The 72,089-nt window shown below is 44.4% G+C and overlaps 1 protein-coding gene across 1 annotated transcript; it reads left to right on the top strand.

The window, feature by feature from the left end:
* The first annotated feature begins 14,217 nt into the window (after positions 1-14,217).
* On the top strand, positions 14,218-50,133 carry LOC147879813 (SAGA-associated factor 29 homolog B-like). Its single transcript, XM_087372005.1, has 9 exons — positions 14,218-14,444; positions 14,663-14,756; positions 43,699-43,814; positions 43,923-44,008; positions 44,182-44,232; positions 49,087-49,237; positions 49,435-49,448; positions 49,860-49,861; positions 49,992-50,133. Exons 1-9 carry the CDS (start codon positions 14,430-14,432, stop codon positions 50,093-50,095), a joined length of 633 nt encoding a protein of 210 aa, XP_087228131.1. The 5' UTR covers positions 14,218-14,429; the 3' UTR covers positions 50,096-50,133.
* Positions 50,134-72,089: the final 21,956 nt, after the last annotated feature.

Here is a 72,089-nt window from a genome sequence, read left to right as displayed (position 1 = left end):
CTTGTGCAACACACGGTCGAACATTAGTTTTGCGAGTGGTGTACTAAGAAGGTTTTTCAATAAGCCCCGGGAGAACCATTGGAGGGCAGGGATGCAGGTGCTAAAATACGTCAAAGGCACACTTGATTATGGCATCACCTATACCAAGGGCAACACCTTGACCGGATTCTGTGACTCGAATTGGGCAGGAGACGTGGACAACAGGAGATCAGTGACAGGTTATTGTTTCTCACTTGGATCTAGAGCTGTGTTATGGGTTAGCAAGAAGCAACCTACAGTTGCTCTTTCTTATACCGATGCTGAGTACAAATCAGCATGTTTTGCTTCTTGTGAGGCAATGTGATTGAGGAGGATTTTAGGGGACATGGGTGCAGTGCAGAATAAGCCTACGCAGTTATCATGTGACAATAAGAGTTGCATGGCAATTGCAAAGAACCCTATGTTCCACGCTCGCACAAAAACTACAAAGAATGTTGCAGATATCTTCACGAAGGCTCTTGGAAGAGACTTGCTTGAGAGGCATCTTCATCCACTTAGCATTGGGCTGAAAAAGTAAGTTCACTTGCTGGTGGACATTGAGGGGGGGTGTTAGATATCAATGCTCCACTCTCATGTAACTACACAGCGAACTCTACTTGTAAGCCCCCCATATGAGGAGAAGGCATTTGCATAGCTCGGTTATCTAGTAGGTCCTGGTTTGGACACCAGATGGGGGCCATGTGTGGCCTGATGGCTAGACGGCTTCAGATAGAGTTGGCACACTGCCAACTAGGCTACATGCAAGTGCACGAAGGCATCCCATGACTAACTGCATTGAGGGTAGACGGGGCATTTCCCGAGGCAGCCCACTCTCGGGCTGCAGGGCCCGTTTGGAGTCCTAGATGATCTTGGATGGCTCTGGGCCGAATGGTACCGTAGGTTAGTTGCTCCATTCTGTGCCACAGTTCTAACGTGTGGTCGGTGGCCTATTTCGAGACCAACCTCCAGTCGGCCGTTTTGGGCCGACTGGGTCAATCTCCCAATTGGGTCTAACCGACTACGACTGGTGGCTATATAAGAGCAAGCCCGTGAAGCCCATCATCATCACTGGCTACACCAACCCTGATTCCTTAGCATCCAGCCTCCGTCCTCTACTGTTTTCAGCACACCATCAAAGCTTCTCACATAGGAGCGCACGACTGTGAGGCAGTGCCATGTATTGTATCAGTATTATAGTAATCAAATTTTTGATTCTCCATACTATCTGCTTCTCTCTCTTGCATACGAAATCCTGTTATCTGTTGAACATAGACGTTGTATTGTTTTCTTATTTTCTCACAGATCCGCGGTGCTCATATTCAATGAAGTTTCTAACCTCTTTAACACAGCCCTCCAAAAATGGCTGTTAAATTTGCTATCCCGGTCACTAACAATACTGGCTGGTAGCCCATAAAGTCTATGGATATGCTCCACAAATAGCCCAGCTAATTTTGGAGTTTTAACATCTTCATTAAACAGGAAGAAAATGAGCCATCTTGGTCAACCGATCCACAATTACCCACACAGAGTTGTGCCCCCTTTGTGTCCCAAGTAATCCCACAATGAAATCCATGAAGATGCTTTCCTGTTTGCTAGATGGAATCTCCAATGGGTGTAGGAGACCTCCTACCTTAAGGTGTTCAGCCTTATTAACTTGGCATTTTTGGCACTTCAATACATACTCTTGGACGTCCTTATCTATTCCAGGTCAAAAGAATTGTCTTTTTAGAAGCACATATGTCTTCTGAATTTTTGGGTGTCCAGCACTCGGACTATCATGACACTCAAAAAGAATTTGGCGCCTAATGTCATTATTATCTGGGACACATACTCTACCCTTGTAGAGCAGTTAGCCATCTTCAATAATATTATTTTTCCACTTGAGTCCTTTATCACCAACCTGTGGTGTGTCGCCATTTCCATGCGACTCCTTAGTGAAAGCCTCTCAATTAGTTGGATCCTTGTTTCTAATTGCTTTCTATATTTCAGAGAAGTGAGGATCAAACTCACATTTCCCCTTTAAGGACACTTGGAAATCATTTTGAAATTGAGTAAAACTCAATTCATTAACAATTGGCATTCAGCTAAGAGAGTCTACTACCACATTGAACTTCCCTTTCCTATATGTCAATTGTATATCAAACTCTTGCATTAACTTAGCCCATCTAGCTTTTCTACCTTTAAGCTTTGGCTAATTACAAATCCACTTAATGCTCTCCTGATCAAAGATGATCTCAAATTTTGCACCATATAAGTAGTGCCTCTACTTTTTTAAAGCATAGACTATAACATATAGTTCCTTCTCATATGCCGAGTAATTCCGTTGGGCACGATCTAACTTTTTGCTTTCAAAAGCCACTGGTCGACCTTTTTGTAAAAGTAGCGCCCAAACAGCAAAATCACTGGCATTTGTCTCAACCATAAATGGTTCATTGGGATCCACTACTTTTAAGACAAGAACTGCTGCTATAGCTACTTTTAATTTTTCAAAACTTCTCTTTTGAGGTTCATCCCATATGAAGGTGCTTCCCTTCCCCTTAACCTGGTCCATCATCGGAAGAGCAATCCTAGCATAATCCTAGATGAATCTCCTATAGAATCCTAACAAACCTAAGAATATTTGTAATTCTTCTAGATTTGTAGGATGTGGCCATTCCAATATGGCCCTTACTTTGTCAGGGTCCATATGAACCCCTTCTTGGGATATTATATGTCCCAAATATTTCATTTATTTTGTAGAGAATTCACATTTGGATTCTTTAGCAAAGAGTGAATTATCTTTTCGCAAATGTTCCAAATGCTTTTTCCTGGTTTTACTATAAATAAGGATATCATCTAAAAATACAACATCAAATTTCCCTAGATATGCCCTTAAGACACTATTCATAAGTGTCATGAAAGTTGTTGGAGCATTTGTTAATCCAAATGGCATTACTATAAATTGATAATGTCCATACTTTAGTACGAAATGATGTCTTAGGGACATCCTCTTCCCTAATTCATACTTGGTGATATCTTGATCTTAAATCAATTTTAGTAAAGTATTGTGTCCCTTGCAATTGATCAAGGAGCTCATCAATGCGAGGCATAGGATACTTATTTTTTATGGTGATTTTATTTAGTGCTCAGTAATCTCTGCATAAACACATAGTACCATTCTTTTTCTTTACCAGTAAAACTGGTGCAGACCAAGGTGAGCTACTTGGTTGGATTTGACCCTTCCTAAGATATTTCGTTAACTATCTTTTGACCTCACGTTCCTCTGTTTGACTAAGCCTATATGGGGGTTTACAAACAGAGGTAGATCCAAGAATTAAATCTATTTTATAATCTACTTCTCTCTCAGGAGGTAAATCATAAGGTAAATCAAACGAAAAAAATCTTTAATTTCAAACATTAAATCATTGAAAGAAGATTTATACTTTTTAACATTATCAAAAACAATATTACTTCTTTCCAATGCAGAAGACATAAAATCACCAATAAAAGTAAGTTCACAGAGATATACCTCGCATTCTTGTTGGTGTAGTAGTCGTTCCAATTCCATCGAACAAATAAGAGGAGAGTTAGGCACATCATGTTCTTCTTGAATATGGAAGACTCTACCCTCTTTTTCAAACATAATGGAGTTATTAAGATCCGCTGTAAGCTATGCCCAAGACTATACAGCCATTCTCGACCAAGCACTACATCTATTCGGTCGAGATGCATGATTTAGAAATCCAAGGCATCTTGATAACCTTGAATATCCACCTCCACACCATGCATCATGGTGTCCCAAACTTTTTTATCACTGTCTTTTGCCAAAGAGACCACATATTTATGGGCACAACATACCCTCCGCTCAAAGGGGCCTGCATGCCTAATCACATCATCAAGATGGGGCCTGAGAAGAGGACCCCTAGGTATGTATAGGATGCAACAATCTCCACTAGACCCCTGTCAAAGGTAACCTACTCTCAATGCGCGGCTGCTCAGGATGTGTTGAAGGTCATGACCTTGGTTTTATCTAGGTTGACCTTCAAATCAGCGTCTTGCAAAAAAATTGTAGTGCATCCAAATGCCACTAGAGAGAGAGACATCATCTACATATAGTAGAATTGAGATCCAAGAGCCAGCTAAGGGGGAACTTGTACCTCCCAAAGTCGTGATGAAGGTTGCTAAGGGCCCATCTCGTCAATATATAGGCCCAAGGTTGGTGATATGGGCAATCTTGTTTAACCCCAATTGTGCTCATGATCTCCTCTGTCCATCCAGTCGATGTCCTAATTGTATCCTAGATCAAGTAGTCGCCTGAAGGATAGATCATGTAAGTGTGTGACTCATCTTGAAACATAGGCTATGCATATCTTCTATAGGATGCTGCCACACTGACAGATGTGTGTCTCCTCCAATTCTCTTGCATCTCATAATTAGGGGTTAAAACTTGGATATTAAAAAAGCTCCACATGTGTTTCACAAAAGTCTCCTACCATCAAACTCATCCGCATGTATACCCAACTCACAAGCAATTTCACGTCTTCAAACACATGATTCTCAAAATGCATCCATTTCCTCTACATTTGATACAATGCAGTCCCCCCGGGATCGCGTGCTCCTTCTGGCATTACCAGTCCAGATGGGTCTCTGGCTCTAGGACGCTTGTACCAAGCATCGCCCATTATGCTCCCCATCTCAGAACCAATGTGAGAATCATCAATGAAAAAGGAGACACAGTGTTTGCAGCAATCTTCGGCAACGCAGGCTCCCTTCTTGGTACAAGTGAAGGAGGAGAGGGTAGAAGAACTACCTCTCCAATTGATAGTGGATCACCGACACAGAGAACCTAGTGAGTAGAATACCAGCCATAAAGACAAAACTAGAGGAGGGTCCACTGATACAGACGGAACCGGACGGAACACAACAAGTGAAGATACGTAGCGAGGAGTGTGTAGGAGGAAGAAGAACGCATCTTGAATCTATTGGGACGTGTTACATCAACTATAATACCGTGTGACCACGGTACAAGGCAGGGAGCCAGAGGGCTTGGGAGCACTTGCATTAATAGGGCCAAAAGGGCTTGGGTCTAGGGTCATGCCTAGGCCTATGCATTTATGAGGTGGTGCATAAGGACTCCTACAGAGGGCTAAAAAGAGAGGAGTCCCTTGTGGGACATGTGGCACCAAAGCTGGAGGCCAAGTGGCAAGTGATGAGCAAGGGGGAGGATTCTGGAAGGAGAGCTCCACATGGAAAGTGGATGAGGAAGGGAACTAAAGGGGTTCACAGGAAAAAGGAGAAGAGCTCACGGAATCCGTGATTGGGAGGTAAATTGCAGAAGAAGCCCTCTATGTTTGAGGCATAGTCACAAAAAAACCCGTTTCTTTAGGAAAGAAATGTTTCGAAACGTTTCTATCCCAAAGAAAGGGTAGTATTATTGGAAATTCTACATGTTAGGCATCATTTGAACATGCCATGTATATGTGGGACATATTTAAGACATTTTTGGCACTAAAAAGTACCATCAAGCGTTTCACAACTTCTGCTCTTTTTTTGAAACGTTTCACGTTTCTATGTTTTGAAACATTTCTGGTGACTGGTTTGAGGTAGCGCAATATTGGTATCAGAGTAGGAGAGAAGAACAGGGACGAAGGTCGACAAGATGGGAATTTCAAAGAGCCCGTTTCAAATGACATTCAGCAGACTCGCAGAGTCGTTCGAGATTTTGCTCATAGAATTCACACATAACACGAGCGTGGCGTAAAAATGAGTGCAAAGGATCTAAGAGTATAGGAGATCACGCAAGCATCATGCGCGCACAAATCATGTGTTTCTTAGCTAAGATTGGGGAATTCTGTGTGGACTTTGTAAGAGTGAGCATATGAAGTATTGTGCGGAATAAGACCTACAGTATAGAAGGGAGGGATTACGCATGGTGCTGGCAACGGACAAGAATTTGTGTCTGGGCTTTGGTGGGTGTTCATACAAGTTTTGGTGAGACAAAGCATATGTGGAAGAAGCTGTAAGGGAAAACTGCGATCGTATCATAGAGAGCTGATTTTTGTCGTCGCGCGACCTGTGCACAGAGAAATTCCTTTAGCAACCACATCATTTAAAGGATTCTTAACCTTTGAAAAAGCCACCTCATCTCATTAAATTCACACCCCTCTCCAAAGTCTCCAGGCCCCTTTTCTTCCCAAAGGTTTTAAGGCCCTTTTATCTCCAAAGTACCAAGCCTTTGCTTCTTTTTGAAATTCCTAAGGCATATCATCCTTTTTTTCTCTAAAGCTCGCTACATTTAAAGAAGAAGATCGAAGCGAGGAGTTCGAGATTTCAAAGCAAGGAGTTTGAGATAGCGGAATCGAAAGTGAAGATCGCTTGCGAAGTAAAGGACGCATCGATTTCAAAGACTTATCCAAAACCTCGAAAAAATATTAGGAAAGTGGACATCATATTTTTCTCTTTGAATTAAGTGCTTTGCATTATAATTTCTGGAAAATACACATTTTTAAAATAACTCCAAAAAGAGATGATATGGTTAGAGAGGCCGAGGAAAGGGCCAGAAAAGGAAAATTGATAGTTGTGTGGGACCGATGGCTTGCTCCGACCAAAAAGCAAAACCTATAGTCTCTCTATGCGGGACCATTCTGTTTGTTCCCCAAAAAGGACTATAGTCAGCTCGGTTGGGTAGATAAGTAAGATGTGAAAATGTGAGTGAAAGCACTAACACTCACTCTTTGCCGCTTAATTTTTCCATGCATCCTCATTAAATCATGAGGACCAAAGGTAGGTTGCCACATTTCCGATGATAGACAGCACATGTGGGTGCTATCCTCACCTCTACCTCAGTGTACTTTTTAGTACCATTAAGCGGCAACACTTGCACCACATGTACTTGTTTTTGTGGAGGTCTATTTAGGGCTTTAGCTCCTGCCTGTTTATTTTTAGGGCAGTTCCAAGTAGCATGGTCTTTGCCCAAACATTTGAAGCAAAGATTTTCTTGCTTGGCCCTTTCATAATCCTCTTTCTTCAAGAGAGGATAATTTTGTGTTTGAGGTTTCTTAGGTGGTGCCTGAGGAACCTCCTTCTTAAAGTGCCCCTTCCTTTTTAAATTGGAAAATTTGTTGAACTTTGGAACAAAACCTGTTTGTTCTGAAGTTCCAACTTTGAATTTCCCCGTCGTATCATCATATATTTGGGCATACTTAATGGCTTCCTCAAAGGTTTTAGGAGAATTTCTTTTCACCTCAACCTAATAAGTGTCTTTGAGACCTCTCACGAAACCCCTTATCTTTTGGAATCAATTCCCTTCAACTTAAGGACTGCCTTCCTATAGTTCGCTATGTACTAGACTAGAAAGTTTTTACCCATTGTGTAATTGTCCCAAGCCTCCCATGCTCTTTCTGACTCTCCCATGCTCTTTCTAATTCATTTTCTAGTAAAAACTCTTCTAGGAAGGCTTGTTCAAACTCAATCCAATACCTAGGAATTCTATCATTTCCTTGAGGCTCATCCACCATTTATAGGCTTTATTTCGAAGGGAAAGACTTACTTTCACGACTGGGTTTTCAGGACGAGTATTCTTGAGTCGATGGAAGTCTTGCCACTTTTGCAAGAACGTATTAATCACATCTTTATTACGCTCCTTTGCTTCCCCATTGAAAATTGGCGGTTCCAAGTCCTTAAGGATATTAGAGGTTTCTCTAAGTCGAAAGTGGACCTCTCAACTTGATTAGGAGGAATCGGTGATTTTTAAGTAATAGTTACCGATTGAGAATTGGCTAAGTTATACTAGCAGAGTTTGGAATTACTTGTCTACATCTTGATGTAGTCTTTTAGGTGTCACTCATCTCCATAGAGTTAGAGTTTAACGCCATGACATATGGATGGCACAGATTGCATATGGATGCCTTGACTTCATCTATCCCATTGGAGGCATAGGGGCATCAACGGATCTAGTATGCCTGAACATGGTTGGCAAGCTTGGGACTACATATGGACAAATGTCCATCGTTTGGTTCCATCCATTCTGCTCACCTATCACGAGATGAATAAGGTCATTAGAGAGGATTTATTACAGCTCCACAAATATAGGACCTGGCTAACGCCTCTTGAGCTTTTGGTAAAACTCAGCTTCTATAGTGATCATTGCTTGTGGATCTTAAAAGAGGGTTTAACCAAACCGCTGGGCTACACTCAGATCCAACATCTCCCACATGCTCTGAGGTCTTGATTGTGCAATTCCATGCTTCTTCTCACAACCTATAGGCTGAGACAAAATGAGCATAGGGCATTCCATGTGAGAGACGGATTTGCAATTTATGTAATATTCAGAGAGACAGTGACAGAGCCTTTGCATTCATATGCCCTGTGTGTAGTATGAGGTCCATGGACGATATCAATGTGTCTACTCATAGTAGCAATTTTGGTCTACTCAGAGAGTTCTTGACACATCCGAATCCACTTTTTCCCCTGGGGCCACTTTTTCCCATGGGGCTAGAGACATAGAGATCAGCTCATGCAAGCACAAAGGAGCACATAGGGAGGACCATTAGAGCCAAATCGAAGGAAACTATTATTCTGGTGACCCGAGCCAAGGTACAGCAAGGGACTAGATGTAGTAGAGGCTCAGAGTGCATGACTTGATAGACCTAACTTGCGGTGGATACTCACATGAGGATTGCAGACATCTCCTCTCTATTCGACTTGGGGAGACGAACCACTGGAGTGATGGGCGCACTGAGGTTGATCAATCCATCACTAATTTACTTCCTCGACGATGCCAACCCTCACCAGATCTAGAGGCCTTGTGAGACGACCTCATCTTGTCTCTCCTCAGTTGTAGAGTTGAGTTGGTACCACAAATAGTATTCTAGGTCCAATAACTCGGATGGATAGCTGACCGATTGGTAGATGACCAGGGATGTCCCCTCATTGTTCCTTATTTGGGTTTTCTCTCTCGTAGTGACAACACGATGTATTTATTTTTCCTTGTCACAGACATCAGCCTTGGGTATGGTGCCCATTTAGTGGCCCACCGCTTGGCTTTCATTGTATTTGCTTTTTTTTCATCTCTTAGATCTTTAATCTTTAGTGCACATCAATAAACTTACTTTATTTCTTTCTCAATTAAAAGGGGGAATAAGGACTTCTAGTGTCTCAAGGAATCTCTTTGTCTTATCGATGGGTTTATCCAAGAACAACAAGGATAAAGAAATGGTTAGAGTTATCTTGCTCCAATGCCACTGTGTAGGTATTTGTGAACCTTGGATCCCTACTACATTGCCATGAATCCCTTCATTCCTAGGCATGAGGATTGAATGGGTGAAAATCCTTCCTCAATGAATCAGTTAAAATTTTGAGGCAAAGATGCAATCATGAGTAGTTATTCTCAATCCTAGAATCTAAAGATTTATATTAAATACCAACTAACAACTACATCGCTTGATTGATTAGAGATTGGATTTTCTATGTTGGGTGATGTGGCAAATTGTGGGTAGTATAGTTTAGATTATATCAAATATCTAATTAATAACTACGTTAGTTGATTAATTTGAGATTGGAAGGTTTATATCAAATACCTAATTATTAACTATCTCGATTGATCAATAGATTGGACTTTCTAAGGTGGGTGATGTAGAAAATTCCTAATAGTAGAATCATACAACTTAATCATAGTTTAGATTATTAGTTCATATTTACCTCTTGCGCCTTGGATGCTAATGACTCGACTACTACCTCCCCCTCTGAGAAATAGATCATCTATATATTGAAGCAAATTGAATTTGTCGAGTCACACATCTGTACTATCAAGATCCTTGGAAAAACGAGCTACGCAATTCATGTACCCGTTTCCTTCGCTCCTTAGCTATGATAGTTGGGGGAGCTCAAAATAACAGTCTAGTCTCTTCTTACCAACTTATGGGGATACCATGTAGTAAGATGGTGTAGTTATGTATTTCTAGAGGGTGGATACTTGCAATGAAGAATCCCAACGAGAGTGATCGTCCACTAGGAGGAACGGACGTATTCCTAATTGAGTAGTTTTGAAGAGATTTCTAAACCACTAATCTTAGGTTTCCGTTGGGGGTATCATCGATAATCTTGATAGATGTATAACTTATTTGATTGATTAAGGCTTGCTAGTGTTATCTCATGCCATGTTTGAAACAAACCATCATTGTTAGAAACCATAATTGTTAGAAGCCTCCCTGCGGATGCTCCACGGGTCGTAACTTCTGCTCCAAGATAGCCGCTCCTGCGCCATCTCCAAGCCATCCGTTCGTTGTGTCCTGCTCCAACGTAGTTGCTCCAGAGCCAAGTCCGTTCCCCGTTGTCGTGAGCTTTCGTGATGCCTTGCGGAGAAACGGCAAGCTTTTTGGTGGCCGCCACGTACATCAGCCTACCCTCCAAGCGCTGGCTGTAACCAACTTTTGTGCCCGGTCCAGGTCTCGCTTCAGCGGCCTTGCTCGCCACAGATTGAATGACAATCAGTATTACCTCCACCGCATCGGGTGGCCTTTTCTTCCAGCGCCCTATCCTTCACCACCTCTTGCATTCGGACTGGTGAAAGTGTTCAACTAGCCATTTTTCAAAATTACAACCAGTCCTTTCGTTGAAGATCGAGCCTCGAATAAGCTCTTGTACTTCCCTCTCTCATCCTTGCTTTGAGAGCTCAAGCTTGCCTGTGCAAGCAACTCCGCGAGGCTCCCTCTCAACAACCCCCTTCTGAACCACCTCCAAGTCCCCTCCTATCCAAAGGTTCAGCTAGAGACTCTTCCTGGGCGGTGACGCGTTTGTGGCGGACCTTTTCCTCACGGGCGCTTTCGTTCTCCTTTTTCACTCTCTTCTTCCTATCTCCTAGTTCCCGTCCTTGAGCGGGAGGTGCAGTTTATTGCTTATCCTAGTGATCCCATACTTTGGTGGCGACCTTTGGTCTGGCCAGAGGGGCTCCATGGCAGCACCCTCGATCCCCACAGCTCTCAAAGTTTTTCTGTCACTAGCGGACAAGGAACATGTACAGCAGGCAGTGAATCTCTTACAGGACAGAGCTGCTTTAGGCAGGATAGTAGGCCTCACTCCGATGAGGAGGCAGATTCGGGATTGGATCTAGGCCAGCAAGCCAGCCTGGCACTTGATGGTGACCACATCCAGGAGGTCACTATCTATGGACACGGTGTTCTCCTCCTCCAGCTAGGCTCCCTGGATACCGCTCAAACTCTCGTGGAGCGTAGCCCTATCCTCTTGGGACCCCTCTTGGTCTACTTGATCCCTTGGTATCATGGCTTCACGGTGGAGGACATGGACTCGACTCACCATGTTCCTCCCTTTCCAGTGGTGCTCCAATTCCTTTGACAAGCCCATCCTTTCCTCCATTGGACAAGCATTTGGCACAGTTTTGGAGCACCCAGCAGAGTCAGAGGGAATACAAGCCCATCCTTTCCTCCATTGGACAAGCATTTGGCACAGTTTTGGAGCACCCAGCAGAGTCGGAGGCGGCAATGGTGACGGATGATGGGGTTCCTCGACTCAGATTCGTGGTAGAGAGCTTGGATACCCTCCCAGATGTGATTCTCTTAGAGACTTGGGGCGGGGGGGGGGGGGGCGCGGGTACTCTCTTCGTCAGCGCCTGGAGGTTTCAAGCTTACCAGGCTAGTGTTTGAGGTGTAGACAGATGGGGCACCTAGCTCGTGATTGCATGCATGGCCAGCATTGGACTCATCCCTCCCCCCAGGAGGCATAGGGGCAGCATAGCGACATGAGAGGGGAGGAGACTTGGAGGCCACCTAGGCGGATGCAGCAGGAGTCTCACAAACAACCAGAGTCGCAAACCCCCTGGGTAGAACCTTTGGAGGGTAGATGGACTAAGGTGGGGGCAAAGAAGAGGAGCAAGTGGGCCAAAAAGAATCAACGATATTATGCCAACTGTAAGAGGCGAGCACAGACAGCTACGCAGTCACAGGGAGATCCGATTGGAGACCCACTGGTATCACGTGATCCGGAGAGGGAGACGACGACCTCAGGACATCCCTTAGGCCCTTCTGGAGGAGAGACTCCTTTTCCACCGTAGAGCCCTCCACCGTAGCCAGAGCCGGCGACAGAGACCCTCAGAGCACCAGTGCCCACTGCCTCTCGGGCCCACCCCCCTCCAAGCTTGGAGGAGCGTCCTTAGAGGGTGCAAATGCCTCCACTGTAGCACCCTTACTAGGGGAAAGTAGCAGACTTCACACAACCTTCTTCTCCCCTTCCCATGGACCCGCCAGCCCCCTCTTCGCAGCCCCCTCCTGTGCCTTCCCTCCCCGCGCTGCCTCGTCCTGCTCCTTCCCCGGTGATTACCCTCACTACCTGCCCTTCCCCTCTGGCCCCCTCCCCTGCCCCTCCATTAGTTGCAGCCTCTTCCGTGATCACCTCGCCAGGCACTGCAGCAGCAGTTGACCCCGCTTTCGCACGCACGGGCAAGGCAAAGACTCCTCCATTGACCTCTCCTCAGTAACAAGTCAACGCCCTATGTAGTTAGGACTCAGCCTCCTCTTCCCACAGTTTCGGGGAGCGGGGTCATGTCGATGAGTCCGTGAGCCTTCGCATGTGTGCTGGGAGGTCGTTTCTGCGAGAGTTTTGGCGGTTGGAACCTTGGAACTATTTGGAGATTCCGGATTCTTACCCCATGCCCTTGGAGTTGACCATTTTGGTCTTGCAGCCCCGTAAAGGGGCCATAAGTGTGGTAGGATGGAGCACCCACGCGGTTCGGATCCTCCATTTTGCCTCCACAGGGGTGGAGAAGTGGACACTAGAGCTCTTCGACGCAAAGATGAAGCACCAGATCTACGAGATGATGGATGGGACCTTAAGGCATGGACCTCTGGTTCGCTCATAGAGGTTCTGCGTACTTCTAGCTTGGCTTCTCTCCAGCGAAGCCAAGTTCAGTCCTACTGTAGCAATGATTCGCCTGCCAGTGGAGACGGTTCTCTCACAACCTCACTACTGGATCCTCTAGCAGTGCGTCGACCTCTTCGGTATAGATGTCTCCTTCATGCAGTACCGGGCACGCAGGGTAGGGATTGAGCCAGTGGCGACTTTGGTCCGTCGGCGCACGGACATAGATTACTCTTTTTCCAAGCTGAAGTCAGGTTTCTTGGAGTAGGCTCCCACACACAGGCGAGCCTTGTTTATTGCCACCCCTTTCCCATGAGTTTGACTGTAGTGAGATGGAACGTGGATGGCCTTCATGACCGTGTGTGTAGTCGGCCACAATACCTGATTCTCCGCCAAGAACCGCAGTGGGCTCTAGTAGTTGGACTAGTGGACTTTCTCTTGATTCAGGAGCACATGTTCTCCACAGTAGACATCACACGCCGTCACCGTCTTCTCCCTAGGAGGGGTCCAGAGGTTTGGTCCCCAGCAGTGGGCAGGAACGGAGGGGTCTGCATCTCAGCATTCGAGGCGGTAGCCCCAGACATTTTTGCACAGGATGAGCTCATTCTAGGCCGTGCTGTGTGGATGGGTCTTCAAGTAGGAGGGACTTAGATTGGTGTCTTGAGCGTGTATGCACCCGCTTGCAGATAGCACCCGCTCGGCTTTCTGCGGAGCACATGTTCTCCGCAGTAGACATCACACGTTGTCACCGTCTTCTCCTTGGGAGGGGCCCAAAGGTTTGGTCTCTAGCAGTGGGCAGGAGCGGAGGGGTCTGCATCTCAGCATCCGAGGCGGTAGCTCCAGACATTTTTGCGCAGGATGAGCTCATTCCAGGCTGCATTGTGTGGATGGGTCTTCAGGTAGGAGAGACTTAGATTGGTGTCTTGAGTGTGTACGCACCCGCTTGCAGATAGCACCCGCCCGGCTTTCTGGCGACAGCTCACAGATTGCCTCCCAGAGGTGGACTCATGGATTGTTGGAGGGGACTTCAATAATCTTGAGTTCATCTTTGTGATCCATGGCAGGGACCCCTGGCGAGAGCCTGAGTTTTCTAAGACCCCGGGCAGCCTGCGCTTCTCCTTCGGCTAGCGGAGATAGGATGGACTACTGGAGCGTCTAGATAGATTCTATATCGGGGATTGGGCTTTACTACGCGGTAGTTCCACTGGTATTTTAGCAAGCACCACTATGTCCGACCATATTCCAGCAGTACTGCACTTAGAGCAGCCCCGTCCAGGAGGCGGACGTTCAACAGTTGATAGCAGATCTCTGGAGACAACCCAAGAGCAGACCCGAGGAGGGTTGGGTGGCTTGGGTGGTTGAGAGCATTTAGCACAGCAGTCGGGAGCTCCAGAGTCAGGCCCTCTGACAGAGAGCGGCTCTTCAGGTGTGGGAGAGAGCCCTTCGTAGAGACTTTGCATCTATCGAGAGACTCAGGGAGGAGGATCCGGGATCCTAGTGGCTTACCTCCATAACAGTAGCAAATCATAGCAAGGATAAGGATTTTCAATGCAGCTAATCAAATGGGGGAGGTGGAGGTAAGAAGAGAAATCATTTCACTTGTATCTCTAAAGGTCCCATTCATCTGTTAAATGCACATGATCATATTGTAAATTTCCTGGATATTTAACTATATATTACTGTTGCTGGTGCTTTGTCTTTTGCTTCATAGAATTCTGGCAACTCAAACTTTACATGCATAGGTGCCACAATTGCCCTTCACTTGTTTTGTTCTAAGGTCTCTGATTCTGTGCAGCTCCAGAAACAGCCGAGAAATTTTCAGAGAAGCTTTGGATCAAGCTCCGTGCTCTATATGCTTAAGCAAAACTCTGTGCAGGCGATCAGGACAGGTGTGGAAGTTTCTCTTCCTTTGTTGTCAGGGCCCTGGTTGGTTATGTTCTGTCTTCCATCTGTCTTTGGAAAGGAGAAAAGATGGTACTCATGTACCTGTTCTTGGTGGTCGTAGACAATGTATCTTCAAAGACCTTTCGTGTGTGGAATTTTTGGACTGAGATCACAGTGAAGGGGTGTTTTTGCATGTTTTTTATCTTCTTAGATTTGTCTTGTGACTCCTTTCAATGATTAACATACCTTTTCTGTGGTCCAAGTAAAGGGGAAAAAGAAAAGGAAAATAGAAAAAGGGAAACAGTCATGTCTTGCTCACTATCATCTTCCCTTGGTTTTTTTCTTGGTTTTCTCTTCTTTATATCCTTCCAACACCGCATGGATTCCTGATTCTTTTGATAATGGTAAACAGACTGTTTTGAGATAACTGCACATAAATGAGTTAAGTTCTGGTAGATAGTCGAGTACATCATGCGTCTTTTCATTATCATAGTAGACATGTTTATTTGGCTGGATATCATCATCCCAGCTGCATTCACTCCTTGTTTTGAATCGATAATGAAATGCATGTTTTGCTTGAAATAATCATTTCCACTGTGGTCCCTGTTAAGACCACGTACTCTCCATAGTTCAGAATTTGTGCTAGCGATAAAACTGAAATCTATACCACAAAACCCTCCAAGCATGGAGACAATCAAATGGGTGAATGCTGTCAAGGGCATAGAATAGACAATACTTCCAGACACTGTTGTAGTGTGCTCTGCAGCTGACTGTCAGACTCTAAGCACGGTAAATACACTGCTCTATCTTCTTGTTCATTTTGTAGCTCTGAGACTTAAGGGTTTGATGGAAGGCAGGATATGAAAGGCTTGCACATTCAATCCATGTCTATATACAGTGTGTGAGGAGCAATTTGTTTGTGTTTGCAGAATATCTGCAACTTTAATTGGTCAAATAGACACTCTGATAGCACCAGGACAAGCTCCTCCACATCGAAAGAAATCAGGTTCTGCTCTTGTTTTCCCTTAGAGAACTGAACATGGAGGACATTATGCCAAAGTTTATGAGAGAGGACTAAGGGAATGTGTGTGTGTGTAGAAATGAACAAATTATACCTTGAGATTGCGGACAACACTTTGGACAATAGTCATTATCTGTCACGAGTTCTAAGGAGAAGGCCGATTTGCAAGTTAAACAGAGATTTAATTCCAACAAATGAGAAGTAGAAATCCGTAAGGAGAGGATCTAGTAAACCTGAGAGTTCTAGGGTCATCCTAGAATCTAGCTGACCAAATGTTAAGAGGCTAGAATCCAGCTGGTTAGCCAGTAACACAATTGGGAGAGGTTATTTTGAGCTGCTTGGAAGACGGGCAAATTTGAAAACCAACATAGAGAGATGATTGTTGGATTCATTGCTATAGAAGCCCTTGTTTTACAAGCTGCCAACCTTCTAAGGCCTTCTTTGTCATTAAAACGGGTATCTAATGTTCTTTTTAGAAAACAGAGAAAGGAACTTTCTATTAGTGCTTGAAAAACCAACCATACAAATAAGCTGTCTCTGAGATGTACTGATTATGGGAAACATAAAAGAGAAAACTGGCTGCAAGACCAGCTTGTTTCAAGAGAACCCAGCTTGTTTCCAGAGAACCCAGCTCACAGCCTAGGGAATATCTGGAATAGGGGCTAAGAACCAGGGAGGGGGACTACACAAAAAATCCCTCGTGAAGTGAAAATATAAAAGAAACCTGCAGGCCAAGCCTTGCATAACCGCTCTTGCCTTCCGGCGGTTGCTCTAGCCCATGTGGCATGCAGGGTGGAGATGATATTGTACCAAATGGCGACTAGAGTGGCTGCAGCTGGAACAGAGTGCTCACACATCACCAGGCTGCAGCGCGCAACCTGTATGTTCCATGCCGTGATGCCAGCTATTGTCTCCTACAAACTGTACTCGGGGAATGATGTCAAGCAGGTGGGATCGAGCTCAATCTTGTGGATGCTTTGTCCATGTATCCTATAGGCTGGGGATACCTCATCGATTGGGAAAGCATGCCCCCCCTTGGTCAACCAGGCCGCCATGCCCCAAGTGGAGTCCCTCTGAATCCTCTATACCTAGGCCACAATCCAAAGGGATCCCAACCATATCCTCGGTGCGCTAGGGTAGCTCCATAAGCAGTCCGGGACAGAGTCCATAACTCTGTCAATACAGTGGAGGCACTGTGCATCCATCCGCATCCGCTCTAGCCAAGGCCCGATGTGTTGACCCCCTGTGGGCAACCATCCAAAAGTAAGAAATCTTCCATGGATGTTGGCTGGACCATAAACGCTCCCAGAATCTAGATGTAATCTTTTGTGGCACCTGCTGTTTAGCCCAGTGTCTTTCTCTCGCATTCGGTACTTAGTTGGCTTGGCTGACCTGGTAGGTGATCTGGCCGGCCCACCAGCCCTCTGACCTGACTGCCCTGGTCTGTCCAAGTGATCAGTAGGCAGCCCACTTGCTTGACACGATCCCAGCACTCCTGAAACCTCTGACCTGCAAGCAAACACAAGAACACACCAAATGTGAGGAAACTGAGTAGGCTGCTCACCACCCAACCATGACATCTACGGGATGCGAATCGAATCAGGAGATGTCTCCTCCAAGCCACGAGCTGAGCTACTGGCATGAACTCCCAACCAGATCCTAATCAGCCTGGTGTCCCATACCACCAGGTGGCGCTATGAAGCCTGGGATCTACTGTTGGGCCTTGGGCTACGCTATGATGTAGGCGCGCGTCCGTGACTCAATCGAGGATGAGACCTAGCACCTGAGAACGAGACTTGCTCCCATTGGTTCCCTGAGAACTGAACCTGGGTTTTAAACCACTCTATTCCGATTAACAAGTCCACATGCTCCAAGTGCATGACATAGCACGTAAGAGTAGCTATGTAGTCTTGAATCCGGATAGAAAGACAGCCCCCATCTTCTGCACAAGTTTGTAATTAACAAAGTTGTGAGAGCTGCCCGGGTCAGAGAGAATGTGAACTCTTTGGTCCCTAACATCTCCATAAACCCGGAAAAGATCATGGGAACCAAATAACGAATTATTAAAAGTGCAATTACAAGAAAGTGGGTAGGTAATGACATTTACAGAATTACTTGTCATCGAAACTTGATTAGCTCCCTTAGCTTTGGTACCTGGACCTGCATGGAGCTGCGGTCCTGGCGCTTGCATCTGGTTCTTGCGCTTAGGATAATAATTCCTAGTGTGGCCCTGCTCCTCGTATATGAAGCAACATCCTTCTTTCTTTAGCTTCAATGTACGAAGGAAACGAGCACGACCATTCTTCGCCTGAGTCGAATGTTTCTTGGAGGCGTTGTCTAGAGACTTCGACTCCCTGGTACCAGTGGTAGATTGGAATAACTTCCTCTTGTTCTTCCCACCCATGTCGGCAACGGTGGGTCCCTTTGCACTGGCCATGGTATCATCATAGATGCACGCATAATTCATGGCCTCTTGCAAAGTGGTACACTTGTTATTCTTGATTTGTAGCTTGCATGAGTTAGACAAACCATCCATAAAGAAACCTAACAAGGTCACTAGATCCATCTTTGTAGCTCTGGTTTGCAAATCCCGAAACCTTTGAAGATAAACAGAGTCAGCTTGGACATATCGAGGGCTTTGAGCTTGCCTACGATATCGTAATCTTCCTCCTCCTTCAGAAACTCTTTCTTGAAGACCCCTTGGAATTCTATCCATGTTGCAGGCTTGGGTCGGAGTTCCTTCCACCACAATAAAGCCTTTCCTGACATATACCTTGCTGCAAGCTGTATTTTCTTGTCATCTGAGTAAGGGTGAAACTGGACGTGTACTTGCCACTTGTGCAACTAAGTGTCCACAATCTCCTTGGTACAAGACTTCTGATCTTCGGGAAAGGGATCTGGAGTGATATTCGGACCTAACATTGAAGCCAAGGCATCCACATGCGTGAGCGCTTGAACAGTGCTAGTCAAAAGTGTGAGTGTACTGTGAATCCCTTGGAGTTGCTGTGTCAATCCCGTTTGATTCGTGTTAACCTGCTCAAACTTTTCATCGAGAGCAGTGGTGAATTCAATGAAGGCTGTCTTCGTAATCAAATCATCGTAGAGACCCTAGTAATCCTTTGCATGGTAGTTTATATCCTGGTCTCCCATCGCAAGCTCGAGGTCTACGGAATCAGCCATGACTGAAATCTGATCTGAAAAGAAGATAGGTCAGAGAAGAGAAACAAGCATGACACATCCCAGCACTCTTGAAACCCCTGATCTGCAAAATAACCACACACAACATCAGAACTGAGCAGGCTGCTCACCACCCAACCGTGACATCTACGGGATGTGATCCCGAATCAGAAGATGTCCCCCCGAGCCACGAGCTGAGCTACCGGCACGAACTCCCAATCAGATCCAAACCAGCCTGGAGTCCCATACCACCAGGTGGCGCTGTGAAGCCCTGGATCTGTCACTGGGCCTTGGGCTATGCTAAGATGCAGGCGCGCGTCCGCGACACAATCCAGGATCAGACCTAGCACCTGGGAACGAGACTTGCTCCCAACTGCACACTGAGAACTGAACCCCCTGGGCCTCTTTTATAGACTAAATAGCGAAGACCTATAAATAGTTCGTACCCTTGCCACTCAACCCGAGAATCAAGCCTGCCTAGCTCTAAGCCTCCCGAGGCTAACCTGAGCTAGTTCTGTGTAACTAGTACACGTCAGATACCACTCCGTGCACATGACATACTCCCCCTCCTCTAAGAACTCACTCCTGAGTTCGCTAAGAAATCGGGAAATGTTCTTTGAAGGTTTTGTAATGTCTCCCATGTTGCATCCTCCTCAACACGATCCTTCCACTTAATCTTGTATTCCGTGATAGTACGATTTCGAATCTGTCTTTCACGGAATTCAAGAATAGATTCAGGTTCGTGAGGAATAAAAGTTAAATCTGTAACTTCTATAATCTCATGAGGAGAAACAATTTGATCCTCTGCACCCAATACTTCTTTCAGTCTACTGACATGAAAGACTGGATGTACTTTAACATCAGGAGGCAATTCTAGTCGATATGCAACTGGTCCAATTCTTTTAATCACCTTGAATGGGCCACAATATCTGGGGGATAATTTCGGAACCAAACCAGTACTTAGGCTCTTGGATTCCTTAGGAATTCTCAAATATACCATCGTTTTTTCAGAGAACTCTCTAGGTGAACGATGTCTATTAGCATAAAATCTGTCCCGATCTTGGGCACTTCTAATAGACTCCTTGGCAAACTGCAACATTTCCTGCATGTCTTGCAAGAAGTTCTTAGCAGCATCATTTTGAATCCCTTTTAATCCGACCATAACTGGTGACTTAGGTTGAAACCCGTACATAAGCATAAAAGGACTATAACCTGTACTAGAATGCTTTGCACTGTTGTAAGCAAATTCAATCATGGGTAGATAATCTTCCCATGAAGACTGTCTCTTAGATACATATGCCCGAAGCATGTCTTCAACCAACTGGTTGACCTTTTCTGTACTGCCATCAGATTGTGCATGATCTGAGGAACTCATACTTAGAGTAGTTTCCAACTGCTCAAATACAAGTGTCCAGAAGTTACTTGTAAACTTTGAGTCCCTGTCACTGACTATGTCAGATGGTAAACCATACAGCTTGAACAAGTGGTCCACAAACTCGTGAGCCAACTGAACAGCTGAAATAGTTGTTCTTGTAGGTAAGAATCTAGCCATTTTTGTCAAACGGTCGACTATGACCCAAATAGAGTCATGACCCTTGCGCGTTCGAGGTAAACCAGTAATAAAATCCATGGAAATACTTTCCCATTTATTACCTGGAATCTGTAATGGCTGTAATAAGCCCGCGCTTCTAAGGCGTTCAGCCTTAGTAACCTGACAAACTCGGCAACCTACCACATAGTTCTCTACAAATGCACGCATCTTAGGCCAATAAAAGGTATGCTTCACAAGAGACAGAGTCCTATGTATACCTGGATGTCCCGCACTAGGAGCATCATGACACTCCCAGAGAATCTTGGATTTTAGGTCCAGAACATCAGGCACACAAATCTTTTCATTCCGGAACAGCAAGCCGTTCCTAATCATCCACTGACCTCCCGCCGCCTGTATCCTAGGTGGCACAATCCCTGAGTCCTGGTCAACCATGGAATTCCCATCCTGGACTCTCTGCCAATAAGAACTGAAATGACTATCAGTTGCGTATAGCCCTCTCAAGGATTGAAATAGGTCTGAGGATATTTCCGTAAATGACAAAGCATTTATAAACTTAACTCGACTTAAGGCATCCGCCACACTATTCAACGAACCCTTACGATATTTCGAAATCAAAATCCTGCATTAACTCTGCCCATCTAGCTTTCCTTCCTCTCAAGTCTGATCCATCGCACACATACTTAATTGACTGGTGATCAGTCAATACAAGGAACTTTGAACCATACAAGTAGTGTCTCCAAACCTTGAGAGCATACACTACCGCATAAAGTTCCTTCTCCAGTGTGGGCCAACGATACTGAGTGGCGTCTAGCTTCTTACTCTCAAAAGCTACAGGTCTACCCTCTTGGAATAGAGCTGCCCCAATCGCATAATCGCTCGCATCGGCCTCTAAAACATAAGGCCGGGTAGGATCGGGTAATGCAAGAACGGGTGCTTCCTTGATAGATAACTTCAAGGTTTCAAAAGCCTTGTTCATTGCATCATTCCAAGGGATCGGTTGAGTAGACCTGCGTCCACGACCTTTCAATATGTTGGTCAAGGGTACCGTGATTTGTGAATAATCACGGACTGACTTCCGAAGAAATACCGTAAATCCTAGGAAAGAACGAAGTTGTTTCACAGTTTGAGGGATAGGCCATTCTAAAACCTTCTTGATACGATCCAGATCAATGCTAATACCTTCAGAAGAAATCTTGTGTCCTAAGTAAATGATCTCCTTCATAAAGAAGTCACATTTACTCATCTTGGCATAAAGCTTATGCTATCTTAGAACAAGTAAGACAACCCGGAGGTGTCCTATATGATCCTCAAGCGTTTTACTATATACCAAGATATCATCTAAGAACACGATAACAAATTTGCCCAGATAATCTCTGAACAAATCGTTCATCATCTGCTGAAAAGTAGCAGGAGCATTGGTTAAACCAAAAGGTAATACGAGGAACTCGTAATGACCATACCTAGTCCGGAATGCGGTGCTATCTATGTGTTTAGCATAGATACGGATTTGATGATAACCTGTACGCAAATCAATCTTAGTGAAATACTTCGCTCCGGCCAAACGGTCTATCAAATCATCAGAACGAGGTAAAGGATAGCGGTTTTTTAATTGTAACTTTATTTAGTCGTTTATAATCTATACACATCCTCCAGGAAGAATCCTTCTTCTTTCTTAAGAGGACAGGTGCACCCCAAGGAGATTTACTTGGGCGAATATAGCCCATATTCAGGTAATCCTGAAGCTGGATAGCTAACTCATCCTCCTCTACCTGGCTCATCCTATACGGTGGTACACTGATAGGTTGAGCCCCTGGGACTAAGTCTATGCGATGATCTACTGTCCTTTCTGGAGGTAAACCTTCCGGCAGTTGAGCTGGGAATACGTCCTTAAAATTATCTAACAACGTTCTCAATTCTCGGTGTTCAAACACTTTTAATTCATTTTTGTTAATCACCGAAACAATAAATGAAGAAAGTGGAATCAAAACACACTGATAGACAGCATAATGAGAAGTGTTCAATATATTCCGAAGCTGCATCGCAGATACAATAGGCCCCTGAGAAGGGGAAATCTTATCACACTGAATACAAAATTGGGTGTCCTTGTCTACAAAAGAAAGCGTATGCTCCGTCCATCCGATCTGGATATTGTGGGTTTTAAACCACTCTATCCCGATCAGCAAGTCTACATGCTCTAGATGCATAACGTAACATGTGAGAGCTCCCGTGTAGGCTTGAATCCGGATGGGAAGCGCTTCAACCTTGCGATCCCAAAACTGCTTCCCGGCTGGAAGCTGCACCTCGTAGGTGTGGTCGCTAGGTACTGTGGACAGCCCCATCTTCTGCACAAATTTGTAATTAACAAAATTGTGAGAGCTGCCCGGATCAAAGAGAATGTGAACCTGTTGGTCCCTAACTTCTCCATAAACTCGAAAAAGATCATGGGAACCAAACAACGAAGTATTAAAGGTACAATTACAAGAAAGGGGGCAGGTAATGACATTTACTGAAATACCTGTCATCGTAACCTGGTTGGCTCCCTTGGCTGCGGTTCGTGGATCTGCCTGGAGCTTGGGTCCTAGCACCAATTTTTGGTTCTTCCGCTTAGGACACTCATTCTTCGTGTGGCCCCGCTCCTCGCAATAAAAACACCGGCCCTCTTTCTTGAGCCTGAGAGTGCGAAGGAAACGGGCCTTACCATTCTTCGCAGGAGTTAAGCTTTTCCTGGAGGCGTTGTCCGTAGACTTCGTCTCCCCAATACCAGTTGCATGCTGAAAAAACTTGCGTTTGTTCTTTCCGCTGGTCTCGGTAACTGTGGTTGCCTTGGTACCGGCCATGGTATCATCATATATGCGCGCATATGTCATGGCCTCCTGCAATGTTGTGCACTTGTTATTCTTAATCTGTAACTTATAGGAGTCTGGCAAACCATCCACGAAAAAACCTAACAAGGTTACAGGATCCATTTTAGTGGCCCTGGTTTGCAGATCCCTAAATCTTTGAAGATAAACTTCAAAAGTTAAATTTAATTTTGACATATCGAGGGCCTTGAGCTTGCCGACGATATCGTAGTCATCTTCCTTCTTCAGGAACTCCTTCCTGAAGATACCCTCAAATTCTGTCCAAGTATCAGGCTTAGGCTGAAGTTCTTTCCACCAAAGCAAGGCTTTACCTGATATAAACCCTGCTGCTAGCTGAATCTTTTTCTCGTCTGGATAGGGGTGAAATTGGAAGTGTACTTGCCACTTGTGCAACCAAGTGTCAACCACCTCCTTTGTTCTTGGTTTCTGGTCACCTGGAAAGGGATCCGGAGTGATATTCGGGCCTAGCACGGAGGCCATGGCATCCACATGCGTGAGTGCCTGAACCGTGCTAGCCAGAAGAGTCAAAGTGGCTTGTATCCCTTGGAGTTGCTGTGTCAACCCCGATTGATTAGCGTTGACCTGCTCAAATTTACCATCCAGAGCAGTCGTGAACTCACTGAAGGCTTTCTTAGTGATCAGGTCGTCATAGAGACCCTGATCATCCTCTCCCACTGGAGTGTAATCTAAGTCCTGCTCTCCCATAGCGAAATCGGGATTTGGAGCATCAGACATGGCTGAAATCTGATTCGATTACAAATGGAGAGAAATAACTGACTGAAACGAAGCACGGAGGGAGATGGAGCAGAAGAAAACCGTCCCAGATGAAGCTGACAGAAGAGATGCTGAAATCTGGAAGACCACGAGTCCTGGTGCCTCCCCGAACCTGCTAACCGGATGCGCAGGCTGCAATAGGAGCTGTGCGGACTGCTGACGTGGCCTGTACGGCTGCTGACGCAGGCCGTACGGTGGCTGCAGGTGCTGACGCAGCTGCTGTTCGGTACAGCAGCAGATACAAAAACAGGCAGGACAGTCCGTACAGGCTGTACGACTGTCGCTGGAGCTGTACGGGCTGGTACGGCAGCTTCGGGAGTTGCGCAGGGCTATCGCAGGCAAGGGCGGATGCAGGAAAGCTGTTCGAACAGGGCGCAGGCTGAAGGGCAAGGCTGGCTGGCACAAATTTCGAGGTAGCTTCTCGAATCTTGGGGCTGCTTGTGGGTTGCCTAGCACCCAGCCCCCACCTATATAGGGTGCAGGGCTGCCTGATTTGGAAGCTAGGCTTCCAAAAAAGGCTAAGCCCCTCCAGCTTTGGAGGGGTGCTTTTTCAAAAAAAGCACCTGAGCCCCTCCAACTTTGGAGGGGTGCTTTTTCGAAAAAAGCACCCTGTTTCAGCGCAGGCTGCTCGCAGCCCTTGACGCAGGCTGTTCGCAGCCTGTTGCGCTGGCTGTGGACAGCCTTTTACACAGGCTGTCCCGCCACACTGCCTCGCCTACAGCGCCCCTTCCTAAGCTCCGCATCCCCTACTCCCTGGCTGTCTATTTCTTGCACTTCTCTCCTTCTTTTCTGCTCTCCTTCTCCTCCCTCAAAACTTCTCTCCGTAGCCTTCAGAAATTTCGATTCTATTTCACTCCTCTTCTTCTTCCTTTTCCAGATATTTCTTCACCCCTTCTACCCCAGGTAGACAGCAAAAACGCAGCAGGAAATCTCGAATTTTAGGGCATACCTGGAAGAGAAATCCGTCAAATTTCCCGCATCAGAAGTCCTACCTCAGGAGTTGGCTCTGATACCAACTGACACATCCCAGCACTCCTGAAACCCCTGATCTGCAAAATAACCACACACAACATCAGAACTGAGCAGGCTGCTCACCACCCAACCGTGACATCTACGGGATGTGATCAGAAGATGTCCCCCCGAGCCACGAGCTGAGCTACCGGCACGAACTCCCAATCAGATCCAAACCAGCCTGGAGTCCCATACCACCAGGTGGCGTTGTGAAGCCCTGGATCTGTCACTGGGCCTTGGGCTACGCTAAGATGCAGGCGTGCGTCCGCGACACAATCCAGGATCAGACCTAGCACCTGGGAACGAGACTTGCTCCCAACTGCACACTGAGAACTGAACCCCCTGGGCCTCTTTTATAGACTCGGGCCCCGGCGCCAAAAATAGCGAAGACCTATAAATAGTTCGTACCCTTGCCACTCAACCCGAGAATCAAGCCTGCCTAGCTCTAAGCCTCCCCAGGCTAACCTGAGCTAGTTCTGTGTAACTAGTACACGTCAGATACCACTCCGTGCACATGACAAAGCAGGTGGCCTCAGAGCTAGGAGGTAGAAATGAAGCGAAAGCTGGCCAGGAAGGAGACGATGGAAGAAGGGAAAGCTGCCCGATGGAGAAGGTAAGCTGGCTGTGCTGAGCTGACGAGTCAGCTCGGATTCTTGGACCTGGGATTCCGCTCTTGGCTGTCCATATGAAGTGCTGCAGCAGGCCGTACAGGTGTTCTGGCTCCCATGTAGAGGGGCTGGAAGTCTGCACAATCTACAGGCTAGGAGAGTAGGCAAACTAGCCGAATTAATAACGGGAGAGCAGGCTTTTAGTAAAGCCTTGCTTTTCCAAAAGCTCACCCTCCAAAAACGGAGGGATAGTGCTTTTTTAAGCCTCCAGCCCCCCCCGAAAAGCAACTGGCCTAGATTGCGATCTAGCCCTATCCTGCTGCGCACCTTCCTACGCTCCCCTTCTACCTACCATCACCACCCCTGAGCAGCCAGCCGATGCGCGGGATCCGTTCGGCCTAGCTCTGCGCTCTCTCTTGACTCCCTTTTGATGCCTCTACCCGAACCTTACTACTTCCTCCTAGCTACACCTCTCTCCTGCTCTCTCAGCCCGTCACATCTTGCCACGAAATCACCCTTCACTCTGCCTCTCCTTCCTTCTATCCCAATCCGGTAACACTTCCCTTAACCGATGAACCAGCAGACACTTGCAAGGCATGAACATAAATTTCGAAATTGAGGCATATTTGGGGGAAAATTCGTCCAAGATTCTCGCAACAGAAGTTCCTACCTCAGGAGTTGGCTCTGATACCAACTGACACGACCCCAGCACTCCTGAAACCTCTGACCTGCAAGCAAACAGAAGAAACACCAAACGTGAGGAAACTGAGTAGGCTGCTCACCACCCAACCATGACATCTACGGGATGCGATCCCGAATCAGGAGATATCCCCTCCGAGCCACGAGCTGAGCTACTGGCACGAACTCCCGCTACTGGCACGAACTCCCAACCAGATCCTAACCAGCCAGGTGTCCCATACCACGAGGTGGTGCTGTGAAGCCTGGGATTTGCTGTTGGGCCTTGGGCTACACTATGATGCAGGTGCGCGTCCGCGACTCAATCCAGGATCAGACCTAGCACTTAGGAACGAGATTTGCTCCCATCGGCTACCTGGGAAGTGAACCCTTGGGCCCCTTATATAGACTCGGGCCCCAAGCGCCAAAAATAGCAGAGACCTCTAATTGGTTCGTACCCTTGCCACTCAACCCGAGAATCAAGCCTGCCTAGCCCTAAGCCTCCCCAGGCTACCTGAGCTAGTCTTGTGTACCCAGTACACGTTAGATACCAATCTGTGCACATGACATTGCTCCCCCTTGCTGGACCGCCTGGCCACCTGGCAACCAGCCACTGGCCCAGGCTTCCAGCCCGTGGTTGGGGCCCATTTCCGCCCCAAATCCCTCTCCAAACAGGCACAGCCCTGCTGCACCATTTCCGTATTTGTTCAGACCTCTTCCAGGCCACGGAGTCCCTCCAACAGCTCCGTACAGCCGGTGCAAATAGCGTATACAGTACCCTCCTGTTGCTGAGGTATTGCGCCACGTAGGCGTGCTGTTCCAGCCCTCTAAACCGGTGCATACCTGCTCCAAATTGAGCCGTATTGCCACGTGTTCCTTCTGACCTGTTGCAGTCCACCATGCTAGCTCTTCTTTTTGCTGCCCACATATGGCAGCCTAGGTGCTGCCCATTTGGCAGCCCCCTCTTCATGCTTTTCCCTGTGGGTATGCTGCCCACATGGCAGCCTAAGTGCTGCCCATGTGGCAACCCTAACCCTGAGTCCACCTTCCCCACGCTCTCCTCATATGGGGGCGTATAGCTGGGGGGGTGACTTTTCCAACACCCCCTCTCACCGACACATCTCGTCCTGATCTTGACTCATTGATGAAAATACTCCATTGGCTTCCATCTCGACACCCTTTGGAACAATCCGGTGTCAATCTTGATTCTTGGCTTTTCATCCAGTGGCTCTTGCTCCACCAGGTCCAGTCCCATCCACGCAAACTGAGGTCCATCTTTGGTAGTACCAGATGGCACCACCTCCTTTTGTCAAGGACCCGCCTTCAAACTTGAGCGATCCAGGTACTAGTATCCTCCAGCTGCCCCCCTCATAATGAGTGACTTGGGGCCCTCCAGGCACCATACTCTCAGGGTCTGTTTCAACCCGTCAAGGTCTGCAATCAAACAACAGTTCTCGTACACCTATTTGAATCTGAGCCTTCCTCCTCCTCCCAAGGGCACAATGCTTCAGACACGAAGTAGATTCCCCCGAGCATTGTATCAAGGTCGTCTTTCAGCAAGGTCCAGCTCCACTTTCCATGAACTTCCGATCAGGGCTCTAATACCATGTTAGAAATGAACCAAACAGAGGGTATCCCGCAGCGGAAGACTGATAGAGCGTTGTAGAAGAATTACATGCGAAGTGTCTAACTATGGAATCCAAAGATTCTTTACTTGTGTGTGCTCAACAACCTTGTGTGTGTGTGTGTGTGTGTGCATGCCAGTAAATAGACAATGCTCCTCAGGAGATATAGAACCAACCAAAATATATTTCTGTCCGACAGGACACAATACAAAAGAAGTCCGGTGTACCACCAATCGTGGTCCTTCGTCCTTACCCCAAAAGGTGTTGGTCCTACTACCTCCGTAGCACTTCTAGATCCCTGAGCCTGTGTGCTCCTCAATCAGCTTGTGAAGACTTAGTCACCTGTGCTGACAAACACACCTCCAAGCTGTCCTTCAAGGCAGCTACCTGTGAGGCAGTGAATGCCTTGAAGACTTGACCACCTTGCTGCCCTGATGTGCAATCAATGGTGAGGCCCAAGCTTCTCGTGATCCTTGTACCTTGCTGTCCTGGATGACCGCCAAGGGTGCAACCCTTTCTTGAGCTCTGTCTTAGTCCTCCTGGATGTAGGCCCCAAGCCTTGCTACTCCGCTGCTCCAGTCTGCTCCCTGAAAGCTGCTACACTGGATGATCTATAGCCCAAATGGCTCTCCTTATATAGGCCCTGAAGGCCCAATTCAGCCAACCTGACAGCCCATCAATTGGCTGACCTGGTAGGTGATCTGGCTGGCTCTCTGACCTGACTGTCCTGGTCTGTCCAAACAGGCAGCCCACTTGCTGCCCCTTGCTGGACCGCCTGGCCATGGGCAACCAGGCTATTCCAGCCCTCTGACCTGACTGTCCTGGTCTGTCCAAACCGACCGTAGGCAGCCCACTTGCTGCCCCTCGCTGGACCGCCTGGCCACGGGCAACCAGGCTATTCCAGCCCATGGACAGGGCCCGTTTCTGCCCAAGACCCTCTCCAAACAAGCGCATCCCTGCTGCACCATTTCCGCATCTGTTCAAGCCTCTTCCAGGCCCTAGAGCCTCTCCAACAGCTCCGTACAGCCATTTGCAAATAGTACATACAGTACCTGCCTGTTGCTGACATGTCCTGCCATGTAGGCGTGCTATTCCAGCCCTCTAAACCTGTGCATACCTGCTCCAAACTGAGCCATACTGCCATGTGTTCCTTTTGGCCTATTGTGGTCCACCGTGCTGGCTCCACACTGCCAGGTAAGTTCTTCTTTATGCTGACCACATATGGCAGCCTAGGTGCTGCCCATTTGGCAGCCCCCTTTTCATGCTTTTCCCTGTGGGTGTGCTGCCCACATGGCAGCCAAAATGCTGCCATGTGGCACCCTAACCATGGATCCACCTTCCCCACGCTCTCCTCATATGGGGGCTTACATATGGGAAGGTGAATTTTCCAATACTTGTATGTACGCCTTGCACATAGGGGTTCCACAAGCTTCCTAACATGCATGTCCGATTACCTCCCCATTGTGCTACACTTGGAGCACCCGACCAAAGGCTCCCCCATAAGGAGTGAGGATCCCAATTGCACTTTATCAAGATGCGGTGTTTCAAGAGGCCATCTAGAGTAGTAGTATAGAGCTGTACGTCCAACCTTTGAGACACAACCAGGTTCTCTAGTCGTGCAAGAGAAGGCCCGTAGGCAAGATTTGGCATCCATAGAGAGGTTTCAGTGGTAACTGGACCCCCCTTGGCTGATTGACAGATATGAGTGTGCTTGCTTGATTGTATAGGAGATAGAGGCTAGATAGCAGGCTACTCGTACCACTCTTCACGGGCTTGCTAGGTATAGCAAGGGGATAGGATGATGAGGTGTTTTTTCTAGACTATGGATCTACGTTCAGTCGAAGCATAGCTCCAAAGGTTCAGAGAATGGGGGGGGGGGGGGGGCAGCTCCACTCAACTCCTTGAGAAATTCTAGAGATGCCCACATGCTTCTATGGTTAGCTCTTCATGGTAGAGGAGGAGACTTCACGTAGGTGAGGGGAGCCAAGGAGCAGGTGTGGGACCACATCCCCTCAGTGGTTTCTTTGCGCACGATGAGTCATTTAGAGGCCTCTTTCATGGGCGAGGAGCTCCTTAAGGCCCTCTCATTTTGCAGAGATTCCCAAGGGAGGATGGTCTCTCCCCGTTGTTCTTTTGTACCTCCCCGTTGTTCTTTTGTACCTTTTGTGAGCATTCGGCCACCCCGCTGTGTGTGGCTTTTTAGGAGATATTTCACTCAAGACAACTACCTTAGTCTCTTGCCCGCAGATGGATTTGTTTTATCTCGAAGGGGACAATTAGACTAACATTGTGCTCGATCACTCTCTTAGACTGCATACATGATCTCAGCCAAAGTGACACACATACAGTTTTTTGTGTAGGAAAGGAGCATCCTGGAAAATATCTCTACCTTTTGGGAAGCCATCGAGTGGGCACGGTAGGAATCTCAGCCACTTGTGATCCTACATAAATCTAGAGCGTCTTTGTAGCCTCGGATCTTCAGAGTCCACCTTCACACCATATATCATGGTGTCTCAAACAAATTTGTCTTTGCCTTTAGTGAAAGACACCTTATACTTATGTGCACTTGGGCATTTTGGTAACTTTAATTTCTTAACTAATGAATAGTTCAAGAAATATGGGTTGCACTATTTGTTAAGAAATGGAGTCAAGATGAGTCAGTTTGCTATATTCTAGTGTGAGTTCTAGTCTAGTGTGTCCTATGGATGCCACGTGTCACATTGGGAGTTATCCCATATACGTTGGTGTTCATATGTGTGTGTGTGTGCTCGATATAAGGGCTAGTGTCAAATCAATCAAGTATCAAGCTACAAGCTCTTTGGTCTACATGTGAGTACTTTCATTTGTTCAGTGCTTAGTCATTTCATTTCCATTTCATTATGTCTTTCTTTGAGTATCATTATCTCTCTCCATAGCCTACTCTCTCTCTCTCTCCCCCTTCTCCACCATGTGCCTTCACTATTATCAACCATGACATGAACTTTATACCCTTTTATACTCACTAAATCATGAGTATCAAAGGTGGGCTCCCTCATCAGCGGATGATAGGCAACACATATAGATAATAATCTCCACCATGTGTCTTCATGTGGCATTAGAGCCTCCTTTCCACTTTCCCCTTCTTCTTGCTCTACCTAGAGGATGAGAGAAGCCCACAAATGGAAGCTCCCCTCTCCTCCAAGGTAGAGCCTCCCTTCCCTTAGCTTCACTTCGTGAGCTGTTGGAGCTACATCAGCCGTTCCGTTAGCCTGACCATGGTTCCTCACCATCAACTACCCCTTCAGCTCCAAATGCCGTGCCAAGAGCTGCGTCTTTGCCTCGCCATCAGCTGCAAATCAGGCCTTACAGCCTGATGTACACAGCCCCGTACAGTCTGTACGGACTGTTTCCGTACACTACGGACTGTTCCAGCCCGTTCAATCTGTCCGCCAGGCCTCCGTAATGCTCTTGGGACTGTTGCACTCGCTTGCTGCTCTGTACCAGCCCGTATGCCTGCCATGGCTGCTCATTGCCTACGGGATGCGTGCCATTGCTGCTCTCTGCCTCTTCTCCTCCAAATGAGCTGAACTATCCTCACTTTTTTGCTGCTCCATCCCCCTCTCCATCTCTCTCATGACGATGTCTCTTTCCTCCAACTCATTGCTCGTGGAGAAGTTCAAGGGGGAAGGATTCCCTATGTGGCAAACTAAGGTTCAATTGCTCCTCATGAAAGAAAATGTATGGGATGCTATTGAGAATCACACTCCCACAACGGATTCTCAACAACTCAAGATATGGAAACAACACAACTCAAAAGCTATTGCTATCATCAGACTCTCGGAACAAAACTTTGGAGACAGCAGCTGGAAACTTCAATCGACCAAGAAGGATGAATCGAATCATTGAGGAGCAAATCGTTGATAGGGATAGTCCTCGTGTGGAAGCTGGAGACTCTAGACAACACGCTAGAGACTCAATGATGAAGTTGGTGGGAGAATCGCTATAGAGAGAGAAGATAGGAGAGGGCGCGAGAGAATAAAACATAGCACTAGGGGACAAAAATAAGCCCCCCCTCCCACTCACCCTCCTTGTCTTTATTGCAATAGAAACTTCTTTTGTACAAGGCGGCTCTCATGTGGGAGCTGAGTCTAGGTACATTTTCAATACAACTAGCTCAGAGGCCCTTTTTTAATTGACTAGGCCAGCCAACTAAAGCGGAGCCTGATTTTCTTGCCTAGAATAGGCGCTTTTCTCTAAAAAGTCGAGCTTTTTTGCCAAAATCTTGGGCTTCCCCAAAAGTAGGCGCTATTTTCCATAGAGTGGGGTGCCTTTAATGCTTTTAGCTCAGTTGGGCCCTGTTGGAATATGAAGCCAAAGTGAGTAAAAAATGAGTGTACTAGATGTCTAGGGGGTGTTTTATAGTCTAGTGAGTCCTAGACATGCCCCGTGTCATATTGGGAGTTATTCCATATATGTTAGATATGCTCAATGTCCCACCCTCTTGGTAACCACCAATGGTCCAAGGTGCTCAAGTTGTAAGGCCCCCATATGAGGAGAAGCCATGTGTGAGCCCAAGACACTGGATGGATCTTGACTTGCATGTCAGATGAGGTTTATCAACAATGAGACCGTTGATGGCAGAAAGGTGATCTATGTGAGTCTAGCCTATGGGCTAGGTAGGGTAGGTAAGCTGGTAGCACAACGAGGCACATTGTCTTGATTGTGTGGGAGTCCCTCATTCTCGCTGGGGCCTGGGGGGTCCCAAGGGGGCCAGCAGTCCCCCTGGTGGGGGTTCGGGGGCGAGAGCCCTTGAGGCGACGGTATAGGGAATATTCCTTGAATATTCTAAGGACGATTAGCGGGTTCCACCGACTAGGTTGACTGGTCGGCTCCACTGACTACATTGATTCGACTACCGTCCTCATAGCTATAAAGAGGCGACCTTCCCAGTCCATTGTATCATATCAGATCTTCTAGTAGAGATCATATCATCAAGCGAAGAGGTAATTTCCCAGGAGCTATAAAGGAGGAGGAAATATCAGATGATGAAGGTATAAGTCACCAATCTGTTGTTACACCACCAGAAAAGCCATTGCCACGATGGGTAAGGCAGCTCTACGACCATGATAACCAGATGCCTATGTTTGTTGAGCAGCATGCAGATGGACCAAGGCGGTCTCAGAGAATTGAGGAGCAAAGGAGGGCTCCTGCTCACATAGTTAATATGGCCATCAATTATTGCAGAAGTAAAGGAGCCTGCGGGTTTGGAGGAAGCACTTGCAGACCGAGATTGGAAAAATGCTATGCAAGAAGAATATGACAGCATCATGAAGAATGAAACTTGGGAGCTGGTAGATCGACCACCTAACAGAAAGGTCATTGGCACGAAGTGGGTTTGAAAGGTAAAGTACAAGGCTGATGGGACTTTGGAAAAGTACAAAGCCAGATTGGTTGCACAAGGATTTTCACAGGTTGAAGGGTTTGATTTTCAGTCATCTTTCACTCCGACTGTCAAAATGACCACTATTCGCACATTATTATCGGTGGCTGCTCATAAAAAGTGGCCAGTTTATCAAATGGATGTTAAATCAGCATTCTTGAATGGTGACCTCAAGGAGGAGGTGTACGTGGCTCAGCCACCTGGGTTTGAGGTCCCCCATTCTGAGAACAAGGTATGTAAGCTGAAGAAGGCTGTGACGGACTGAAACAGGTCCCAAGAGCATGGTACTAACGGATTTTCGCAAGTTGAAGGGTTTGATTTTCAGGAATCTTTCGCAAGTTGAAGGGTTTGATTTTCAGGAAAAGTACAAAGCCAGATTGGTTGCACAAGGATTTTCACAGGTTGAAGGGTTTGATTTTCAGTCATCTTTCACTCCGACTGTCAAAATGACCACTATTCGCACATTATTATCGGTGGTTGCTCATAAAAAGTGGCCAGTTTATCAAATGGATGTTAAATCAGCATTCTTGAATGGTGACCTCAAGGAGGAGGTGTACGTGGCTCAGCCACCTGGGTTTGAGGTCCCCCATTCTGAGAACAAGGTATGTAAGCTGAAGAAGGCTGTGACGGACTGAAACAGGTCCCAAGAGCATGGTACTAACGGATTTTCGCAAGTTGAAGGGAGGAGGTGTACGTGGCTCAGCCACCTGGGTTTGAGGTCCCCCATTCTGAGAACAAGGTATGTAAGCTGAAGAAGGCTGTGACGGACTGAAACAGGTCCCAAGAGCATGGTACTAACGGATTTTCGCAAGTTGAAGGGTTTGATTTTCAGGAATCTTTCGCAAGTTGAAGGGTTTGATTTTCAGGAAAAGTACAAAGCCAGATTGGTTGCACAAGGATTTTCACAGGTTGAAGGGTTTGATTTTCAGTCATCTTTCACTCCGACTGTCAAAATGACCACTATTCGCACATTATCATCGGTGGCTGCTCATAAAAAGTGGCCAGTTTATCAAATGGATGTTAAATCAGCATTCTTGAATGGTGACCTCAAGGAGGAGGTGTACGTGGCTCAGCCACCTGGGTTTGAGGTCCCCCATTCTGAGAACAAGGTATGTAAGCTGAAGAAGGCTGTGACGGACTGAAATAGGTCCCAAGAGCATGGTACTAACGGATTTTCGCAAGTTGAAGGGTTTGATTTTCAGGAATCTTTCGCAAGTTGAAGGGTTTGATTTTCAGGAAAAGTACAAAGCCAGATTGGTTGCACAAGGATTTTCACAGGTTGAAGGGTTTGATTTTCAGTCATCTTTCACTCCGACTGTCAAAATGACCACTATTTGCACATTATTATCGGTGGCTGCTCATAGAAAGTGGCCAGTTTATCAAATGGATGTTAAATCAGCATTCTTGAATGGTGACCTCAAGGAGGAGGTGTACGTGGCTCAGCCACCTGGGTTTGAGGTCCCCCATATGAGAACAAGGTATGTAAGCTGAAGAAGGCTGTGACGGACTGAAACAGGTCCCAAGAGCATGGTACTAACGGATTTTCGCAAGTTGAAGGGTTTGATTTTCAGGAATCTTTCGCTTCGACTATCAGAATGTCCACTATTCGCACAGTACTATCGGTGGCTGCTCATAAAAAGTGGCCAGTTTATCAAATGGATGTTAAATCAGCATTCTTGAATGGTGACCTTAAGGAGGAGGTGTACGCGGCTCAGCCACCTGGGTTTGAGGCCCCCCATTCTGAGAACAAGGTATGTAAGCTGAAGAAGGCTCTGTACGGACTGAAACAAGTCCCAAGAGCATGGTACCAACGGATAGTCAAATTCTTTCATAAATTAAACTTCAAAAGATGTGTCTCAGATGCTAACTTGTATGTGTACAGGAAAGGTGAAAAATCTGCTATTATTGTTTTATATGTGGATGATCTCCTTATTACAGGTGACTATAAAGCAGACTAGAAAGATGTTGAGCACGGAGTTTGACATGATAGACTTACGCTTGATGTACTACTGTTTGGGGATTGAAGTTTGACAAGAGCTAGGCAAGATCTTCATCTCTCAGCAGAAATATGCAAGGGAGATCTTGAAGGCATTTAGTATGTCTGAGTGCAAGGAGATAGCTACACCTATGGAGGTAAATGCGAGGCTGTCTATGGAGGATATCTCACCACCAGCAGACATTGGGAGGTACAGGAAGTTGGTCGGCAGTCTCATTTATCTATGCAACACCAGACCAGACATCAGTTTTGCTGTTGGCGTTTTGAGCAAGCTTTCCAATAAGTTTCGGGAGAATCATTGGAATGCAGAAATGCGGGTGCTCAGGTATGTGAAGGGCACTCTTGTTTATGGCATCACTTATGGCACGGGCACTTCCTTGGTTGGTCATTGTGACTCAGATTGGGCTAGAGATGTTGATTTCAGGAAATCAGTTTCTGGATATTGTCTCTTTAGGTTCAGGTATCTTCTCTTGGATCAGTAAGAAACAACTAACAGTGGCATTGTCTTCTACTGAGGCTAGCATGTTTTGCTGCTTGTGAAGCAGTGTGGCTGAGAAGGATCTTATGGCACATGGGAGTGCAAGAGGATGAGGCGATTGTGCTGAGGTGCGGCAATCAAAGTTGCATGGCTATTGCTAAAAATCAACAACCAACAGTGGCATTGTCTTCTACTGAGGCTAGCATGTTTTGCTGCTTGTGAAGCAGTGTGGCTGAGAAGGATCTTATGGCACATGGGAGTGCAAGAGGATGAGGCAATTGTGCTGAGGTGCGACAATCAAAGTTGCATGGCTATTGCTAAAAATCGAGTGTTTCATGCGCACACAAAACATATAGAGATTTAGTATCACTATGTGCATGATTTGATCGAGGATGGGATAGTGGAATTGGTCTACTGTCCAATAGAGCAAAATGAAGCAGATATCTTCACCAAGGCACTCAGGAAGGATCAGCTTCATGGTCATCTTCAGAGACTCGGTATTGGGCCGAGAAGGCAGTTCACCTACGGGTGGACATTGAGCGAGGGTGTTAGATATGCTCAATGCTCCACTCTCCTGGTAACCACCGGTGGTCTAAGGTGCTCAAGTTGTAAGGCTCTCATATGAGGAGACGTCATGTGTGAGCCCAGGACATTGGATGGATCTTGACTTGCATGTCAGATGAGGTCTATCAAAATGAGACCGTTGATGGTAGAAAGGTGATCTATGTGAGTCTAGCCTATGGGCTAGGTAGGGTGGGTAAGCTGGTAGCACAACGAGGCACATTGTCTTGATTGTGTGCGAGCCCCTTATTCTTGCTGGGGCCTGAGGGCCAGCGAGTATAGGAAATATTTCCTGAATATTCCATGAACGACTAGTCGGTGAAATTGATAGATCGGCTCCATCGACTAGGTTGATTGGTCTGTTTCAGCGACTACGTTGATCCGACTACCGTCCTCATAGCTATAAAGAGGTGACCTTCCCAGTCCATTGTATCAGATCAGATCTTCCAGCAGAGATCTTCCAGCTAGTAGCTCTTCACCTAGTATCCGTCTAGATCGCCATCTAAGCTCCACTGTGGGAGCGCACGGGTGGATGGAGCCATTATCTGTACTACATCAGTATTGAAGGAAAATTTTATTCATCTCCAGTTTGCTGTGTACTCTCTATTCTTTGTTTAGTTTCTGTTCCGCTGCGCTGTGTAATTTAACAATATACACTATGGCTTTCTAGAGTCTAGTGTCACACTATATAGCGTTGTACTTGTCTTGAGTTTTTCGATATCAGTCAACATCAAGCTTTATATCATGTGAGTGTTTTGGTTATCATTGCCTAGCACTTGTTCTTTCATTTGCTTTCCATATTTCCATTCCGTTCCTAGTTAGCTTGGCATTCTTCTACCTCCATGTCTCTTCATATGGTATCAGAGCCAGCTTTCCTCAAGGAATGAGGGGGTCTTGAAGCCCACCTCAGACCTATGGAGATGCTAGCTCCTCCACTCCCTCTCCTCATGAGTTCCTCTCCACCTTAGCTCTCTTCTCCTCTCCTCCCTTGAGCACTCCCTCTTCCACCCAAGCCTCACCATCGAAGACTCCATCAACATCGGGTTTGTCTTCACCAACAAGCAGGCCCTTAACCTTGAGCCTCAGCAAGGAAGGTCCGCGTGGAGCTGCAGCACCCGCCATCAGAACGCATAGGCGCCCGCACTGAAGCCGCTGCATCTTGAGGACTCCCACAACTGCCCGCCATTCTTCAGCACCTCCAGGCCGACCACCACAGCCCGTCCCTTCTCCACCATGTGACAGGGCCGCATGCCCCTGGCCCGAAGCACCCTACCATTCGCTGCCTCCTGCCTACGCTGCTTCTGCGTTACTTCCCTTCTGCCTCCTGCGTACCTTTCTCAGCCACCATCTGCAGCTCTCTTCTGCTTGCCAAGGTCGCCGTCTCTGCTCACTTGCTGCCCATGCAGCTGCTCATGCTGCCCACGCTTCTATTGTTGCACTGTCCCACAACTCTCAGCTCTATCTCCTCGCCATTCGAGCTGCCCACATTTTCGCCTCAGTTCCGCCAGTAAAAGCTGCCTGCCAATATCTCTCGATTATTGACCCTCTCAATGGCTGATTAGAATTAAAGTTCCCGGAATGTAACATTTGGGTCTTTTGCAAGACTTCTAACATTTATTCGGGAAGCTTTGCTACACTCAGCATTTGTCCTCTGATTTGAGGACTTTGACATCACATTTGTGACTCTCCATTCCGTCATTTTGAGAGTCACCATGTGAGTGCTCCTGGTAGCCGCCCCAAGGACTTCACCGACATATATCTTGGGGCATCCTTGCCTAGTGCTTCATCGACATTGTCATCGACTTGCAGGGATGTGCACACGTGCAGTGGCTACTTGGAGGACATCTCTTTCACAAAGAGATATTTTTATTTATTACTACAACTGGATGTATTTTGGCGTCCTCTGCCTTGGGTAGCCCCCCTAAAATGATATGTATTGCGGATGTATTGGTTTTCATGGAGTCTAAGGGTACTTTGCCATGGGTAGTCCCCCAAAAATGATTGTAGTTGGTTTTATTTGTGTGTGGCTTTCTACCACTTCATGTTATGAAGCCATGGGGGGATGTATTGGAAGGAGTCCTTCCATTGATGAGTTCTCCATTGTTGAGCCTCTGGGCTATGCTTGGTAGAGCCTCTGAGCCTGTTGTGCCATGCTCTTAGTCTTTTGCATCCATGCATGTTGGGCCTCTGAGCCATGCTAGATGAGCCTCTGAGTCTGTTGTACCATGCTCACTAGCCTTTGAGCCATGCACACTTGCCTCTGAGATTGCATAGGCTAATAGTTGGATGTTGTCATGGGTGTGGCTTCTCTCCTCTATTCTCTCACCTTGCCTTCATGGGGGGGTGTTGGAATATGAAGATGGGTGTGGCTTCTCTCCTATATTCTCTCACCTTGCCTTCATGGAGGGGTGTTGGAATATGAAGCCAAAGTGAGTCAAAAGTGAGTGCACTAGATGTCTAGGGGGTGTTTTATAGTCTAGTGAGTCCTAGACATGCCACATGTCATATTGGGAGTTATCCCATATACATGATGGCTTTCTAGAGTCTAGTGTCACACTATATAGTGTTGTACTTGTCTTGAGTCTTTCGATATCAGTCAACATCAGTGAGTATTTTGGTTATCATTGCCTAGCACTTGTTCTTTCATTTGCTTTCCATTTTGCCTTTCCATATTTCCATTCCATTCCTAGTTAGCTTGGCATTCTTCTACCTCCATGTCTCTTCAGGCCCTTCATTAATTGGGGCGCCACCTATCTTGTGCTTTTCCCCTAAAAAGGTAGGGGAATTTGGCACTCTCCAAAGTCTCGCACCTTGCACAAACAATATCCAACACTTTAACCCATTAGAGGTTAGCCAAATGCATGCATTCTAGTAATTGGACTAATCCTAGTCCCTTGTGGGTATTCCCACAATATCATTTAACTAATGCAACACAAAGGAAAATAAAACTTTTTCTAGTTAATCGAAGTCAACTTTCTTTGACGAAAGTCAATCTTAAAGATTTCTCTTTATTTCTTGGGAGAAGTTACAAACTTGTGACATCCCCTCCGCTTCTAGATAGTTGACCTCAACTGAAAAGCTTCTTTGTAGAAAGCATCCAAGAACTGAAATTTTCCTTGATTTGGAAGATTCACTGCATTTTCTTTTTCCTATAAATCGTATAAACAAAAATTAAAGACTATTAATTTTCCAACTGAAACACTGGATACAACATTCCCCAAATGAGCCAAGGCTCACACTCATAAGGTATAGGGTGTCTTGGGTGTCCTGTCCCAAAGACTATCCTAATTGTACCAAGAACACCTCACGTCCTAATGTATCCCATGGTTAGTGACACAACCCTAGGTTAACTTACCTCCATAACACTAGCCACAATGTGTCCAAACTTGGACATAACATCAACTTAGAGATTTGGACGATGTATTGGCTGTTTTCTAAAAACAAGCATCAATTAAGCTAAGTTATGGCAAGTGCTCAAATACATTTGCGTAATCCTTTGTTGCTTGTTTTTTTTTGGGCGGACTTGCCAGATGGTTGAGCCAACAAGGGTTTCCAAAACCATAATTCTGCACTAGCCTTTTCTAGACTTGATCAGATTATGTTGATCATTACACACTTTTGTGCACCAGTATACGGCACATTCCAAAGCCAGCCAGCGAAAGGCAGCCAAAAGATCCTTAGGTACATCAAGGAGAGTGCATTTTGGGATCTATTATGGTGGCTGATGCATAACCTTGCAACTAAAAGGGCTTTATGTCGTGGTTGGGTAGATAGGAGGGTGCATTATCCACAATAGCTACACTTTTTCACTCAATAGTGGCAATATTTTTTGGGTGAGCAAGAGGAAAATTATCATTGCTGGCCAAGGCAATCAGCCTCCGATTGTAGCCCCTTCTCCCAAATCTTATTCATGACACTGAGATGGGATTTGTGCACGGCAGAAGCATTTTTGATAACATTTTCTCTTTTTGGGAAGCTTCAAAGTGGGCCATGCAGAGCGGCCATAATTTAGCCATTCTACTCTTGGATTTTGAGAAGCTTATGACAGAGTAGATTAGGGTTTTTTGGAGGGCACCCTTCTACGTTTTGGCTTTACAGATGCTTAGATCAAAGGTGTTTCCTCTTTGTACAGATCAGCCCACAGCCAGGTACTTATTAGTGGGGTAAGGGGTGAGAGATTTCAGATTTTCAGATCAGTCCGTCAGGGGTGCCCCCTTGCTCCTTTTCTTTTTTTATTCGTGACTGAAGCTATGAGTATCTATGTTAGATCTCAAGCTGACATCTTTGGGCTGAGACTTCCCATCAGAAGGGAAGAGAAGCTACTTGATAGTGAGTTGGGAGATGACACAACAGTTTACTTAGTTGCCACACCACAAACGCTCACTTCTTTCAGGACAGCATTGGATTTATTTTGCTTGGCGACGGGGGTGCAGATAAATTGGCATAAATCCAATGGCTTTTGGATTAGTGATGAGGACACTCCAGTTTGGGGGCTTGACATAGGATTCACTTGGGTTCAGAGGGGTGTGCCGGTCAGGTATTTGGGTTGCCAGGTCGGCTTGGATATTTCTTCCACGCAGCAGTTTGCTCCCGTGTTGGAGAGCATCAGGAGAAAGCTCCTTTTTTGGAGCTCAGCCAAGCTGGATCTTGCCTCTAGAGTTGTGATGGTCAACTTGGTCCTCTTGGCCACGGCCTGGTTTGTTTGTTCATGTTGGTGCCGTTCTAGAGGTTGCATCACTCAGCTCAGGAGACCGATCAGAAATTTTCTTTGGAGTGGGCTTGATGGCACACAGCAGATGCGTTAGCCAGGGTGGCTTGGGAGACCCTCATCCTCCCTACACAGGAAGGGAGTCTCAATATTATTGATCCAGATTTACAGTACAGAGCTTTACTCTACAAGATGGTGGTGCGGGGATTTATGCCAGGGCAGGAGCCGTGGAAGGTACTTTTTATTAGCAGCATACAGACGTGCACACCTTCTTCAGGAGGAGACTGGATGGGCAATATTAGGTGGATTTTCATCGCAGCACACCTCAGATCACCTTCGTCCCCTCTCATGGTTGCCATACTGAAAGCATGGGCCAGTTTCAGGAGCACTCTTCGGAGGATATCCCCTTCCTCTCGTGAAGAGATTAATAGGCAACCGATCATGTGGAATTACAATATATTGGATGATCATGGCAGACTACTTGGTGCCTCACTCTACATGCAGTGCTGTAGGTGGGAGAGGAGACCCGCCTCATCATTGGGGTCATGGAAAGCTTTCCACAGGCTTCCAGAGGAGACTAAATCTTAGTTGACAGGACATCTTAGGGGGAGTGCAGGGAGGATCCTGCAGATTGAGGCAGCCCTTTCAGCGGATTGGGTGGACACAAATGATATGCCACTCACTTGCTCCACTTGGGCAGGTACTTTTACAAGAGGCGGAGTTCCTCTTCAGGTTTTGGTCTTTCGAGATGCACATGAGGATGCTTCGGTTTTTAGTGTGCATGATGGTGGCAGATTGATCAGGTCCACAGAGGACATCTTGCTTGAGTCTGCTTTTCAGCCTATCAGGGTTGTAGGTCTTTTGGTGCAAGGATCAGATTCAGAGTGGTTCCTCGACCTAGACCCCCGGCTTTTCTCCACCGGATCTTGGAGGCTTTGGCTCTACGGGGGAGTTCCCATTAAGTATTTGCAGTGGGACCTTGGAGAGTGGGAGTGGATTGATGCAGGGCATCAAGAGAAGAGCATCCCCTTCTTTCGTTACACGGTCAGTAATGCCAGGAGATTCTAGCTCAGTAGTAGAGGTTGGAGACCTTCCAGAGTTCCTCGTTGGGAGACATTTGATATCACTGCGGATTTGCAGAGGTGCTTTTGGAAGAGACTTTGGAAATCCTAGAGGAAAAGAAAGATCACTCTTTTCTTTTGGCTTTCTATCCATGGTGGGATTGCAGTGAATCTTTGGAGATCTAGGTTCGGAGCCGACCCTACTTGCCCTCGTTGCCTCTCTGCTTTGGAGACTATTCAGCATTGCTTATGGGATTGCAGACAGGGCGAGGATGATTTGGATGGGGGTAGCCAGGATTTTCAGTCACTTTGTCCACTCCCCATTCTTTATGACGTGGGGCTCAGTGGCTTGGCTTTCTCTTACAGGGCCTCAGGTATTCTATGAGATACTTGACTCCTCTCAGGCCATTTCGATTCGACATCATCAGGTTGAGTCCTGTTCTTTGGATGTGATACCACACCTTCCTTTTGCAGCTGTACATGCCTTTGTGGATACGATACCTCTTGGGAGATTCTAGCGAGCATAGCAGCCTGGCATAACTAGAGAGCCAGATGCACAGAGGCATTTGAGGGAACTCAGGTTCATCCCTCGCACACATTGGCTAGTATTTGGACAGAGACCATACATACCTTGATGGCCGTATGGACGAGTATGCAGGGAGAATCCCGTGCAACCTCAGCTAGGAGGGCTTCTTTCTTCAGGGAATGGAAGGATTCTCCTTTCTTCTCTGAGACTCCTACAGGGTTGAGGTGGCACTTTCAGCCTCAGCCTTGGTTGTTTTCCATCTCATTTTGAGGGGGTTTATTTATCCTCATGATTTCATGATGTATTCCGCTTTGAGCTTGCTCTCGCGGGTTTTTTCTCTTACTTAATAGAAGTCTCTTTCTTGAAAAAAAAAAATCATTGCTCTTCATCCACTGAGCTGAGTATGTGGCAGCCATTCTTTGATCAAGAATCATGTGGATCATGCTAGACCAAGCACGTTCACATTGAATACCACTTCATGTGAGAAAAAGTGAAGAATGGACAGGTCCAAACGATTTTTTTTTCTAAAAGAACTGACATACACCTTTACTGGAACAGTATGTAAGGAGAAGTTCTTTATTTGCAGACATCTCCTTGATATAGAGCACAAGTTGATTTCTTAAGATGGGGTTAATGATGCATACACCGCGTTTCAGAATTAAGTAGTGTCGGTCTTTTGAGTTTGTAGCATTACAATGATTTATAGGGGGGAAGGTTATAATGCTGCCCTCTTTGTTCTAATGACTTCACAATGTTTAGGTCATGCCATACACTAGGTTACTTTGTTCACTAGGACGAGACAATGCTTAGGGCATTGTAGTTCTATGTCGAGGCTGCTGATTTGGAATCTGACATAAGATAAGCTAATGGTAGTTTTGTTATTTTGTTTAACAGAAGGTGGTGAACAGAAACGGAAACGGATGAAAGCAGATGCAGATGCGTCTCGCTTAGCTTCACCATCCCTTACACTTCAATCACCTGGAGACCATGTGGTCCTTGTTGGAGATCAGGTTTTTTGCCCTCCTGGTTCAGATATTGTGTGTTCTTTTTTACTTCATGAAATCCAAATGGGACAGAATTGATGCTGTGATTTTATGCAAAACTTTATCAACGTGCAGGTTGCTGCAAGGATATCACCTGATAATGCTGACAAGGATGAATGGATAGTTGTGAAAGTGATTCGCTTCGATCGTGAATCAAACAAGTTTGTGCATTCTTTTCCTCAATGCATGTCAAAAACTTTATGTGAGGAGAAAGAAGGTGTCTTCTTGCTGGAATATAAGCTGCAGATAGAGTTTGCAGGCATGGGCTTTCCATATAGGGTTTGAGCTTGTTTTCTCCTCCCTTCACTGGTTTAAGTAATTGACATTTCTGCAGGTTGGAAGTTATTGATGAAGAGCCTGGTGATGATGAAGACAGCGTGCAAAGGTTATTCTGTGCCCTGACTTCACCATGCAGATGAGAGGAGAGTTGTGGCTTAATGTCTGTTCGGCAGATTTCTGCAGCTATTAGTTTCAGCAGTATGAGAGAGGGTCTTCTATATGGTATGCGCGTACTAATGGTAAAGAATGGAAGTCAACAGTACATTTATATTCCAGTTGCGAGAATACAATGGATGAATTGATCTGGAAAATCCTAGTGTTTGGAGATATGACTAAGCAGCCATAGTGCACATGCTGCCATCATCGCAGAAGAACTGGATGGTCGTATGGTTAAAACATTGAGCTTCAACATATGTATGCCTTCGAGGGAGAGATGATGATTATAGGAAGGTGAGCTTTCCAAAGGGCTGGGTGGGGGGTGGGTGGGTGTGGTTTCGGGAGATATGCGTGCTCAAACCACCTCTTCGCGTACGCTTATCTCGATGAAAAAGGATTTGTTCAGGTATGACGACCTCATCCTCATCAACAACTTCTAGCTGAATCTCATCAACAAAAGATGTGGGTGTAGGTCTCTCATAATCATAATGCTTCAACAAACTAACTTATGGATCTTCCAATGGGGAGGAAGACGCAAAACAGAAAAATTCTCATTTATCCTGTGTTCAATCTAGAAAGAGCCATAATACCATAAAGCAAGCTTTACATAAATGATACAGTTACCCCTCTTTAATTTCAGCCTTGCTTTGTTGAATCTCAGCGAAACCCAGTTGCCCTCTATCGCTTATTAGCGGTGAGGCCCCCTCTATCCCGCTCACCTATCACGAGGTGAACTAGGTCATCTGAGAGGACCTCCTGTAGTTATACACATTTAGGAATTGGTTGGCACCTTGTGAGCTACTTGTGAAGCTCAGCTTCTACAGAGACCACTGCCTACGGATTTCAGTGGAGGGATTCATCGACCCACTAGGGTACACATGGATCTTCCTCCCTTACTCCTTGAGGATATCGATAGGGCTGCTCCGAGTCTTGTCACACCATCTCCGTATGGAGAGTGGTCGGCTTGCGGAGGGCATACCGCATCTGTACTTTGTGAGTGTCTCGGGAGATCGAATCAGAGGAGCATTCACATTCAAATGCCATGCGTACTATGAGATCAGAGGCCATTTTAGAGATGGTCTATCCAGTTTCATGTCCTACCCAGACCAGAGATGCTTGGTGGCCTTCGTCCATGAGCCTGTCCCAAACAGGGAGTGGTTGCTCAGAGCGAGTAGGGGCGATCAGGACACACAGCCAGACTCCACTTAGTGATCACCGAGTTTTTCTAGCCAGACAGCACCGACCCACGAGACTTACGGAGACGGTGGCTTTGAGGACTCGAGCTACAGCTAGAGACATGCCAAACTCGTTGGTGCACTGAGGAACATATCACATTAGGGAGCCTTCCCTACATGCCCATCAGATCGGAGGCCCGACCCACAGGAGCGACGGTGGCAGTTATTCGGCGTGGGACTATAGCTAGGAGACCTTAGCGGACCACACACATCGATAGTTGCCACCAACGAACCTATCATGGGTTACATGCCACCACATCGGCCTTGCACATCGACGCTCCCCTCCTAGAGTTGATGACCCTATTCGAGGGCCTAGAGAGTCCTCTCTCTATGTATCGATGCTGTTATGTTGATTTGGGTTTTCCTTTGTATTCGTCATTGGTGTTGATGCCCACTTAGTGGCTCCACCCTCAGGTCATTGTATTAGTTTCATTTTAGTCTCATAGACCCTTTGGTCTTCCAAATACGTTTAATCAAATTTCTTTCTTTCTTTCTTTCTTTGATTTTACTTTACCAGGGCTTGTGAGTGTATTGAATCCATTGTAGAAAATTAATGCTTTAAATCAGCTTCAGTATCAGCATACGCCTTCATTTTCTTGTCCTGGGCTGGCGCCTCATCATCACTACTCCTACCTTGGGCAATTCCTCCTCAAGTTTAGATTAAATTGGTGTCATCTTGTCAAAGAATCGGAGTGATCTCTTCTTCTTTGTGGACATGGACTTGTTAGGGTAAGAGATGGGCTCTTTGAATCCTTGGCATTGTGATTCCATGTATTCACCATGGCTACAAGGAGGCACTGTCTCAAGACTTTCTTCTTGACACAAAGACAACACATGCAATCCTAGGGTGACTTAAGGCTACGATTTCAAGTTTAACCAAATAAATCAATGGAAGAACTTGAGCTCTGATAGTTGTCAGAGCCATGCTTATGCAGAAGTGTGTTTGTGAGGATTCATATAAATAGAACAAGAAATTTATAACCATGAATTGGAAATTATACCATCACATGACATTCATCACACAAAGTTTGAACTGAAAAAAAACTGAAGGATGGAACACAAAAGCCAGACCGCGTGAGGTGTGAGCAAGGATCACCCCCTACGAGAGCTCAAGCAACTGGCATATTTTTGTATTCCAGTAATGCTAAATACAAAATTATTCCAAATTTTAGGATGGAACCTCTAGAATTAGGAGAACAACAAATTAAAAGGCACCCCTTCATAGTTGTAGGAGGCAATTACAATGCTTCAATACATGGAATAATAACAAAAGATGAAATTTGTGTAGCCAAAACTTGGTGATAACCCTAGAATCTCTGTCAGATGCCCAAAACTGAGCCAATAAAACCAAGTAGTTAGGACTCCAATTCCGACAGCTGAACACAGGTAAAAACACTGGAAATCCTCTAAAATTTTCAAAGGAACTAATCCACAGGTTCAATTTCAGTTCAGGAATGAAATAGTGAATAAAAAAGAAGCTCGATGGTCCAAGATTATCAACCCAACAGTGATAAGAAGGTGTTCTGACATGAAATCATCAACATAGGTGATTGAAATTGCCTGCATAAGAGCTAAGACACCTATGATCCAGTGTGCGGGAAAGGCCTTAACACTCCATGGTGGACTCTAAAAAGTTTCTATTCACCCTATCATAAGCCTTTCAAAATCAAAAAGTAAGATTGCTAGAGGGTGTGACTCTTATCAGTCCCAATCAATAGCCTTCCAGAATGTGAAATTGTTGTTCAGGATGCTACGCTCTTGAACAAAGCCTATTTCTATGTCATGTTTGAGGTCTGGGACGAGGTGTTGGAGATGCGGACTCAAGACATTGATCAAGTGCTTGTAATCTAGGAGGATAGTTGGATACTATTGACAAATGTTTGCTCTATCTAGTCTCAAAAAAGGAAGGGGCAATCATGCTTGAGTCAAAAGTCTCTTGAAATGCTTGGCGGAGTAGGCTAGTAAAAAAGTCCTACAATGGCTGAATTAGGGATTTGAGAAAATGGGGGGGGGGGGGAAGTCCATCCTCGTGAGGGCACTTGCGCTTTGGTAAGGATTTTCTGGCCTCCAATATCTCCTCGTGCCTTGGAGTGAGCATCTAGTGTAAGGAACTTGGGCCTAGGTCTCCCTCGTGTGGCCCCCATCTTGGGGGAGGTATCCATGTGTAATCTTGGCAGCTATGTTGATTTGGGGCCTGTAGAGTGAAAGAATTGGTGGCATGCATCCACTATGCACAAGAAGAATGAAAAATGAAAAATCACATGCAACTGTACTTTGGCTGGGCTGCCAACCAGGTGGAGTCTAGCAGTGGCTTGCTTAGTTGCTTGGTAGAACTGAGATCCCTCCTGGGTGCTCGCTCCTTCTCTTGAAGTGCTTGTCTTTCACATGCAACTGTACTTTGGCTGGGCTGCCAACCAGGTGGAGTCTAGCAGTGGCTTGCTTAGTTGCTTGGTAGAACTGAGATCACTCCTGGGTGCTCGCTCCTTCTCTTGAAGTGCTTGTCTTGACTAAGTGCCTGCTTTGGAAGGATGCACAGCTCCTCTGAAGAGCCATGGCTGCCCATTGTGCCCAGCCATCCAGGGTGGAAGGGGACTCTAGGGTCTAGATCTTTAATGATGATGTCCTTGAGCTTCTCCTCTTTCAAGAACTGTATAATCTTGATACATCAATGGAGCCTTCGGCGGCATGGTTACTCCAAGCGAAGAACTTTAGGGGCGTGGTTTGAAATTGTGGTGCATGCTAGAATCCTAGTAGAACCATCCTGCTGCATAGTGTGGTCACCTAATTAAAACCGTCCAGCTTCTCAAGAAGGTTCATCATGTCTGTACACCAAAGGAATACTAGAGGCTTCCCTGAATACACAAAAAGTCCAGCTCATGCCAGGAATCTCTGCCTTGGATGGAGAGATGAACTGCTCGCAGAGTTCTTTCTCCGTTGGGAAATCTTTGATTAAGGAGGTGCCTCCATACTTATTTTCTTCAAACACTAGTCTGTTTCCTCCATATTTATTTTCTACAAAGCTCAAGCAGTTGAAGTCACCTCCAATATATGAAGAATCTACCTCAGGCAAGCAACCATGTCTTAGAGGGGCCACCTTTGCTGTCTGCAAGCTGGAGCATAAATGTTCAGGATGTCAATATTGAGGTGCGTAGCCCTTATTCTAACCCAAGCTGTTCTACTCTAATGATCATAAACCTCTGAAGCTAGCGTCTGATTGATCAAGATGCATGCTTCTTTGCTTCAGCCTGCTGCTGGGAACTAGAGCTGAAGGCTGTGGTCTGAGAGGAGTCGTCCACTCCTATGAATATTGGCAGTGCATTTGCGTGTCCACCTGACTAATCTGCAAAATAGAATGCTATGGTATTTAATTCTTAATTCCAAAATCCAAACCTCATAATACTCTAAGGTATAGTTGCATCAGGCTTATCACTGATTTCAATCATTGACAGTAAAAGAAGATGCATTATTTTATTTTTTTGGCTTTCAATGCAACAGTGGATAATGATGTGTCATTCACCTAATTCAATGGTGAACACCTTTTAACTTGTTTTTCCATGTTATTTGTTCAGAAAGTACAGGCTTCCATATACATGTATCATCCCATTTCCTAAAGCTTCAGAACCTGCAAGTGCTCCAGACTTTACCATGGGTTCTCAAGTCTTAGCTGTCTATCCAGGAACCACAGCTTTATACAAGGCTACAGTGACAGTTCATTGTAAGGTATACAAAAGAATTGAGGCAATTAATTTTGAGGAGACTTCAATTGGACATCCTGGGCTTTTTTCCATTGAAACTGGGATCAAGAGCTCCACACTCTTGTTTATTATCTGCAAACTTATCGCATGGTTATTTGATCCTTACTGAACAATATTGTCCTTTGAATTCACATTTTGTCATCGTCTTGGGAGCTATTGCAGAGGAAAAGTGATGAGTAAGTCCTCCGCTTCCGCTTTTAGAGTTATGTGTTCGGAAAACTCTGGACCTTTTTTTTGGGGGATAAAGATGGGGTTGTTGTGGTTTCTAAATTTGATTGACAGCATGCCCAGATATAATGAATACCAGTTGCCAGACTCTTCATCACCCAAAGATATCAGATTGCCTTAAATCCTTGCACTTTTTGGGGATCTTAGCCTTCATTTGAAGTGATCATGTGCACCTTAGAGCGCTAGTATAACCTGTTTATTCCATGGTTTCTCTTTCAACAGTGCGAAGTTGTTACGATGTGAAAACTAAACAATTTCCCAACGTGAGAACGGAGAGGGTTTTGAGTAGCATAATGTCTGTATACTAGTAAGTGGGTCAAATTTTCTGGTTATAGAAGCTTGTCTTGAAATTTGATTAGATGTAGTCTTGATGAGTTGGCGTGTCTAGATTATTGGGAATACGTTGCTATGCAAAGTATGTCTAATGGGCATATTTTACTTTCTAAACAAGGATTTCTTCCACACCCTTCAGTGATCTTTTAAAATTTCAGCCTTTTTTGTGTCATTCCATGAAGAAGAGGGTATGGATGGCCTTCCACAAAGACCGGTACCTTTCTATCATGTTGTCCAACTGCCAGAAGGTCACAAGCAATGAAGAAGACGCGGTATCTCTGTGATTCTTGAGACTGGATTTGTGTTGATATCGTATAACAGTTGGAGAGAGCTGCCAGTTGTCTTTGCTTTTGCTCGCCTTGTATATTTATTGTATTGCTATGTGAACTTACTGTTTACACAACAGACAATGCATACCCTATCTTTGAGTAGGAAAAAGCATGTGAATGAGCTCTGATCCATAACTTTGTTGCAGGTCATGGGCAGAAAAGATCTGGTTTTACTATCTGTCCCTGGGTTATCTGGTATATGTCCTTGATGATACAAACGAAACGCTGTGAGACGTCAAGGTCAGGAGATTGTAGCATTGAACTGGCCATAGAGGTCACTAAGGAGGCTAATGACATGATATTGATGTTTATTATTTCTGCTTTTAGTACGTGTCTTATCGCCTGCAAATCACATACAAGTTGGTTGCACATGTAGCTTAAGGATTCTATCAATAAATCAAGCTGATTCACGCTGAGTGAACATGCGTATATGAACAAGAAGCTTGAATTTTAGGGATTTGGTGGAGAAGGGAGATTGGAATACAGAAATAGTGACAACGCTTTTGAAGATTTAATGCTATTCCAAAAATCTGAGTGGAATCCTTAAAAACCTTGGGAGAATCTAAAAACATTGTCAATCAGGAGGAAGTCATCTCCTTTAACAAATAGGAGGAATTACAATGAATGTGATGAGAGTCCTGTGCTAAAATATCATTCAGAGATAAGTAGAACCAGGATAGCCACTAGAGGATCGTCCTAAATGTGTAGAACTTAAGATTCTACCACTATCTTCCACAAAGGCATTGCCACAATTACTATCCATGTCAGTCTTGTCCCAAGATCAAGAACTAGTTGTAAATCATTGTAGGAACCTCGGTCCACAACAATACTCAAACAGAGTGTTTAAACTAGGTCCTAGTCAGTCTCAAAATGTCAAGTCCTAAAATACAATCCCAATAGCAGTCAGTCGATCTTGCTCTAGAGCAAGCCACAATTTGCATGGGACTTGCAAGATCAGTCGTTAGGTCCAGTAGAAGGTCAAATGCTTAAATTGTATTCAGTTTTCACCTCCATAATTAACGCTCGCAAAATCATGCAGTTGTGGGGCTGGTTGGAATTAATGCAAGAAACATCTACAAACATGTAGAAGGTCAAGTGCTTAAAGTGCATTTAATTTCTCCTCCATAATTGACGTTGGCAAGGTCTTGTGCAAGATGTAGAAAGTAATGACACTAGGTGTGGGTTGGTTGCAAATAATGCAAGAAACATGTAGAACTAATGTTACAAGGTGGGTGGTTGGAATTGAAAAAACTTGGCTTGAATGATGGACTGAAATTGTCAAGCAAGATAGGCATTCATATTCTTTGTACAATTATAACTTGCGATAAACCTTTGGGTGATTACTTGAGAGAGATCCTTCTATCCTTTGGGATGACTCCCCTAGTCATACACTCCTTACTTATTATGATTAACACACCCTTTGGGATCTTCTATTCCTTGGCATGCCCCTTGGTAATTTGAAAGAAGAGGGAAAATAGAGGTAATAACCCTTAAAGAGCATATCCTAAGATGTGAGTGATTATATACTTCCAATTATGAACTAATACGTGTCGCACAAATTGAATCCAATTGATGGAGTTTTAGATGGAAGAAACGATTTATAGGGGTGCCATTTCCCAATCAACTGGGGAATGGGGAGACTTGGATTGATTAATGCCCATACTTTCAAATATGAGAAATTATAGTCATGCATACTAAAGCTAGCAGTACTTTTTGGTCCCTTGGTCCCTTGGATATTCATGAGGGCTTACCAAGAGTATAGATACTCGGATAACTCACCTTGGCGTGCTATGGTCACTGCTCAAAATGGCCTCTTTGTGGTACTAGAAATGGGGCATTAAAAGAAGAATTGTGAAACGTTTAGTGGATCATTCATTAGCCTACGCTCAAACCTGTGAACCTCAAATTGTAGTTACTATGGTTGCAAGCAACATGCGCTTGAAAGTGGATCTTGCAGGATGGTGGTGCAATTCAGGTGCCAATTGTCAAGCAAGATAGGCCCAATCCCAAATCGTAGTTAGCTTTTGTCGCTAGGGTTGCAAGCAACATGCGCTTGAAAGTGGATCTTGTAGGATGGTGGTACGATTCATGTGCCAAGGAGCAAGTTGCAATAAGAGGAGATAGTGGGATGTGGGACATGAAGGCAAGCTAGTTGGCTTTGCAAGAGCAATCCTCGATTCTTACCCAAAATGGTATAAGAATGAACTAAGAACAAGCATGCACCCCTAATGTCAACAATGGTAATTGAAAAGGCAAAAACAAGAAGTAAATAGATGTTAATTAATCCAAATCTTTCTACATAGTAGATCAAGAATATAAATAAAATAATTTAATCTAATTAAGCCAAACTAGAACTAGTGACTAAGGGCTCATTGTGTTCTATCTAACATGTATGTGAGTCAAAGATTATTAATTTCATAGTTTGTCCAATAATCTATGTAATCTTGTTTTGTCCTCGTAAATCAACAACATAAGGCTTACTTCTAAGGACCAGTTTGAAGGTACGGTACATATTGACCTTCCCAATCATATGGGGAATGCTAAGTGGAGGGTGATTTGAATATAAAGATACAGGTCATGAGATGAAGTGTAGTCCATCGTTTGCAATAGTTCCATCTTGACATGTAAATGTGACTTGTTTGTGGCTACCGTCACATGAATGGTGCCATTACCATAATAAGATGGTTTAGTCTCATGGTGTATAAACCATGGAAAGAGATATCTTTGAACTTGACCAGTGCACTCGATTTGATGATGAGAGTGGCTGAGTGTGCAATTGTGTAGACAAAAATTACTTAAAAGATTCACAAATGTGATCAGTAAACATGGGCAAAATTATAAATAAATGAAAAAAACATAAGTGGAATCAATTAGGCCTATCACATATACATTTTAGCAATGGTATTGGTTTCAGGCAAGAAGTTAGGGAATTCGCATGTCCAAAAAATTGCATGAGGTTAGGATGATTTATTGCATGCAGAATAAGAAAGGATCATGCTTGTTTTGTCATGCCCTAGGTGTAACTTTGATCTAATGTACCATGCACATAGAAGGCATTGATGTGCTTGATTTTCTTAGATTACAAAACTTGCACAAATTTTATAATAGTAGCTGTTGCTAATGGATGAAGAGGCCTGGAACACTGTGTATGTAGATGCTGCTCATAGGGAGGTTGAGCCAACAAAACAAGATCTCAGTGGAAACGGGGTCATGCATGGAACGGTGTATTATGTGCATCTTGGTATAATCAAACCTAAGGTGGAGAAGTTTGCGAATGGCAGGGTGTATTTATTTTTTATGAGGAGGGTGCCAAATCTGGGGGAGATGTAGGAGTTTCTGGCTTTAGATCACGATATTCCTATGGAGGAGTATGAAGCGAGGTTTATGGGTAAAGGCTTCTTTATTTTGTGTCGTGTTTTTGAAGTTATTCACAATGATATTCTTGGTCGTTCTCTGGAGCGGTGGTGTTGGCTATTTCGTGGAGTCCCTCATTCAATATTGATGAGTTTATGTCCAGGGAGTTTCCAGCATGGGTGGATTTTCCAGGAATGTCCGCATGGATAGTGAAATCATTTGATATGGTGGCTAATTCTCTTGGAAGGATTCTGGTTGTGCCGATGTCTGCTTGGAAGATGTTTGGAGCTAAAAGAGCCTAGATCTTGTGGGCTCGCCATAAGCTGGTTCCTGATTTTGTGGACATTATCTGTGAAAGAAGGTGGTGTACAAGTAAAAGGTTAGATTTGGTCCGTTGCTTGATTCCTGTGATCTATGTAGGTAAATGGGTCATTATGCCCGTAATTATCTGAGTCGCGAGGTGAATACACATTTTGGAATCATCTGTGTTATCATTCCTATCCAAAATTTGGATAGGAATGATCCAAAATGGAGCAAATGGAATGGTATTGTATGATGTAGAAGCATGTTGGACTTCCATAGGATTGGTATGGACGTGGAATGGAGAAGATGGAATGGTATTGTATCATGTAGAAGCATGTTGGACTTCCATAGGATTGAGAAGGAAATCTGCAATTGAATGTGTCTAAGGCACTCGAGTTGGGTGGATTCAAGGGACATGAGATTAGGTGTTCGGATACTAATGACATGCACGTTGGTCTTGGTTGTCAGCAATGCCGTTCTTATGCTAAAAGTTTGCATGCCGGGCACACTCTATCGGATCACAATCTAAGTTGAGGAAACCGGTTTGTTTGGGAGGCGATGAAACGGATGATAAAGGATGCGGAACGGTGGGCAAGAAGGGGAGAGCATTGGCGGAAATCTAGAATAAGAAGCAGGATCTTCCACAAGTTTGGCGTTTGGAGGTGGTGGAGGAGAAAATTGGTGAAGATTGTGTGGCTCCAAGTCTGGGCGATTGTCTGGTGGTTGTGGAAAATGCAAAAGAAGAACTTTGAATAGTAGAAAGAGATTGCTGGAGGAAAGGCGTGCGTCCAAGAAATTGTTAGATGAAGGGAAGGTGGAGAAGCTCCTTGCTAGGGGAGTGTCAAAGCGAATCAAAAACATGGCAAGGAATGCAGGTAGTAAGGAGAATAGGTTTAACTTCTTGCAGGATGCATACAAGGTGTTTGCATAATAGCGATTTTGGAGGTGGTAGGGCAAGGATGCCTTTGATTACATGGAATGTTAGAGGATGGTGTGACAAGATCAAGAAGAAGGGGCGGGGGGGGTTGTAGCAATCTAGAGATGGAGTGAGGATAGATTGTGGGAAGCTAGAGGGATGTTGGGTCAAGAACTTGAAGCTTGGGAGGACTCGTGTTTGAATACGGGTCTAGTTGTGGTTGCTGAGTTGGATCCAAAGGGACAAGTGGACTCACTTGGAATAATAAAAGAAAGGGGGGTGACTACAGAGTGAGTAGGTTGGATAGATTCTATGTCTTTGGGGAAGGTTGGCGGTTTTGTAATCTTGCTAGACTTGTTCCAGTTCGGTAGTCTTTCTTGTTCATGGGTAGGTTGTTTGATGTCCCATTTAAATTTGAATGAAGGGCTAGAGGGGTGCCTTATTTGTCAATGCCTTTGCTGTTTTATGTATCAATGGTGCCGTCATGGGGTAGTTTTAGCTTTGTTGTTCTGTGAGACAAGGATGCCTTTTGGCACCTCTATTGTTTGCCATCTGTACAGTGCCTCTGATAAATACGATTAAGGAGTTGGAAGCTAGGTTGATTGGGGTGTGGTTTTTCCTTTGGGTGAACAATTTTGCAAACATTTTTGGTTGATGATAAGATAATATTAATAGAGGAAGATTAGGGTAGTATCTAGAGGTTGTGTGGTATTTTGTAGGTGTTTTGTGATGCTTCATGTTCGATGTGTGCAGTTGGCCTAAAACGTTTGGGCCCAAGACAGATTTGAGATTGAGGTCTACATGGTTGGATGCTTGACCGATGAAATGGATAGACAGAGCCATGGTGGTAAGGTATGTGGGTGTGCCTCTAAGGGTTTGAGTAACTTTAAGGTAGAGGTTTGACTAGTTCAAGGGCAATGTACGAGCTAAATTTTGAGTTTGGAATGGAGTGATCTTGGGATGGAATGTGAGGGTGTTGATAGTTAAGCATGTGTTAGCAGGTTCCACTCTATATTTGGCCACGTTATTGAGGTTTTAAAAAATAATTGGTAAGAGGTGGAGAAACTATTGAGGGCATTTGTTTGGGCCGAGGAGAGGGGATGACGCAAATGGCACTATATCACATGGGATGCCATGAAAGTCCCTAAAGCACCAAGGGTGCTAAGAGTCTCGAATGTTGACTTGAGGAATGTTGCTTTAATTGGAAAATGGTTACCTAGGATATTTGAGTGCAATGCCCTATGTAAGTGCTACAAGTGGTTTATAGAAAGGCCTAAAGGTAAAGGAGTTGGGTCTGCGAAAGATATGTTGTGGTATGAAAAACTTTGTTTGTGGTCCCCTTTGAAGATTAGGATTTGACTTGGTGGCTGGGATTGTAGGGGCATGGAAGGCTTGCAATCCACTTATGAGGTGGAATGGTAGAACAGGGCTTAGGGGAGATGCTAGTCTTCTAAAAGGTATATGGTGGGGGTGGGTTATCAATTTACGGGGCAACATGTTGGCTAGGGTTGATCTGCATAGTGCCAGGGCTACGCATAAGAAAGGGATAAGTAACTGGTCACATGTTTGGGATCAAAGGAGGGATGGATGGAGATCTATTTGGTCTCTTTAAAGATCAATATATGATAGGGAGGCTAATAGGTTGAATGAGGTGCTGGCCAATATCCCTAAAGGATGGCCAAAGAATTGTATAGTGTCTATGGCTTGGAGGCGAAAACAGTGGAATGTGGGATCTTTGGGTCTCATAAGAATTTTAGCTAGAGATATTTATAGGAGCCTTATGGCGATTGAGCATACTTTGATACTGAAGTTGAACGAAAAGTGGAAATTGAGAAGATCCGAGTAGATGGTGGAAGCAAAGACTCACTTAGATTCAGAAAGGTGGTATAATGGGGAGGGCGAGTTTTCTTACCTGGAAGGTGATGCACAGGTGACTTACGCTCAGAGGTAGGATGGGGAAATGGATGAAGCACTCGTTATGTGGAGGGTGGATTGAGGATACAATGCATTTGGGCTAGCATGTCCTATGTCTAAGAGTCTTTAGTTGCATATTGTGGTTGTAGTCAGAAAGGTGGGGTTGATGGGAAGGTTTGGTGTTTGTACCAGTTGTTGGGTGACACAGATGGGCTGTCGTATACGTTGGTAGTTCTTTGTGCAGCAGGTTTGTTGGCTATATGGGGGATTAGGAATGGATTGATGTTTAGTAAGGGTGTGGGTATGGGGTTTAGGGAGAGTACTGTGGTTGGTTTGTGGCCAGGACTGTGTTGGTGGATATGGGAAAGTTGGTAAGTTAGAAGCGATCCCCTACTGGGTATGTGCTTGTTTGATCTTAGCTTGGTTTTATAAAGGGATGGGTGGATGTTAGCTGGGATGGCGTTGGCTATGAGCAGTTTGCCCCATGTAGTCAGCCACAATTTTGTATATACTCTTTCTCTAAGTAATTAAGGCTGGCATCTTTTGTTTGAAAAAAAGGATATGATATATTAGTTGCATGAATTGGTTGAGTAATCAATAGTGAAAGATTGGTATAGATATTCATAAATGGACTAGGCAAAGATTGTAACATCATGTGATAGTTTTGGATCCTAAAAATATGCCACCTGCATTTGAGATCATGTCAAACTTTCTTATGTGAGAGAAAATGAGGAGTGGTAATAGAAATTACAAACTCCACGAGAAAACCTTTTCCACAAAAGCAAGTGGATCACAAGGAGGTAGAGGTAGAAATAAACACAATCCAAGTAAACACAACATTCAAGAAGACAAAGGCAGCTATGTGCTTATCCATATTAGATATTGTTCCATTTATCAACAACTTCATCAAGTCGTCTACATCAAGAGCCTTTCAATCAAAGGGAGACATGGAATTGCAAATATAGAGGTAACTTCAAGAAGTATTAACACTCTCATCACTATCCAAATAGTCTTTGTGTGAGCTATAGGTATGAATGTCTCATCATCAACAATAACATCAATAGCTATTGTAAAAATGCCAAAAAGTCATGTTGCTTATCTAAGAAGATAATCAAGAGAGATAAGATAGCAATTTTGCATTCATGGCCAAAATAAATGGAAATCAACAAACCGACATTTTTCAAAGAAGGTAGAATGGAAACATGATGCTAAGAATGAAGTGTACAATGTTCTCCTGAAGAATGAAACATGGTCATTAATACTCCATTGTCTCCTTAACTTTTCACAAGACCAAGTGGATCACAAAGAGGCAAAGGTAGAAATCCAACACAATTTAAGCAAAACAACATTCAATAAGGCAAATCCAACTATGTACTTAATCTCATTAGACATTGTACCAATTGAGCCTTGAAAACTTCATCAAGTCATCTACATCAAGAGCCTTCCAATCAAAGGGAGACATGGAGTTGCAAAGGCATAGGTAACTCTGAGAAAGTATTGACAATCTCATCACTGTATGAATAGTCTCTATGTGAGCTATCGGTCTAAATGTAAAGTTATTGTACAAATTCATGGTGCTTAGCTAAGAAGATCATCAAGAGAGATCAAATAGAAAATTTGCATTCATGGCTAAATAGATGGAAGATTCTGTTGGTCCCTCACTCCTCGAAGCTTCCCACAGGTAAAAGATGGGTGTGGATCCTCTGGGATTGGAGCCAGGGGATCCCAGAGTTCGTAGAAATGGCATTTTCAAATGGTACGCCAGTGGCACTACGAGTCAAATTTGGACCGTTCCCAGATGCATGTTTCATATGCAAGAAGCTAGGCCATTATGCAAAGAACTTCCCTGAGAAGGGTGATAATACAGCAGTGGCATGTGAGGTACCAGGAGCAATTGAGAAATCCTCGGAAGGAGGGACGACAAGAAATGATGCGAAAATCTCACAGGTGGAAGCGACACACCCACATGCAGGCTCCTCTGAGAAGACGAAGTGCATGCACAAAGATTCCCTAGGAGGCTGCCCAAATATGGAACGATGGAAGATGGTGGGCAGAAAGGGGAAGGCTGCAATCAAAGTCGAAGTCAGTCAGGTTGATGAAACACAGATACCGATCGGAATCGAGGTCCCACTCAAGAACAGATTGGACGCGACTGATACAGACGACATGCAAGATGACGAGATGATGGAAGGTGGCAACATGCATCAAAATCTGATGCCCCTCGAAGAAACAACACCAGATGCAAACCACAAGAAAAGAGTGCACGATGAAAAAAAGACTGAGGCATCAGAAAGTTCCAATAGTGGGAAAGGTAAGACTCCATCCCGCAGCTTGTTAAAACGGCTTAAAGAAGTGGTGAGGGGCATCAACGCAGGGAGGGAGAATAGGTTCAATTTCCTCAAGGATGCATACAAGGCCATTGCACAATAGGAGAGTGCGGGGAGGGTCCCTGAGAGGTGGGGAGGAGATTAATGTTCTGTCATGGAATGTCCGAGGGTGTTGTGATAAGATTAAGCAGAGAGCCTGCCTAGAAGTTTTTCATAAATTAAGGCCCCTTGTTATTCTATTGCAAGAGCTTAAGTGTGGTTCTCAAGATGATTGGTGGTTCGCATGTGATCAACTAGGGTATGATGTGTCCAGTCACTACCCCATTAGGGGGAAGGGAGGCTCAGCGGTCTTGGTTGCTAGGCATCTTGCGCAGCTCGGGAAGTGCTGAGAATAGGTGAAGGTTGGGCAATCGGAGTTTCATTCTCTCTAGGGGAGCTTGTCTGCAATGTAGTGAGCGTGTATGCTCCCAACGAGTCACGAGATTGGGCTGAGTGTTGGAGAGAACTGAATTCCACAATACTCAATAGCCACTGGACCTTGGGTGGCGACTGGAACTTTACCTTAGAAGAAGAAGATAGATCTCACGAGACCACGGCCATCACAAGGGTTGAGAAGAGTGGGACAGTGGGACATGTGGCACCAAAGCTGGAGGCCAAGTGGCAAGTGCTGAGCAAGGGGGAGGATTATGGAAGGAGAGCTCCACATGGAAAGTGGATGAGGAAGGGACTGAAGGGGTTCATGGGAAAAAGGAGAGGAGCTCACAGAATTCGTGGTTGGGAGGTAAATCGTAGAAGAAGACCTCTATGTTTGAGGAGGCATAATAGGACGCCTCCGAATGAGCAAGGGCTTCCCACGGCCAGCCAAAGGCAAAAATCATATGTTCTAGGAACACAACATTCTAAGGGGGAGAATGAATTAGCTAGCTCAGGTAAGTCAGTTCTAGCGTTCTTAGATGACAATTTGCTAAATGACTCAGTCATGTGGCTGTGCACTCATGCTATGGTAGGCTTCCTGCCTGGTGTCAAACCTCCAATGGCTTTCATTGAGACGTGGATTAGGAACAATCAGATAAGGAAGGGCATGAATGTTCTTAATGTGAGATTCTTGAAAAAAGGCTTTTTGTTTTCCTATTTGAGAAGCGTGAGATGGTTGCAAGAGCCCTACAGCATGGTCTATGGACCATTAGGAACCAACCTTTGTATTTAGAATGGTGGTCCAAGGATTTTTCTCCAGATGTCCCTAGATCAACCAGGATTCCCGTTTGGGTAGAGCTACCTGACCTACCTCTCTATCTGTGTAATCAGTTATCCTTTCTATATTGTGGGACTAGGTGAGGTCCTTGGTGTGGAGTAGGAAAACTTCATCAATCCTAGAGGTAATCCCCAAGTATGTATTAAGAGGACATTGCAGAGGAAATGCCCAAGACCCTCATAATTCTAAATAGAAATGGTAGCACTTTTAGGGAGTAACCCTTGATTTACAAGAGTCTGCCCAACTCTTGCTTTTTGTGTGGACTCTCCACACGTGATTAAAAACTATCCTTTAAAGAGGGGCAAGCCCAAGGAGGCTAAACCTTTTGCTCCTAAACAAGCTGTTCCTTCTGAGAAATGGATTCCCAAGCCCCCTTCAATACCTCTGTGTTACGAAAATTATATTTCTGATATATCTTGCTTAGGATATTATTATTTTAGTCAATTGTGACTACGGCAAAGTACTCCATAGGAGCGCACCGGACATGGCGGGGGTCCTAGTGGATACTTTATGTGGTTAGTTGGGGACACCTGACTAGCTTGTATTTTGCCATGCTAGATAGTCGGTATTGTGGGTGATTCCATGTTAATACTGATGTCACTAGTGTTATTGGTGTTGTGCTTGATTATTGTGCTTTGAGCGCGGTTATGTTGGGATCGGTTGATTCGATGATTCATTTAATCTATTGTTAATAACTAATGTAATTGGCGGCTTGAGTACAGGTGATGGAACTCATAGCGAGGATTGGAGTTAGTGCAAGGGTACCAATCGAGGTGTCACAAAGTGCATTATTTATGGCCATGGGCCAATTTTGTATTTCTTTATTATTGCAAGTTTGAGTTATATATTTTGAAGTGGACATAATTCAATTTTGGGCCCAAAGATGGCTATGTAAAGCAAATCCCTCATTTTGGAAGAGAGGGAAAATTTTGGCTCTTGGTGCTTTTATCAAATATCATAAATACACTAGATGAGGAAGCGTGAGCCACTCATCTAGGGGGGGGGAGATTGTACCTAGTTTGTTGTCGCTTTTGTGGTGTGATTTGTGTTTACCTTCTTCAATTGATTAAGTGGTGAATATTGTGTGGAAGAGTTTACCTTTTGGTTTCAGTGGTATCAGAGCTTTGATGACGCTCTTGTAAAGGAAGAAAAGACAACCTCCCTTGTGTGAAAATTAAGTCCAATAACAATGCACCAACCAAATCAGTCAAATTAGTTTCACTGGGAGCATTATTGAAGGCTAGGAATCAGAGAAATCAATTTGAGTTTGCACAAAGCATTGAAGTTGATTTGGATCAATGAAGAGCTTCCTAAAAAATTCCTTATTCTTAAGGAAATACAAATATGTATTCTCCTAAGAATACAAAGATTTTAAAGGGGCCCATCAAGCTTGGAATCCCCTACATTCTCAAGGCAAAACCTAACTGGCAACAGTGATACCGATTGAACCACAACTATGCATTAGTCAACTACTCAAGCCACTATTTATCTACCAAGTCAACCAAAGTGATTGGATATTTACCATTTTCATCATAGCATTTCATCATACCAAAGAAGAATGGCAACTTGTGTATGAGTCAACACCAACTATTGGAAGCTAAAAAAGTAGACTATCAAAGACCCATGATCCCCTTTACCATTCACAATCACCATATTGGACAAGGTTGTAGGGCACGAGATGTATTTGTTCATGGACAAATATACTGGGTATAATTAGATAATGCTAGCCGAAGAAGACCAGGAAAAGGCCACGTTCTAGGGAGCATACTCAAGCAAAGTGATGCCATTTGGATTGGAGAACGCAACGGTTACATTTCAACACTTTATGGTGGAAACCTTCCAAGAGTACATCAACAAATTCCTTGCTATATTCTTGGATGATTTTGCTATATATAGTACAAAGCAACCACACTTGGAATGTTTGAAAAAGATGTTCCAAGAATGTAGGTAGAAGTAAAATTTTTCAATCAATACAAATGTTTATTCTATGCGTTCTCAATGGTGTTCCTAGGTCACACAATTTCCGCGAGGGCAACATGACCAAAAAATCTAAGATTGATGCCATGAAAAATATGGAGCTGAACAATGTCAAGTAAGTGTGCTCATTCATGGGCTTCCTTAGCTTTTAGCAACACTTCATCAAGGAGTTTCTAAGAGTAACCAAAATGCTTCATCAACTAACAAGAGTAGATATGAAGTTTGAGTGGAGAAAATCCCAAAGGAAAGCATTCCAAATCTTGCAAGTGATGGCAATAAAGGAATTAATCCTTGGAAAGCCATACTAGAATTTGATCTTCCATGTGCATGTGGATGCATCAGGTATGGTGACTAGGTCCATCTTCCCTCAACTCCTCGTTAATATGAACTTGGATTTCCTGATCTTCTACACAAGCCGAATGTTCTCATCAATAGATATGAACTACTCAACAATAGAACAAGAAGCCTTGGGGATGGTCTCTAGTGTCCAAATGTTTTGGCACTTTCTACTAGGCAACCCATTCATCTTCTATGTGGATCATCAGGCATGGCTCAACTACTTGATCAACAAAATAATCACAAAGCCATGATTGATCTAGTGCATGCCACTATTCTTTTGGCCACAAGTGTGATTCGTTTAGGAAGGAAATTCCAAAGTACCACTTCATGGGCAATGAGCCCAAAGAGACATTATACCCATCACATCAGGATTGATGGGGAAACATGATGAGGGAAAGTGCCAAAATGGGTCATGGACTCCTGGAAAAGTACAGTCTTAAATGGACATGATTTCAAGTGGGATAACCTAATGATGGAAAGGAGAGGTAAAAAGGGTAGTAATCCAAACAGTTGATAGACCATTGGGGTGGCAAACCCTACATGCCCCCATATATAAACCCCTCTAAAGAAGTGGAGCTCACTTTTCTTATTGAAGTTCTAAGTAGTCAGAACTCCCTTGTCTCCATAGGTAGAGCATGAGTTAACTAGGCGAAGCTACTAAAATTTCAAATAAAAAATCAAGCACTGAAGATCAAATCAAGGTGGAAAAAGTTAGGAATCATGGACATGCACCTTTATCTACTGGCAAGAAGTGAAAGCCAACAAAGTTCAGATGATTTGTTCCAAGAAACACCAAGGGAAAAAGGGAAATGAGTGGCCACTCCCATTGATCAAGGGAAATGAGTGGCCACTCCCATTGATCAAAACCAAGGCATAAGAATAATGAAACAAAGAGGAACCACTAACAAAGGAAGGGCCCTAGCAGATGCAGTGGGAAGATAAGGGAAAGAAACCAACCTAGACACATGCGAGTGCATTGGAGGAGAAAAAAGTAACCACCAAAGCACGAGCCACTTAACCAAGGGCCATGATATTGTACCCCATGAACAAATGGATACCCTACAATGTTCCTGTGATGTTCCCATGATCCCAGTTTCACAAATTGATGCCACCAAAGCATGGGCCATGATGTTGTAACCCATGAACAAATGGACAACTTATGCATTTCCCATCATGTGCCCATGACCCCCTTCCACAAATCGATGTCACTATGTGCACATAAGGGGATCTTGTGACACTTATGCTCTGAGGGTTTGGTAGGAAATGAGCCTGATGTTCTACATACTGCAAGCTTTTCTACCATCAAGATTAATTGATTATAGGGCATGAAGGCTAGAGGAAGAGAACAAGGCACTGTAGACAACATGCATATCCTTTGAGGAGGAAAAACAACTATGTCAATCTGAGGTGGAACATGCCCAACGAGCAATGAGTGGTGGCCATTCAAAAAGTCAATGAAGTGAGGCAAGAAATGATGGCACTCTATGAAGATATGAAAAATCTCAAGCATCAAAAGAGTCATGCAAAGGATGCATAGACCCATAGCAATTGGGTAGATAAAGAAAATAATGAATTGTGATCTCGAGTCAACATCCTTGAAGCACAATGTTAGTAGGCTAAGGACAAAGTACTAGTATAAAAGACTAAGCTGACAAAAGTCCAAGATTTGACTCACCAATGAAGTCTTCAACATGTTTGATAGAATTTAGCAATAGATTGAAGAAATTCTATGGTTACTCACTTATTGTAGGACCTCAAGAAACCCAAGCAGAGAAAGGATGGACACCTAAAAAAGGTGAAGGTGAGCAGGGGTGATTGGAGCCTTGACCTTTGCAAAGGGAGAAACATCTTCCAAGGTGACTCCTAAGGAAAAAATGCCAAATACAAAACCGAAGAAATGTGGGGTTAGGGAGAAGCAAAGGATTGAAGAAGCAAATCACTAGGTAGTCAAAGAAGTAGAAAACCAATTCCCCTAGGCCAAAGCTATCAATTCAATCTTGTGTGGGTTGCAATTTTAAGGACAACAGTGATATTTGGATCCCTCAAGAGTTTAGGTTAATGTCATGGGTCACAATGCAACCATCTGCAACAGGTCCATTCAAGGTTTCTAGAAAGGATAGAGCAAATCCACGAGAATGACATATTTTGCTAGTCATGTCAGAGTGGTGAGTTACATGCAGCACAAATCATTTTGATTATCCAATTTTTTATTTTAAAAGCTGTTGCAGCTTTAGTGGAACAAAAACTGAACAAAGAATAGAGAGTACAGGGCCTCTCAGGGGCTTTTTTTGTTTTTTTAAAATTAGGGGATGCATCCCCCATCACTTACACAGAAACCCATCACACACACAAGAAATACATTTAAAAAAACAAAAAAAAGTGCCTATACTAAGAAATACACAAAAAAAATCCCTCGAGAGGCCTCTCAAGGGCCTTTTTTTTGTTTTTTTTTTGTGGATGCATCCCCCATCACTTACACACACACCCATCACACACACAAGAAACAAATACACCCATCACACCCTCGGGGGCTTTTTTTTGTTTTTGTTTTTTGGGGGGATGCATCCCCCATCACATACTAGTGTCTAATCACATTCTACCATGATTATTGACTAATTACATACTAATGACTAATTACATTCTACCATGATTATTTGCCATCAACAATCAATTACATTATGTACATACATCAGATATGGAAGTAAATAATACATTGCAAGATTCCACTTGAAAATGAAAGCTCAAAGTTAAAAATCCACAAGAAAAATAGTTTCCAAAGGATTCTATTACAAAGAATACTTACAACCATCTTTGCACAAAATTGCTTTTGACAACCAAAGCTGGTGTCCATAGTGAATACAACAAAAAATCTGACCTATGGCCTAGATTGTGGGTCTTCTTTGATCCACCTTGCTAGCTACATGTCTTTTGCCATGATCGTAACCCTCTTGGCATGGATTGCACACAAGTTTGTGTCCTCAAGAAGAGTTACGATTGCCACTTCTGCTGCTTCTTATATGGCGGCCAGTGCGATTGATTGAATACGATAGTTGTCCCTGTAGGACTGCATAATCTCTTTCATCGATCGAGCAAACGGAGCTCTTGGGATAAGAAGGTTCACGCTACTTTGATACTTTCTTATCTCTTGAAGCGCCTTCCTTCCACAGGATTTCTGCGGTGTCTTCTAGGGACTCCACCTCCTCCTCCACCTCCACCTCCACCTCCACCTCCGCCTTGCCTACTGCGAGCTCTACCTTTTCCTTTTGTTGTGTGATGCAATTCTGGCAAAGATTTTGCACCTTGTCTAGAATGTGGAAAGTCTCGAGTAGCATTGTGCCATGCGGGTCGTCGTTGTTGGCTCTCCATTTTGTGCCCTTTGTTGTTGAGCCAATTGAATTCGCATTTGCCTGGCATCTTCTTGTCCTCTGGCCCATTCTTCTAATCTGCGTCTTTTGCGCTCCTGTTCTTCTGGTCTGCTTTCTGGCTCTTCAGGTGCCTCGGGCTGCTGACTCTGAGGATTGGATTGCTCCCCATGATCTTCTTCATCGTCATCTGTTTGCTCATTGGTTTCTGTCCTCTCCTCCTCCTCCTCCTGCCTCCTCTTTCTTCTCTCTTCGATCATTGCATTGTATACATCGGGAGGGATTGGGAGCTTTGTTCTAGAATCAACCGATCTTCCTCTCTGCTTTGTTCTTGCCATGTCGGTGATGATGGGGCTATGGGAAATGTGACGGTAGGAAGGAATGTACTAGTATGAGAGAGTACTGGTGGTACTAAGAAAATGAAGGTATTTGCATATATATAGGGGTATATTTATTTTGTGCATCATTATTAGTTAGCCCCCCCCCCCCCCCCTCTTCCCCCTTTACCCCCCTCAACCCCCCCCCCCCCCCTATTTGTCATCGTCCCCTCGGGGGTTAACCTCACAAAATTTTAGTGTACCATGTGCATTGTAAAGAAGTGATATTTATCAAAAAATTACTTAGTTCATTAAAACATTGGGTTTTTTCATTCAACTTTAGGAAAAAATTATGTAAAGAGGAGGGGTGTTTGTTTTGGGGAAAAAACTTATTTGAGGGGTTTTTGAAATTCCCCTTGAACTCCCGTGAGGTCGCTCCCCCAACCTTTTCTCATGGCCCAGTCCACAAGTACAAAATTCAACGCTTGTTTTAAAAAAAAAGAGCCAATTAATCAAATGTCGACAAGAAATATTGAAGTGCAATTTTAATTAACATCAAAGTACATTTGGTTTAGTGATCCAACACTTTCCAACATGACTTCTGGTTGCTATCCAACTTCTATGTTTTTTGGAAGCTTGGGAAGATATCCATGGATGCCTTCTTTTACTCGTTTGAGTTCGATGAACTGCTTGGGCTAACTCCATGTGCAAAGCTTTATTCCTTGCATAGGAGGACCCAACTATACCACGATAGAACCACTCGAACATCTCATGAAGAGCATTACTTCCATTAATCCCCCTCCATGTCACGTACTCTTGAAATAAGCACCTCAAGCTCTATAATGAGACTTTTCCATCCCTTGGGCACTCCAAGCATTCAAGGAACCATATTGGTAAAGAAACCATGGACCATGAGCATAAAGAATGTGCTGCATACATAGAAAAAACACATGAGGTAAACAAGAATAAATTGATTGCAATTAAAATTTTGAAAATAGCAAAGACTAAACACACCATGTAGTGAGTAATGTGTTATTCACCATGGCTTCAATGAACTCTTTCATGATGACTTTATATAGTTGCACATCATCATCGTCTATGGAAGGCTTCCTCAAGATCTTTACTAGAGTATTTAATTCTTTCCAAACACGTATTCTCAAGGTTCTAACATGAGGATCAGCTTCGAAATTAGTCATGCAATCACATAACTCTTTCCAATAATTCCAATGCAAATTTAATCGATGTTTTCCATGATTGGACAAAAATCTTCGTGCCTTAGAGCCTCCCATGGACACTTTATTTGGAAGATTTCCTGATTTTCCTGACAATTGTGCATCTTTGATTAGCTTTACATTCCCCCCATGTAGACCCATGCTCGAGAGTAAAGCTTCAACCCTTGCTATACATGATGCCACTCTCTCCTCCGGTTTCATGTTCCATGCATATACAATGTGCAAGTAAAGCAATTTATCAATGAGCTGCATCTTCGCATGTAACACATAGAAATGCACTCTTTGTAATGGAATGTTTAAAATAGGATCCCAATTTTTATCATTTTGATCTATGTTGGGTGCAACATCCTAACTGCAGCTCATCACTCCATTATTCTAATTCCCTCTATGTATTCCTATGTTACTACCTTGAGTTTGGTGTGATGCATACAATAAAGACATGGATATGTTGCATTTGCACTCAATTCCGTTCCAAACATACACTTCAATGTCTTGAGATCTCCTACCATGTGCCATTCAACTTTAAATGATTTGAACCCTTCAACTTGAAGCAACTCTCCTTTCATTTGCGCATCTATGACACTTGGAATTGGAGATCTATCAAATACCCATTTCAAGAATGAGTGTGTCTCTTTAGGAAGTTCAAACGCGGCAAGCCACCAAATGTGCTTTTCTGATTGCACACTAAAATCTTCCCTAATTTCCTTATCTTTGGCATGTCCAAGGGCTTTATTCATCAAAGTAATACTAACCCTCTCCAACTTGTGGCATTTTACAACCTCACACTCATCCAATTTGATAACAAATACTAACTTTCCTTCACAATCTAAAAGATTAAAGATTTACATGATTAGAAAAGATTTCATTAAAAATTCGAGCTCTCTAAACAATATAATTTTAACATACCCCATGCTTTCATGTTGTAAAACTCCACCATTGCAGCTTGGACCCTATGTACATCCAAAAAAACATTATTATGCTCTATGTACTCAAAGGTTCTTGGTCCTTGCTTCACCCCTTTGGTAGTTGGTCCCCCTTTCTTTTTGCTATGTTGGACATTTATCTTGTTTGTGCCTTCCAATGTCATGCTTTTTGAGATGTGTATAAATCCACCCAACAAATCTTGAATAGCAAAATTTGTTTCTTTCCTTGCATTTCTAACGTATATTGGTCTCGGCAATAGAGGGTTCTTAATGCCTTGACCTTAAAGTGCATTTACAAAGACATTATATACTAAGTACTCCATTGCCTGTATTGGCTCCATACTTGAAACACAGCAGGTTTGACGATCACAGATCAGTTGAGGCAGCAGGTTATGGTTGATATGGCAGCCATAGTACTTCATGCATCCATGACTAGGTTGAGACCTGGTCCTCACATGTTTGCCATTGGGGCTACACTTCCGGTTCTTAATTTCGTTGCAATAGGAGTTGGTAGCATGATTATGGCAGATTTTGGTAGTAGGGAAGCGGTTGTCGACATCAGTTCCTTATGCTTCCAAGAGCAGCATGCAGGTGATGCAGGTTCGGTAGACCAGCAGAGGTCTATTGTAGGTTATGTGCTTATGGTCACGGGTGGTACAGAGACATTTTCTTTGCACAATGATAGTTCGGGTGCTATGGACTTAGCACACGAGCATGTGGTGGTGAGAGTTCACTCTCCCAGTGAGATCTAGCATGAGATCTTGGTTGACAGGTATCTATAGCTTGTCATTTTCTATCCTACAGACTTGATGTTTGCTAGCAGCTCATCCTCTATGCACTTTGCACATTGCAAGCCGATGGGAATAGGATGACGGTCTGGTCATCTTATTTTTCAGCCTATGGCTAATTGTATTATATGTGTACTATACTCCCTTAAAGGCACATTGTCTTTAAGTGGGAGGTTGGGGTAAAGTGCAGTGTGCCCACCCACTTGTACAGTGCCCATGTATACTCATATATATATGATAGAGGAATAAACTGGAGTAACTTTTGCTCCACCACTTTTGGTGTCTCCTTATCCCTTTGTGTGTGCTCTCCTCTCCCACATTATACACAGCTAAGTACCCTTGCCGACTAATGCCAGTAGCATCACATGCATGGACAACTTCCGATGGATCTATAAGATTCTCTAAATCACTTGCAACCTCTTGTAATATTGCATGTCGCAATGCACACCGACGAGGGTCCTTAAGAATAGATATGAATTCTTTCTTCTTAATTACACTCTTTATGGCACAAAGTTTGTTAGAGGAATTTCTTCCAATAACCTCCTCCATAAAATTTATGCAAAAATCATGATAACATTAGAAAAATAAATGACTCATTTGTAAGTAATGCTTCATAATTACAAAATAGTCCAAATATATGTACATACCTTGTAGCTTTCACCCTGCATTTCCTTGCTCCACCACCATATGCCAAGCTCTCCATCGGTTGCATGGGCTTGATCCTATGCATGTAACCTAGAGGGGTTCTTTTTATCCTTTCTAATCTCCTAGTCAAAGTAGCAAGCTCTTGTTGGATACACCAAGCCTTTTTCAACAGTTTGTTCTTTTCATCTATTAATCTTGTGATTGTCTCTTGTGACGTCTCTTTTGCAATTTCTGAGTCAGCAAGTTTTTTTTGTTCTTGGGTTAGTTATTCTTGGAGGTTATGCACGGTATCTCTAAGTATCTTTGTCTCTCCTTCCATTCTCAACAAGTGAACCTTCACAAAGTGTGCTTCAGCATTGGAATGGCCGATGCGTTTACAATATCCTAGTAATCCTTGAAGACCATCGCCTACGTATTGAATCAAACTTGTCACATTTTCAAACAAAGGTGGATCACCTGTCAAAGGATCCACTGGATAGAGTCCACCAACACTCCATAAGTCGACATGCTTTGTTCCTTGTTGTCATAATTGATCTAGTGTATATTTTCTGGCAACCTTGTGGCCATAACATTGATGAGTTGTGACATACTCTGGTGCAACTTCAATGTGCAAGGTGCTTTTTCGTGGCTTGTAGGTGTGATCTTCCAATGGAGCCATGGGAGAGGGATTTAGAAATAAGGCCTTGGATTAGTTCAAAGAATAGAATAGCATCAATGGAAAGATATAATAGGATCAATGGATGCAAGTTTGGGACATAAACGAGTTTTACTGCCAAATCCAGCAACCGTGTGGAGGATAAGAGGTCATTTGAATGAAAGTATAGATGAATTTATTGGGCAATATATCTCCATGTTGCAGGAAAAGGTGATTTTCAAGTAGAGTGGCACATGGCCGGGGATCTTAAAACACTTAAGTGCATGTATAACATTAGTAAAGGAGACAACTCAAAGTCTCCTTGTCTTTACTGCAAAGAATCAGCTCAAGTAATGGATTCAAAATGGTGGAAGAGAGCACCTAATAGAGATAAAGTTGACCTTGACTTCAAGGCCATTCTGGACATTCCACTATGTAATGTTCACATCTGCACATTGCATGGTCTATGTCGAATTATTGAGAAATTGGTATTTTTATATATTGGATTTGTTTGGAAACTTCGTCCCGAAAAAAATAGAAAGGATGCTCTTCAAGCATTGGAAAAAGTGTTATCCGATATAGGTCTGCATGGAGGAGATGTTCAAATCACAAAGGATTTTAAAAAGTCTACCAATGGCAAGGAGGTACCAATCAAGCCCTCTATTGGTGGTGTTAAGGCAAGAAGATTCTTGTCTCGACCCAAACACAGTAAGCAAGTAAGGCAAGGTAGAGCAGTTTCAAAGATTCATTATGGATTGTGGAAGCAAGTCCATAATGCTGTGAAAGATCATGAGGCAGATGGGGAAGCACGAAATAGGAAGGCAGAGGTGTGGAGGTCTCTTGATCAACTCTTCATGTTCTGTGACAAAGTAACATGGACAAAGAGTGATTACAAGAACTTTGAGGAGGCAATTAAACATTTTGGAAAGTCAATGAAAGACGCGTGGACAGCCTGCAATATAACTCACTACATGGTAAGGTTATGTCTTTTTCTTTTACTTAAGTGTGATCCTCTTTTTTTTTATTACTTACTATGCATTCTTATGTCTTACAGCATATCATATACAACCACCTTCCCTATTTTGTCAAAAAGTATGGATGCCCAGCTATTTGGTCTACCCAAGGCATGGAGAAGTCTCACTACATAGCACGTAATGCATTTTTTAGACACACACAACACTATGGAGGGAGTCAGAAGGCGAATAGTCTAAACGAAGTCTTCCAATGGTTTTACCGAGGCATACTACAGAGGCTGCATACTAAAAGAAAAGTTGCTAGCTCCAAAATCAAGCTTGCTTTTCTTCTAGCCCAAAAGCAAAGACGAAGACAATTCAATTGCAGCAGAGAGACATAGACAATGGAGGGAATCGAAGATATTTAGAAACCATAAATGGACAAGTAAACATGAATAGGACTCATTTGTAACTTATTGGTGTTATGTCCACATGTTTTCAAACTCATTCAATAGAAATTTTTTTAGTGGAACAAGTGACTCTTGGTGTTATGCATGAAAAGTGTTTCAATGTGAAACATATGATCTGAACTTAATACAATTTGTTTACAATTTCAATATATTGTTCATTTAATATTTAACGACACCACTCTATGTAAATGTACAAATCATTTCATCATCAACTTATTAAT

Source organism: Dipteris shenzhenensis, chromosome 33, assembly GCF_047967505.1.
Source record: "Dipteris shenzhenensis isolate YYH24624 ecotype China chromosome 33, Dip_SZ_1.0, whole genome shotgun sequence".
Classification (NCBI taxonomy): Eukaryota; Viridiplantae; Streptophyta; class Polypodiopsida; order Gleicheniales; family Dipteridaceae; genus Dipteris; species Dipteris shenzhenensis.
Note: the sequence above shows the minus strand (reverse complement) of the source record. Positions and strands in the feature narration are given on the sequence as shown.

Excerpts from the sequence above, each read along its gene's own strand:
- LOC147879813 (XM_087372005.1), top strand. Across the intron at positions 14,757-43,698 it reads TGTGCAGGCGATCAGGACAG|AAGGTGGTGAACAGAAACGG; the intron begins GTGTGGAAGTTT and ends TTTGTTTAACAG. Across the intron at positions 44,009-44,181 it reads TTCGATCGTGAATCAAACAA|GTTGGAAGTTATTGATGAAG; the intron begins GTTTGTGCATTC and ends ACATTTCTGCAG.